Source organism: Lepeophtheirus salmonis, chromosome 10 (genome assembly GCF_016086655.4).
Source record: "Lepeophtheirus salmonis chromosome 10, UVic_Lsal_1.4, whole genome shotgun sequence".
NCBI lineage: Eukaryota > Metazoa > Arthropoda > Copepoda > Siphonostomatoida > Caligidae > Lepeophtheirus > Lepeophtheirus salmonis.
The window spans coordinates 19,743,550-19,815,638 of record NC_052140.2 but is presented as its reverse complement, the minus strand read 5'-3'; the positions used below and the strand labels follow the sequence as shown (position 1 = coordinate 19,815,638).

General features: G+C 31.0%; 2 protein-coding genes across 9 annotated transcripts in view; both read right to left on the bottom strand.

Moving 5' to 3' along the window:
* LOC121125498 (potassium channel subfamily K member 1) overlaps positions 1-2,857 on the bottom strand; it is a 5,284-nt gene extending 2,427 nt beyond the window's left edge. For 2 of the 8 annotated variants that reach the window (XM_040720685.2, XM_040720690.2), the window contains exons 1-2: positions 2,716-2,857; positions 2,131-2,228 (exon numbers count right to left, since the gene is read on the bottom strand). In XM_040720685.2, coding sequence (XP_040576619.1) covers positions 2,131-2,195 — 65 coding nt within the window. In that variant the 5' untranslated portion in view covers positions 2,196-2,228; positions 2,716-2,857. Of the gene's footprint in view, positions 1-1,384; positions 1,483-2,121; positions 2,229-2,374; positions 2,600-2,657 lie in introns of those variants that run through there. The other 6 variants (XM_040720688.2, XM_071891397.1, XM_040720689.2 and 3 more) reach the window with 6 other exon arrangements.
* A 19,873-nt stretch (positions 2,858-22,730) lies between these two features.
* Positions 22,731-67,921, bottom strand: LOC121125540 (hippocalcin-like protein 1). The gene is made up of 4 exons (XM_040720739.2): positions 67,742-67,921; positions 47,375-47,622; positions 45,723-45,906; positions 22,731-24,885 (listed from the first exon to the last, which is right to left on the bottom strand). The coding sequence occupies exons 1-4, from the start codon at positions 67,820-67,822 to the stop codon at positions 24,610-24,612; spliced, it is 789 nt and encodes a 262-aa protein (XP_040576673.1). The 5' UTR covers positions 67,823-67,921; the 3' UTR covers positions 22,731-24,609.
* Positions 67,922-72,089: the final 4,168 nt, after the last annotated feature.

The following is a 72,089-nucleotide window of genomic DNA, read 5'->3' as shown; positions in this document are numbered from 1 at the left end:
TCGAGGTGAAAAAATGCTTAAGCACTTTTGAGTCAAATCCGCATTAAAGCAAAATTGGGATTAAATCCAATTTTTTCTCTAACAAATAATTATTTTTACTTGTATTAGTACAAATTATCTTGAGAAGGACAGTTTTTAATACTTCTGTTGATCCATTCCTCTTAGATCTATATATATATATATATCATCAAATTGACCAATATGTAATTTCTAGAATAAATATATCTTATGTAGATGATGCAGTACAAAGGATCCATGGACTCCCATAATTGTTTCAGATGAGAAGGAAACTCTGTCATTAAGCTTTATATGCAAAATCAATGAAAAATAATTGATTTCAGGGGCCAAATATGCCTCAAATTAAATGACAAACTTTGTAAATTATTTTGCCTCAAGGATATTTCGTCTTAGTATATAAATAAATGAGGTTTATACGTCGTTATCGTTTATTTTTGGTTGAAATTGATGTTGCCTTTAAATTTTTTAATCAAAATATGTTATGTTTATTACTACAAAAACACTAAATGTTGTTTTCTGTTGGAAAAATGATGTAATTATTTCCCAAAATTTCAATGCAAACTAACTATCGAAATCTCACTATGTAATTAATATTAATTATAGCCAGAGAAAAAATCGTTCATAAAATTAGTATATATAAAAAAAAAACAAATATTCGAATAGAAGAAGAATTAATCATTTTTTCGTTATCACTTAAGTGTCATTAGACATCATAATTCATATTAGAATATACTCATGGATTGACTAACAAGGATAATATGTGGTAAGAGCATAATTCAATCATTATTTCAACGGAAAATAACCATTTTATACTTTTGATAGTAATAAACATTAGATCTTTTAATATAAAAAAATAAAAGGAACATCAATTTTAACCAAAAATAAGCAATTAAGACGTATAAATCTTATTCATTTATTCACATATTACGGCAAAATATCATTGAGACAAAATTGCTTTAAGCGAAAATGTCCTAAGGCAAAATATTAAGGTGATAGTACCAGACACCAGAAGTGGTCCAGAATTAGATTACCAATCCCATGGAAGTAATTAAATTAAGATATAAATAAATCGACTTGTAGATGCACTTCAGGTAAGTTCTCAATACAAATAAGAGCAAAAATACTTAAGCTTGAATGAAAATACTACTGTACTCCGCATTTAATCTAATGGAGCGGTCCAGAATTTTATTCAAATTCACATAAACGTAATTAAATGAAGACTACAGTGATCAGAAAAAATATTACATTGCAAATGAAGTGCAGTAACCTGATTTTAACCCTCTTGACTTTGCATACTTTATGGTCAATGGGGGCAAAGGAGATTCCAGGCTAGAGCCGCATGGGTAAAAATCCCAGTGCATACTGCCTGGATGTCAGTGATTAGATGTCTTAGCCATATTGTTCAGAACTAGGATGATTACAGGGAATGAGATATTGTTCAATTGTAACAAGACAATATTCAACCTGTAAAAATGTATTAAAACATATTACGTTACAGTCCATAATCTGCGAGTCATTTAATTTTTGTAATCAACTGTAATTCAGGACCACACTGTACATATCAAATAATTTGTACTTAACCCATTAGTGGTCAACCATATTATATTTTATTAAAATGAGTAATGTCTTATATCTAACCCCAAAATAATACTTATGAGATTCGTTCATATGTCAAACCTTTTTTTTTTTTTTTTCGTACCGTATATATTTTATCACATATGACAATTTCCCAAATGAGGAAACCAATGGCCCCATGGAGTAAAATATATATGTTGTGAGCAAGATGTGACTTGTACAAGGAAATAGTTCATGTTGCAACCCAAAAATAAGATGAGTAGTTTTAAATGAAGGATTTACAGTACACTTGGGATGAAGATCATGCAATAATTTAATATTCCATGAATGATCGATATATTATTAATAGTCCTATTTTTGACTATTTTAAAACAAATTACTCAAAATTAATTACACAACATGGTCATTAAAAAAAAAAACATTGCTCAAATACGCGGACCCTTCTAGAATTTCAAAACTCCGGCTAGTATGTTGAATTAAAGGCTTAGGTTTTTAGAAAATCTAATTAGTTATAATTTAAAAAAATACCTCACTTACCCGGAGTTGTTGCTCCTACTTGTTTCCAATGACTCAATGCTCCGATAATTATTATTGTTGATCATTGTTATTAAAATGTCATCCAAGAATGAGTTGACCTATTATCGTAATCAAATTACAAAGCATTATTTTTTTACTTTTATGCAAAAATGAAGTGGAATAAATAGGATTTCTTTCTGTATAACATGAGGGCTTTTTACACTGGAGCATAGGAAGAGAAACTATTTAGTGTTTAGTTACTTACATTATATCGACATTTGCTACTATTTATGTTGTGAGTATGTCGTATGATATAATATAAAAATACACAAACATAATATTTGTTGCTGTCTAGGATAAATTGTTGATAAAGGAGTGGGTTGGAAGAGCAAATAATGATTATATTAATATGTTCAAAAAGATAAAAACGTACAAGTGTTGAGAAAGTATGCTTTACAAATAAAGGAACATCCTTTGTGCCATACAAATGCTGGAATTGGAATAGAATTAATAATATTAGGCAGTAATGTATGTCAATAGAACTTTACATATATTCGATATTATTATAAAGCGGGAAGAAGGAATGATTCAAATCTGGCAGCATACCTTAGTATTTATGTAGTTCAGAAACTTATTCCCGGAATATTATAACAAAATTGAATGAGACCCGTCCATGTGTGTCGTTATTTTACATAAATAATTATTCCAGCGCAGAAATTAGATCAAAATAGAAGACTAAAAGTGACGTCATGAGTTTCTTGATCATAATATTATGCTAAAATAATTAGTGTTGGATTGGTCTAAAAACACAACAGTTCTATCAGTCTGGTCTTAATAAAATGTGTCATTCATAAGTAGTGATGTAAATCCTGTGATTTTATTAGCTGGCCCGTTTTTTATGGAATTGTTAATCTGAAGAAGGAATTTTCTTTTCATCAGGAGTAATTATACTCTGTAACAAATCTTCAAGGTTTTTTATGTACATTCCCCAATGTTCAATCATATTTTGAATATAGAAGAAAAATAATTTCTCTAATCAGGAGTGAAATAATAATGGCAACTGCTAAGAAAGAGATAATTCATTCTTCGGATTACCAATTCCAAAAAATGGTTCATCTAAAAAATGCACACAATTTACAAAACATGTTATATCCTCTTTTAATGATACGAAATGCCTAAAGTTTAAAGTGGATTTTCTTCATTTTTATATTCTTTAATCCTTTCACTAGGAGAGAAAAAAAAGAAGATAAAAAAAAGACAACTAGGACCGTAGGACCGACTAACCGTATAGCCTGACATGAGATTGTAGAAATTATTTTTATTTGGATGTACCTAATTTATTTCATAACATGAAATATATCTATTCTTTTGGCTTTACACAACAGGAGGGGGAGGTGTCAAAAATAAATTCAATTTTAGCCCAACTTTTCGGATGCAAAAAGATCTTTTAAGGACTCTGGGGAAAAAAAATCTGGCCAAACCCTTCCCCCTCATCCCCTAAATTACATTTTTACCCATCAATGCGTAACATATTTTCTATGTAATAAGGCATTTTTATGCTGTACCAAATAGTTATATAACATTTTAAGTCTATAAAGTAAACTTATAAGGTCAAATAAAAGGCAGGGGCACCCGCAGGATTTTATTTGGGGAGGGGGAGCTAATTTTTCCCACAATTAACTACCTATATTTTAAATTTTGTTTTATTAAGGAAAATCGAAAAAAAAAAATCTGAATGACCTTTCTTTTTATAAAACAAATCCTAAAATTGATTTGATTGGGGGGGGGGTATTTTTTTTTCAAATTAAGTTATTTTTTAAAATTTCTCCAATTATGGGGGATCTACATCCCCTCTGGCCTCCCCTGTGGACTCCCCTGAAAGGTCACACAGGAGGTCAATTTCTTCTAAAATTTTACTTTAGCGTGTGCACAAGGATGTTCAATTTAATGAAAAAGTTTGTAAAGTTTCAGTGTTGAAAAGGCATTTTTTGACCTCTAAAGCCATTTAAAAATGACTTTTTTTTTTAATGACGTTCTCTATTTATAAAGGGATTCAAAAGTTTCAATTTTAAGGTTATGTTGGTGAACTTTGGAAGTTTTTTCTAAATCTAAATCAACAGTCACTGACGTTTTATTATTATTTACATTAAATAAAGGTCTTACATAAATTACATAACCTTGAAAATCTAAAAAGTGAACGATATATTCTAGAACAAATACAGTATACATAACAAAATATATCCCTCCATATATTAAAACATGAAATTATAACCCTCAAACTCAAATATTTCAAGATGTGGTTATGATGTTTAAAACTATTAATGGATTGACTAACATCAAACCTAAAGTATGTAGTAAGGTGTACAACACTAGGTTGTCTTCTGATTTTTACTTAGTTCAGCCATTGGCAAATACATACTTTTTTTAATCGAACAATACGGATATGGAACTGTTTCCCAGAAGGGGCGAGAAGAACGTCTTTACTTTACGGTTTTAAGATACCCTCAAGTAAAAGTAATCCTCATCTACTTTAATTCCAAACTAGAAATCCCACTTGTAATTTTTGTTTTGTTTTTCATTTATTCGTAAATTCTATCAAATAACTTTACTTATCTATTCTAAATCACAATTCCCCCTTATTATTACATCTAATTTTATTAATATTATTTAATTCTACCACATTTTATCATTTCATTTTACCAAATTATTTCATTAGATTTTATCATATTGTTTTAATATATTTTATCATGAGTTGACCATATTCGGCTAATTTTAGCCACTAGTGGAAACAAAAAAAATACAACAATTGAAAATTTAGATATGCTTTTAATTTGACAATTACAAAAGGTATAGAACACTAGGAAGATAAAAGAATCAAAGTTTTAGTTTTATCATCCATCTTAACAAACTTTCGAATTCGGAGTTACTTATTCCAGGAAAGACGTCGGGATGAAAATTTATCTGACTTATCCCTGTTTAAAAATAGTATGACTTAATTGTACCATGGTCACCATTTTGGAAAATATATATTACTTCATATACAATTTATATGTAAAATCGGTTTAGACCGATTTTTTCCCTCTAGAACGGTCCAAACCGAATATTACCTCTGGAACAAATTTTTCTATGAGGCTGGATTGGACCAAACTTTCCAGTTCAATTCGAAAATGCACACACAAAAAAAAAATTAAAATTACAAAAAACTAATTATTGTACGAATAGGAAAGGAAGAACGTATATTGAGTACGAAATAAAAAATGGAATTAGGAAGAGGATTAGCGAGTTAGTCTTAGTATGTATCTTCATTATGGTTGAAAGAGGAACATATTCTCGTCCTAGCATCATAAAAATTTAAACTATCAAGTCTTACTCATTATGAACAGGACCCTCACCTTCAGAGGCCCAGAACGCCGCAAATATATATTTTTTGAGGGACAACCTATAACAAGGGTTCTATCTTTACTTTTAATACTATCTCCACTAAAATTATGCAAAGTTGTCTTTCACTCTGATTGCAGAGAACACCTTTTAAGGAACGTATGTTGCTACAGCTCTGCGCCTCATATTAAAAAAGAATAGGGAATTAAAAATTTGGTGCGTCAACATAAAAATAATCTGGAACAAAAATCAAGAAAAGGAAAAATCCCACTTTATTTTTAACATCATGTATACACACAGCCCAATATTTCATGGACATATTTGAGTCAGTTAAAGTCTTTGCAGTCAAATTTGTGGGAGAAGTTAAAATACCTTTAATATATGCAATAACTTATATTTGTCCCTATATTGTTTTTTCAAATAAAATCTAATAATTTCTCATTTCTGTATTATGACTACAATTTGCGGCACACCCAAAGAGTTAAAAACACTAATTTGTTGATATAAATTGACAATAATTTGGTGGTGAATGCAAATGTAATCCGCATTCAATTTTGTAAGAAATCCTTCCAGCTTGCTTTTGTCTTGAATTAAAAAAGAATAATGAATTTGATTGGATATGAACTTTGGCAACGATTTTGTGTAGCTAACACACAGCATACATATCCTATTAAAATAAAAAGAACAGAGGAGGAGTGCATGTCTAAATTTTTAAAGCAAAGTTCATCGACACTTAATAACTTTGACCAAAACAGGTTGTAGTGTTGGGTCGGTCTGGACTGAATGAACTGGACCGACTTTCCGTAGGTGTAAACTGGGTGAGTCAATGGACAGGAGTCTGTACAGATAAAAATTAGAAAAGGAAAACATGTGACGTCACATATTAAAAAAAAATATATATATATGAATTATGATAGTTCATCAGGAATTAAATAATAATGACAACAGTATAGGAAAAGAAAATTCACTCTTCAGTTTCCAAACAACGTCAAATAACGGCGGAGCTAAGAAGTTCACCAGAGTTTCATCACTGCTTATAAGCGGGGCTCAATAATTGTTAAAATTAGTAACGAGTAATTGTCAAAAAAATAATTACTATCCCTCTGAAAAATTTACTAGCCCAGAATAACATAAACATCCGCAGAAATATATTTATATATATAAAAATATCCAGGGTTAGATATTTTGAAAATAATTTCAAAAATCCATTGGGAAGTTCAAATATTAAATTTTTTGGAACTTTTTTTGAAAAATCCACAGCTATTCACTCAATTTCAAATCCATGGCTTTTCTCAAAAAATTATATTTTTGGGGATTTTTCAAAAATCCGCAGTATTTCACAATAAATTATATTTTAGGTAAAAAAAGTTTCAAAAAATCTTAAATTTTTAGGAGAAAAATTAAAATTAAAAGTTATACTTAAAATTATTCCTCTGCAACAAATCTTCAGGTTTATTTTTTGTCTTTTATGAGCATATCCAAATGTTCCATCCGATTTTGAATATAATCTAGAAGAAAGTTAACTCATCAGGAATTAAGTAATAAAGACAACAGCTGTGAATTTTGGAAAAAAAGTTTCCAGAAAAATTAATTTTTTTGTGAATAGCAGTGGATTTTTCAATTTATTTTCCAAAAATTTGAAATTTGAAATGTTATTCTAAACCAATAAAATCTTAGTAATTCTTTGTAAATAACAATGCATTTTTTAAATTAAAAAAAACAAAATTTAATGTTTTTTTTTTTTTTTAAATATTCCCAAAACCAGAACAAATAAAATAATAACATTTTTGTGGACACCCCTGTTAAGGTACAGTATTACGTATCCAAAGGGAGTAGATACAAGCTACACCACACAAGCCCAACTGGTTTTTTACTAGCCACAGGGTGCCCGTCGAACCCAACAAATCCTCTGTATTTCTCTGCATTTTTCAATCACACTAGTGATTATTTTAAAAATAGGTGTTATCTCCTGAAGATATATAAAATAATGATAACAGTTTTAGAAAACACCAAAACAATCTTTAGACTGCTATCTAAAAAAAATTGTTGTATGTATTAAGATCACATATTATACAACTCTAATTCTTTATATGTTGGAAAATGTGTCATGTAATCTTTGGAAATTTGTAAAATATGGGAAAATATTCATTTATTTTTTTAAATGTATTTGAATGGAAACATGTGGCTGACGAGATTTATGTAATTTTGCGAAAACTTTTCCTTCCCTGTACTACTTCTATTTTGATTTTTAATGTTGGTGATTATAGCAAACTATCCTTTTTAACATTATGATACAAAGATGAAAAATTTAATAAAATAGGAAATCCTTAGTAGGTTGAAGCAGTGATCCCCAAACTTTTTTAAGTTTGACCCTTAAAATATATTGCTAAACAATGCTAGACCCCATCACCTTTCATTGAGAGATGCATACAAAATTTGGAGTGTATTTTTATGGAAACAAATTAGTCAAAGGTTTAAATTAAACTCTATAAATTTCAACCCAGAAGTAAATAATATGTTAGTTGACTATATTGATCAAAAATATAGATTTTAATTCTACATTTAATTAAAAAATAATAAGTACAACGAATGCATTCTAAATATAAAATCAGCAATATAATAAATGTACTATCTATGAATGCACATTATAAGCTTTGAAGATCTTCAAGACGACGCCCTGATAATATACTTTGGTATGTAATAATCGGAATCATTTCGATACTATCCATTCAGTTTTTTGCAGTAAACAAAGTCAAAATTGAGACTCGCCAAAAAATAACATTACAGGATGTGGATCTGCATATAGGTTTATAAATGAATCAAAGTCTTAATGTGACTGAACTGCACCATGCATTGAGCAAAACAGGTCTATATTAGGTAAAAATTTTACACCGCAAGTCGAAGATCATCTTCCATGTTAACCAGTAATCTGTATTTATTTGGGATATAAGTTAGTTTGGAAAAAGTCTTCTTACATAAATAAGATGAGGCAATAGACCTGTTCAAATTTTAACCTTTTCCCATTCTCCAAAGTCTATAGAAACTAAATATACCAGTCCCTTGAATTTTGGACCGCGGCTAGGCCTGCTGCATGGGCCTTGAAAATTTATTTTTGGTGTCTCTAAAAAAGGCAAACAAACGTTTTAGTTTGTATTCTTTTGACTATAACTTCGCTATAGCTTATTGTATAGCATTGATTTGGGTATCAAATCAAAGCCAATAAACTGTGCTTTAATTTGAATAAATATAAATATCATTTGTGCCCATGGGTAAATTTTACCTATGATATTAAAAAATGCTTGCTTTTTATTTTGTTCTTTTTTTAAGTAATTTCAAATCTTAAAAAAAATATAATTCCAAATCCTGTGTCTTTTATTTGGAAAAAAAATTTCGTGGGGCCTCTATTTTTGATAATCAGATTTGTGGCCGGAGCACGTATTGCAATACAACTTTATGTGTTTGTCAAACGAAATAGTATCAAATTTGGTTCACCATTCTACAGTTTTAGCTATATAAAATATAAATTATGTTTTTACTTATGCTTGCTTCAGTTGGGGGGGAGGCGGGACTGCCCCTAAATATACTTTGTAGTGGCGTCACTCCTCCCTCAGAGTAGAGACAAACAGATAACAACATCCGCATCATTGGTGTATCTACCACCACGTTTGAAGTAAGAAAACTAACGTTTAGTTGTTGTTTCTGAACGAACGTTTAATTGTTGTTTCTGATAGAGCAGAGTTCAGATTACAACAAGAAATTATTTTTTATCAATTGTTTCGGAAATAACCGAAGTAGCGTCAATGTTAGCATAATAACCCACAAACTATAATACAGATTGTCTTGAATTTGTAACAGTTGTCTTTTGAAGGCTTCTACAAACTCAAAATGAGTTGAACTAAAAAAAGATAGTGCCATCTATGTTTGAAGATGGGGACTTGTCAGCCCATGTGCTATATATCTGTAAATTAATTGTTTGCAGTTTGAGTAGAAAGAGTATGGATAAATCGCTATTTTTTATTATATTTTTTCTATGTTTAGCATGTCCTTAAAAAAGTTTTTTTGATGAACTCATATAAAACAAAAAAAAAAAAGTTTCTTTAGGTCCTAAGGGATATGTAAAAGTTAGAAACTTGATGAAAAAAGAGTTGTTTGTTTGAAGATATAGGCTTTAAAATATATCTTTTATTATAACATACACAAAAAGGTTGTCTAAGCCTTTGATTTTGGGGTATAAATATGTACCATAATCAGACACTTAATTCAAAGGATGAACAACTAACTTATCTAAACTAAAAATATTGGCTGCTACTTCAAATTACAGACTCAATGTATTTTATTTCTTAATTAATATTCTTGCCCCTGATAATTTAAGACTCGTCTAATTACTTTTAGTGTATATCATTTTGTGAATCTAAATTTTCTAAAATCCATAGGTATTTACAAAAAATCAAATTTTTATTTTGTTTAAAAAAAATCAAAAAACCAAGCTTCCCTCCAAAATAAAATCCTTCAGACACCCTTGTCACTGGAGTTAAAAATGTTTGTACTGATAATGGGTTACTTTGGCTAAATAAATATTTTACAAGTGGTACATCACTAAAAAAAAAAGGTTGAGAATCCCTTTTCTAGCATAACAGGAGGAAGTAAATTTGGTCATTCCCTTCATCTCGCATTTGTATGTTGTTTAATGATTTTTGTAATGATTAATATTATTTTTTCATTTATTTTGATTATTCTTCTATCGAAAGAAAACTTAATCAAAGGAGACTACATCAATATAAAGAAGTAGATTGTATATTAGGATGAGTCCTTTTGACGGGTTTGTACAACTTTTTCGAATTTTGAAGTAGTTGACTTTGTATGAAAGAAATTAACGTAAAATATGAGCTCTAAATGGTAAAATAAACATATATTTTATGGCTAAAACGGTCGGTAGCACAACTCAATTTGTTCAAAAGTTCGGAAAACGTATCGGTCAGGTTATTTAAGACCCACTGACGATGATTTTCACGAAGGCTTGTAACCTAGAAGCGGGCAAAATCGTCCGAATTCCTGCTTTTTTTAAAGGAAAATAAACAAAACAATTGAGAAGAATCATGGCCAATCGATGAATGCGATACCTGACATCATCCCGTTCAACTGTCTATCGTGTCATCAATAAAGAATTCCAGTATCACAGCTATGTACGTCACAAGGGTTTATAACCCTGTCAAACAGCCAAAAAAGGTCACATGAACAAGGGGTTTGATAAAGTAAAAAAAAAAAAAAAAAAAAAAAAAATCTTGGACGGTTCTTCTCAGATAAGAAAAATTTCTGTCAGATACAGAAGCATAACTAGACCAACAATAGATGATTGGAAAAAAGTCCTTATAATGTCTCTAGGATCATAAAAGCCAAGTACTTACAGCCAGTTATGGTTCTTGACGTTGTTTGCATTGAAGATCTACACATCAAAGTCTTCCATTGGATATAAAGGATCATGAAAGACCAAGCTTTGGTCTGGCAGCAAAACGGGGCACCTTGTCATATCAGTAAAAGAACAATCCATTTTCTTGAATCTGCGAATGTGATGTACGTCCTGTCAAGTTATTGGCTCCCAACTCACCAAACTTGAACCCTTTAGAATATTTTGTCTGGGTTAATGTTAAACCTCTCTCGAAGTTAGTATGTACTTTTCAAACGACCCTCGAATCAGGGTAAGGTTTATAAATGTGCAAGGTTATACCATAACATGTGTACCTCAGATGTTTGACTTCCACTACGCTTTTTAATATTGAGCCCCTTGACTATGATTGGTTGCATGTTTTGTAAAAATCTACCTGTCTTGCCCAGCAGTCGGTACAATACATCAAATTGAAAATTCTAGGAATCCTGATTACATTATGGTCTGACCTTGGCATCACGTTGATCGACTAAATTTGGGAATCTCCAAAATACGTTTAAATCACCTGAAATTTGGTATGAAAAGGTCTTAATAAGTTTTTTAATATTGCAAACTTTCCAATAAACCCCCATCATCGACTTCTAAAATTATGATTTCCGACCCACCCTAACGCACATACAATGTAGATACTAGGTACATAAAGTAACGAATAAAAAAAGATTTTAATGATTTAATCTCTTCACATTTTAAATTCTTTAACAACAATTACACAAGTGACAAAGGATTCTTCTTAACAAAAGTTGTTTTCTTCCGTCTATCGTCTTAAAACATAGAAAAGAAATGGCAAAACGCAAAGGTTGAGTAGTTTTGGGCTTGGGTCTGAAAATCCTAGACTTATCGGAGACTGGTATGATTTGTAGTAAAGTGGTCTATTGGGTATTTTAATCAAGGATGTGCCCTTATCGGTAAAGGAGTTCAAGCAGTTTCGGTTCTTGAACTGCTAGAACCGACAAAGTCGAACGGAGACCGTAATATATTGCTTGTTGGGCTCGATTCTTGTGTTTTTTTTTTCTATATAGAATAAATAAAGCAATTACAATATATATTTAAAAAAATGAATTAGCTTTAATCAATAAGTCCATTTCCTGAGTTTTTTTTGTACAATTACTGCGTTTTCTAATGATTTTTTTACGTCATTAGTATGATACAGTTATATTTTACTTCCAAATAGCTAAGGGCTTATTATGAATCTGTAAAAGGGGTTTTAGGCAGCAGACGGTGTACATAAAAGAGGGAACGGTTGGGGTATATTATGGATCTAGGTCTGCTACTAAGCTCCTATAATATTTCTTAATCCATGGTCACCCAAACTTTACTATGCCAAGACACTCCTAGACTAATATATTTTTTTGGAGGCCCCCTTTATACAAGACTTGTGTACAATGTATGTTTAAACTAAAAGCAATCCTCAATTTTTTCATCTTCCTGCGCCCCCCCACTAGCCTTCCCTCACGCCCCCATTTTGAAAACCATTGTATTTAGCACCCTAAGTTTTGGGGCCCTTGCTGAAACTCTAGGGCACTAGGCAATTAGCGTATAAAGTAGCTTGCGGTCCTGGTTGTATCTAATATCATTTCTTGGACCCAAAGTTTCTAGCGACATCTCTTGTTTTAATTGCATATTACCAAACTATAAGACAGAATCGAGACCGAAACGATTGAAATGAAAGAATCGAGACTGGGGCTAATATAACCGATGAACCTGAACCGAGCACAACTTTGCCCTTAGCCCTTTTGCGCAACGGGTGAAGCTGAGCAAAACAGTATAGATAAATAACTGTTTTGAGATTCAAAAAGGAAAAATGATTTTTGTTTGACCTTTTTTCCTAGTTTTCTTTTAATCTTTTCCGAATCATTGTTGTAATAACATTTACCGCTAATAAAGAATCTATAGAGCATTTTCACTCGACGTCACAATTTGTAAGTCGTCCATTTTGTTTGACTAAACAAACAAGTTTTATAATAATAAAACTACCTATGGCACATAGAGATTTATTCACCATGAAGAGAGCTTCTAAACATACCCAAAGAGACGAAAAAGATGTATTGGCTCGTAGTAGGGCCTGTTGAATAGGAGTGAACATCTTTAAAATAAATCAAGCAACACTGTAAATTTAAAAACATCTCTTGGATTAAAAATGATGGATGATGTTTTAAAAAATCGGAATACTCATCCTTGGATAATTAGGATCAAATATCCACTCTAAAATACGCACTCATACAAGGCAATTTACTTCAAATAACAACCCTAATATGAAGATGTGGTAATTTTTGCTAAATATGATTTCAGAAACAAGTTTATTGGTGCAGCATTGAAGTAGGGAAAAGTACTTCAATATCTCAAGACAATTTGGGATACAATCCTCAGTTCAATGGAAATCTATTTAAAATATCGGATATTGTCGGAGGTTTTCTTTATTGTAAGATATTTTAATATGGTTACATTGTAGGGATTGCATTGAATTGAAGACCATTTCTCACATATTCCAGGACTGCAGAACTTTGGAAAGCATCTCAAAGAACATTGAGAGTCGTGTGAGCGAGAAAATTGGAAGAAAACGTTATCCATATGAGCTTATATACGGCTTCGAAGGAACATGCCTACTTTATGTGTTGGTGAGGTAACGCCGTAATATCATCATTCAAGGAATTGGATAAAGTGTTGTTGCGTCTTGACGAGGGAGAGACGCAAGCTTATTTATAATAGGAGAGATCCAGGATGACCAAGAGACATGAGGAGAAGAATTCACGTGGAGGAATAATGTAACACTAGATCATGTGTATTCTAACTATACTCTGATATATTTACATAAGACGATACTATTTATAACACGTAAAACACAGTATAAGAAGATAAAAACCAGAAAGGACATATTAAATACATAACAAGTGTCTTTCAAGGAGCCGACAAATTGAGTAAAAAATTAGAAAAAAAAATTTCAGTGTTGGGTTTAAGTGTTGGGCAAATGTTAGACCAGTCTGGGAACATTATATTCTTGTAAGACCATACTAATTCGATCTATGGTCGGTCTGGTAAAATGGTCCAGCTAAAAATACACCGGATTTTCATCACTGCGCCTTTTGCTAAAGGAAATTTCTCACACTCTGATTTTCGACACACTCTATTGTAAACATGTAGAGTTAGATAGACAAACATTTTCTTAGTATTCAATGAGTTATATTTGTTTTGTTTTTTTGCTCTAGGCTATTATTTTAAATAGTTCGAACAATTAAAATTTGTATTTATTTAATATTGAAGGTATTTTTATGTACTGTTCAAACACAGGAGGATATATGTACAAAAAATATGCCCTTGAACCTTAAGTTAATCTATGCATATCCGATTCAAATTAAGACTATGGTGGATTTTCTTTAATTATTTTTACACACCAATTTGCTAAGTCGACATATTTTAAATGATTTTTTTTTTAATTTGACACTTTTTTATAAAACTTCTCCTACGCCAATGACCCTCAGACTCCGCCACTTTTTGAAGAGTAATAATAGATCAAATATTGTGTCATCTATTGACAACGTCATTTTTTTAAAACTGCCCCTCCTGACAATTTATGAATGCTGGGACGCCTTCAGGATTATATTGTTAGGAGGCTTGGATTTTAGATTTTTTTTGAAACACAAGTAAAATCTTTTGGAAAAAAATTTCAAATATTAATTTTGTCGATTTTTTTTTTCTAAAAATCCACAGTTATCCACAAAAAAAAAAAAAAAAAAGAATGAAAAAAAATTTGAAAATCCACCATTATTTACAAAAAATTTAAAATATTAAATTTTTTGAAAAAAAAATTTCAAAAATGCACATCTGTTAAATAAAATTAAATTTTAAACATAAAATTTTTTGAAGTCTATAGCTATTGTCAGAAAATTAAATTTTGTAGAAAAAAAAATTAAAAATTAAATGAAATTTTTGGAAAAAAAATTTAAATAATATCTTTTAAAGAAGAAAAAAATTCAAATACTCAATTTTCCTGTAAAAAGTAAAAATTACCCAAATTTTTTTAAGGGTGGGGAGGGCTAAAATACTAAAAAAAACGGCAAATAAACTTGGTAATCCTCATAATTTGAAAAAATAATTGGTAGGAAAGCAATTTAGCTTTATCATGACGTTTTATATTAAATTAGCTAAAAAGCAGCTGTGATAGGAAGAGAAAAACACACAAATCCCGCTCTGTATATTGTAAAAACATATAAGCTGGAAGTTCTCTGATGCCTATCTTCAATTCTACTCATGTGTATTCGGGAATGGTTAAAAAAAACAAAATATTAACATGGTATCCCTGACAATGTTTTTAATATTTTGGAGGCGAGCAGCGTAGCTGTCATGACGTTTCATTACATCACCTACAATTAGTGTTGGATCGGTCCTTATTTATTTGGTCCAGTCTAGAAAATAGTCTTGAAGAATTGTAATGTATTCGTGTTTCCTTCCCCCCTTGTTCTCTTCTCTTATTTTCTTGTATGTATTTATATGTGTAAAGTACAGTCTTTTACCTCGTTTTAAGTATAAATAGTCGTGTATTTTATGTATGTATCAGAGTAGCTTATTGTATTAGTAAAAATATAATTGTTCCTATTAGACAACCTTTGTTTTATTCCTCCATATCTTTCCTCTCCTCATTTCTCTCGGTCATTCTGGATTCCTTGGTTTAAATAGTTTGTGTCTCCTCAACCTCGTCAAGACACAACAAGAATGTTTTGGAGGAGAGAAATAATAATGCTCAAGACGTTTCATTAGATCCCCTAGAATCAGCTCTGACAAGGGAGGAAGGAGAAAAGGATATAAACAAGGACATTTGCTAGAATTACTCTGATGTTGATCCCCAATTATACTCCGAGTGCAAAAAGGACTTTGGACTGCCAATCATTGGTACCAGTCCGTGGAATTTTTCATAGAAGTATCGATGGTTTATTAAGCCAAATAAGACAAATGAAATATGTACTCAGATTATTGGACATATCTTGGAAAAAATACGATATTTTATAATATTATAATACGAACATATATATTATATTGTTACTTTGTTTTATAATTTACTAGCTAAGGATTGCCCGGCGTTGCTCCGGCTAAGGAGGGAGAGGAAAATCCACATTGAAAATGGTCAAATTAATTGAAAAATATTCAGAAAATACTTCTATATACTAATAATTATAATATGAATGTGTTTCATTGTTGTTAAATCTCATGAATTCTTCAGACTATATCAATCCGGTGAAGTAAGGTAATTTACAACCTCTCATCATAGCAACTCCCCCCGCCCCCCTCGAAAAAAAACACCTCTTATTATTGCGTCTTGTAACTTTAATATTATTGTTATGAATATTCAAAAAAAGTGTTATTAACTTCAAATAACATACCAATATATATGCATCTACTAAATGGTCTAAATGAGACGTCCATTTTCTATTTACTTCAAAAAATTCCAAAATCGAAATTCGCGAAATAAATTGCAAAAAACTGTTTTGTGCACTAATTTAAAAAAAAAAAATAGTTAATAGCATTTATTGGAATTGTAAAATAAACACAAACCTACCAATACTTTTTTCGTACTTGCAAAAACAAAAAAGTTATGAAAAATAATGTTGTCGAAAAAATAACACTCGATAACTGGTTCATTTGTGTAAATATAGCAAAAATTATGTAACAAAATGTTCCGAAAATTGAAAAAATTTGTTGTGCAATTGCAGTCTCAAATTTTATATCCAAAATGTATCGTTTTGTGGCATTTTTTTTTTTTTTTAATCTTGAAAATTGACGTTTGATGAAAAAATGGCGAAAAAAAAAAGATGAAAAGTTATTCAGAAATGACAGATATTTCAGTTAAACATCAATTTTTGTCTAGCAAATCCCATATTCCATTGGAGGTTCATTTTTTTGCACCTGAAATGAACGAAATTGCAATTTTCACCGCTTTCTTTTTTTGACCAATACTTCTTGACTTTCATTTTTTTGCACCTGAAATAAACGAAATTGCAATTTTCACCGCTTTCTTTTTTTGACCAATACTTCTTGTCTTTGAATAAATTTAGAAAACGTAGTTATTCGTATAGTTGTTGTTTAAAACGCCAATCTCTTTTTGATAAATAACTCAAATCCCTATCTAGTCTCCATCAGTTGCAAAAAACGGTTTTTGTATGTATTTTGGGCATAGCAAAAAAAAAAAAAAATTCAGCCCCCAAGGTTTAACGGTTCAAATACTCCGATGTGGATCCTCAATTCACCTCTGTGTCTAACACGGACTTAGCTCTGCAATAAACCTTCAAGGTTACTTTTCGTCTTTTATGAGCACACACGAATGTTCAATCAGGGGTTTGATTATAATTAAAGGAAGTGAACTAATCAGGAGTTCAATAATGATGACGAAAAGAAAATTCATTCTTCAGCCTACCAATTCCAAAAAACGGGTGAGCTAAAAAAGTACACCAAATTTTCATCACTACGTATAACTCCCCGGGAAAACCTTCATTGTTCCTCTCTGTCTTACCTGAGGACGCACAGTAGTGATTACTTTATATTTATATGTTCTGTCTTCAATAATCAATGCCATTTTCTCCTCCATCCCTTGTCACAGCTGATTTTAGCTGATCTTATGAAATGTCATGAGCATTATTATTTCTCTCATCCAAAACATTCTTCAATTTGTCAGGGTTACCATATTGATATTCGGTTTCTTTTTTTTAACATGCCCATTATACACTCAATTTTCATCACTGAGTATCAAAATAGTAGTAACTCCAGCCTATTTCTATATAAGAAGCGGGATTTTTGTATATTAATTCAAGTTAATCACGGTTTTACTTCACTGACATGAAGATGTAATTTAAATTTTCTTATCTACAGTGGATTTTTCTTTCATTTATCATTGTTTTGAACGTTGATTGATGGAATTCGAATTAACTCTTGTAAAGAACTGACCAATTATCAACAAATAATAAATAATAATTTCATAGATGATGTCCTTTTTCTCTCTCTCTCTTTTTAAGGAAAAGTTGCGAGATAAAATGAAGATAATGACGTGTAAAATAAACCTTTTGATCCAACAAATGAATAAATTTGAGACAACTCCCTTGATTAAGCAAATATGATTTGATGAGGAAATGAGGTCGTAATTATATAATAACATCATAATATATTTACTCTCAGTATCTGTGACATGTAAAAACATAAATGAACCGTTATTTTTCATACAATTATGTCTCTTCGGCCATATACGTGGTGGAAACTTGAAACTGACACACTTGAAAAGAAAAAAGAAGATAGTGTGACGGATGCTAAAGGCCCTCATCTCAAAGTGTGGCAAGAAATAAAAAGGGGTGGGGATTCACATCCGACATGTATGGTGGCCACATTCTCTTGTCCAAGGAAGCAAGAGTAATTTTCGGAGTGTGAGATACTGAAAGACGACGTTGTTGGTAGATAAATTTGCCTAGTACTATCAGCACCGGAACTAAATTAAAAAAAGTTGAGTAACGTCATCAATGCCGTAACTTTGTAAGTTTTGTGACTGAACTGGACCAGACAGAGACGGAACTGGAAGGGACTATGATTAACTATGATCGTCCAACGATAGTCACGTGGCTACATTGATTGTATCTTGCAACGTTTCTTCCAAAAAGAAACAAAATCAGTACTCTCACCCAAAGCAATGAACTTCCTTTTCGACTACAAACAACATTCAAGCTATAATTGATATATACGAAAAAGGATTCCACATTTGTGTGCGCGCATAATGGACGGAGAGTAGCCATAATGATTTATTGTAGAGTTATAATTGTAATTCCTTTTTCCACTCAGAGTAGAAGTGACGATTGACATCAGAATAATTCTTGTCTAGGTCCTTGATTATATCCTTCTCCTCCTGCCCCTCTTCACAACTGTTCACAGCTTATCTATAAAAAAATGACATGACAGCAAATTTGATCTTCTCTAAAACATTCTTTAAATTGTCAGGGATACCACGTTAATTTGATTATATTGGTCATTTTGTATAGGATTCTTTACATAGAGGTACCGTTTTATCCGTTACAACTTATAAAAGTAGAGAAAACATAATCACAATTATTTAGTAAGGAGCACACCCTGTATAGTTATGTAGATGCGTAATTTGCATGGACTTTGAACTGATATTCCTTCAAAAAAATGCCAAAAAGAGCCACGCCTAAAAATCAAGGCTCAAAGTGCATAGGTCAAAAGAGAGTAGTTATCTTTTAAATACAATATACGTGAATATGTTAATTTAATACTTTGAAAAGTTAAGGATCTTCTTTGTAATTAAAATGCAACGATAATAAGTTATATGATATAATTTATTGAATAATTTTACATTAGGGTGGTTTTTTTCAACTTTTTTAAAATTTGGATTAGGGGGTTTGCGGAAAAGTTGTCACGTGGAAAGAAAATAGTGAAATTTCATTGTTCGAGAATGGATTTTCTTTTGGAGGTGATTTTGAATATTTAATAAAAAATTAGTTAAATTGATATTTTATGACTTCTTTAAAATATATCAAGCCTTTTTCATGCTTTTTTTTCTTAACTGTCTCAATATTTAATTTAATGACGGTTTTTTTTTTTTAAAAAGAAGTATTTTTATTTCACCGACTCACATCCCATTTTTGATAAACATATATAATAGTATTGTGACTCAGTCCAGCACCAAAAAATTTTTCGGTTGGGTATTAAGTGGTTTAGAAAGTAGCCAAAATTCCCCACCACATTTATAGAATTAGGAAATTGATAAATTATATTTCTAAGACAATATTGGGCCAAATTAAGTCGAATAGATTAATCGTAGTTTTTAAACTACAGTTAATACTCTAGGGTATTTCAATTCATCCCAGAAATTTGAATTCAATGCCTTTAATTGACTGTAATATCTCTTTAAAATATTGCTTGCATTTTATAAATATAAATGATGAAACCTTTGTGTATAGGATTCGTGTATTTTTCATAAAACTAAATAGTTTTTTTTTTTTTAAAAACTAAACCATAACACGAAGGCAACATTGAAAAAATAGATTGCTGCCAAGATTAATAGAAATACTATTAACTTTGATTGCAACCAGTAACGTTAAATATAATATCTAACTCAACTGCTGAAGTACTTTAAATCTATACGAAAAATTACAGCCAAAAATAAAAAACAAAGAGCGTGAGAATGTGTTTTATTGAGTACAAGATACATGAAATTATTCCTACCTAAAAGGGACATAAATAATAGTTTTGTACTTTTTAGAGTGATTAATTCACATTTACATGACTATTAATATCATGGGCATCTGCAGGGGGTAGAGGCTTTAGGTCCCTCCTCAATTTCAAAAATTGCCTTTGAATGTGCATAGTCGTGTTTCTAGGATAATTATCCCGTGAACAACTACACCTGTTCTGAAGTCACTATCACCTATTGGAACGGAACACTAAAATCTCATTTCTAGCATTCAGCGTTAGAAAAAATAATTCAGTTTCCTTCATTGAACGTACATTCCATGGAACATTTTGTGTTCCGTTCACAAGCCTGGTTTGTTTTATTATTTTGCGACTGAAGTTCGAGTAGAATCTTGCTCAGGCATAAGATCATTCTTAATTCATTAATACCGAAAGAAGTGGACTTCTATGTTCTCCAAGAGTTAGGACAAAAGAAAGATAGAAGGAATCAAAGGAAGATGGGTGATTCCATGTCAAGTGTACACACTCTCACAGCATGACCATCACTTCATTCATTTATTCCCGAATTAGACCGATCTCGCTTGTATAGTGAGTCAGAGAAGGCATAAGTTGAATCTGTTATATAATTTAAGTTTAAAATGAAATGATTGACTCAATCATATTGTTATTTTATCAAATATATAAATTTTCAATCATATTATACTTAAATAAGAATCCTATTTAATTTCATTTATCAACAGAAAATATGTATATTATATATAATACGAGTTTAAATTATAGAACAATACTACCAATATGCTATAAAAGCGGCTCTATATACTCTAAATAATGCTCTTGTTGGAAGGGATTCCATTAAGATCCCACTCTGAATTTGGGATATGTTTGAAAACATAAACTGATACATGTTCTACAAAAATTAAAACAAAATTGGGTATGCTGCTTGGCAGGGGCGCCATTTTGAAGGCTGCACCAGAGCCCCAAACTTTTATTTTTTATTAAAATAAGATTATGATTGAATATACGTTAAAGTTTGTGTTCTTGTGCATCTTTTGACGTAATTAAAAATCGAGCCACTATGAGCGGAATTATGATCTTCTAAATAAAACAGGTCTAATGCAACAGGCTGTGCAGGCACAGGAATTACTTCCATGGCAATATTAAATTATATGCCATTCCAACAAGGAATTACACTTATAACTCTATAACAAATGGTTACTCTCCGTCTTTTATGAGTACACCCAAATGTTCAATCCGGTTTCGTATATACTGGGTGGTTCCTTTAAATCTGAACATTTAATAATTCAATTTTTAGTTAAGGTTGAATGATTAAAATTAACTCATATTTTAATATATTAAAACATAAATAATTAATTACAAGGCAAAGAAAATGACATTTGAGCGTGATCGACGAATTTCCATTTGCGCACTCCTTGACGTTGGAAATACTGCCTTGGTGGATTAACTTTTGCCGTGAGTGCAGGTATACTATTCTGGTGGAAATATATAGTTTTCGAGGAGGATGGTTCGCTTGTACATATCTCAAAAAAGGCACAGGAATGATAGCATACAACATTCCTTTCTGACCCAAACTCTGACGCAAACCTATTTGACAACCCCTTTGGTGTCCATGTGGAGGAGAAGGCCTACAGTGTCCGTCATTTAAACTCCGATGCCTTCAAACCCACTTTCATCTAGCTCTGGGACACAATTACAGAGGACTACATCTGAAGAGGGTGCCAGTTCTTCTACCTCCGTCTGGAAGCCATAATTGCCGCTAAGGACGGCTACATAATGATTAAGAGAGCCCAGACACACATATATTTATAATATTCATTTTGTTGAAATTCTATTGTTAATTAATTAATTATATCTAGTTGATGTTAAAATTCAAAGTGTTCAGATTTTAATGGACCACCTAGTGCAATGATTGCTTTTATGTTGTATATAGGAATTTTACATCTTAACAATTAAATAGTAGTATTGATAACAGCTTACGAAAAGAAAATCCATGTTTTAGTTTGAACACTTTAAAAAATGTGGGAACTACAAAATGCTACCGATTAGTCTCATTTGTCTTTTTACAACATGACAACTTTTCCGCAGTATGTGTAATCCAAATTCGAAAAAAGATGAAAAAAATTAGTCACATCGGACCATTCGATAAACTCTTGTATACTTCAAACACTTGTTGACAATATCGCACCTGACCGGTTCCCTCTTGAATTATCGTACGTCGAGTATCGAGGTTTCAAAGATAGAAATTCCCCATATTTCACATTTTTACTACCTAAAGGGGAAAAACGCGTGTCAAGGTAGCAATAAAATTTGCACAACAGCCGTTCGAACAATTCCCCTCCCCCCGCTCAATTCTGTCAAAACTTCTGTCAAAACCACTCGACCGTTTGAAGCTGGGGATCGAACAGAAGCGTACATCTGTTTCCAGTCTTTCTCTCGAGAGTTCCTTGTTTCATGCTATATTTTCTATGTACATATATAAATTAAAAGAATCTTTATTTGTTTATCCATTCGAATAATAACTAAAAAAAAAAAGTATTTACATAAAGTACATGCTAAAGCTAAAAAGGTACAAAATCAATCCCTATTTTTTTTTTGTCCAAAAATATGATTCAAAATATTTTATTCAAGCAAGGAAAGGATACAATATTAGCAAATTTCATAAATATACATTATATAAATAGTAGGAAATGTTCAATAGAGTGGTTTTTAAATTTGTGCTTTTATTCGAGTACGTGCCATTGCCCAGAGTTATTAAGCATCGTCTAACAGATAAACTTTGAATAAAAAAAAATAAAAAAATTCCCAATATTACTCACCATTTTTAATGAGCACATTCCCACGTTGTTAATCAACTCTTAATTGTTCTCTCCTCAAGAATAAACATACATTAATAAAAGGCTGATCATTTTTTTGTAATATTATGATGAGCCAGGGAGTATTTTAGTCTCTAGAGAGCTCAGTTGTTGTGATTTACATATTCACATTCGTGGCTCAACCTCTTATAAAGTAATATTCACTATTTTATATATTATACATGTACTTCCTTGTTCTTTCTTTTTTAAGCATTAATGACTGTACTAATTACATCTATAATTTTTTTACTTTATATCAGGTTTAGCAATGAGAGTGTGTAGGTAAAGCACAGCCTGTGAGCGTTCTAGATCAGGTATGTTCTACCTTTTAATTCTCAATTGAAATATTTTAATAAGCCACAAAACCTATAAAAATAAATTTAATGAAAAATTGCTTCATAAAACAAAACTATTAGATACCTATTTATTTACAATTTAGACCAATTATATAAAAAACTCATGATCTAATTTTTCAAAGCTAAACCGCTTACTAAAAGGAAAATATGGTACCCCTGTTCAGGGACTTGTTTTTTTTTCCATTTCTTTTTTTCAAGACCGATACTTTTTCAATAATTCCTTTATTTAAGGATAGTTACAGTCCGTCCACCCCCTGCAGACCCCTCTGCTAATAGAGAATTAGAAAATACGCGAGGACGTAAAATATTTTTCAATGTTTGTACGTATTAGGTGTGTTTTTCGCGTTTTGATGATATTGCGACAATTTTAATAAAAAATACTAATTGAAGTGATAATAAGTAGTGGGACGCACTTAAGCATTAAGTGACCCTCAATACAGACCACGGGCTACGGGTTTGACATCCATACTCTAGAGACTAAAGTACTCCTTAGGTCATCTTATCTTTCATTCTTGAGGATATATATTGATTAACTACATGTGAGTGTGCTCATGAAAAACAAAGAGTAACACTTGCATATTATTAAAGAAAAGTTTGTATGTTTGTCAAATAGTCTCTAAGTTCTATAATATTAAGCGCACACTCAAAAAATGTGACGTCGACAAAGAAACAGACAAACCTACTCCCCTTTTATCTCATTTTTTATAACTTGTTGAGCTTAAAATATACACGCTCGTTGCTACATTGATATTTGATATTATGAAGTAGTCTGCGTTCTAAGGTATTTAGCCCTCACTCAAAAATAAAGTTTCGACCGACAGATAGACACACATTGCTTTATAAATATAGATTATGATTAGATATGTATAGTGTACTTTAGTATCTAGGCTAAAGTAAGCCTTAATAAGAAAAGAAATTACAGCTGTTAATATTGATCTTTCATCCTTTAAAGAGAGAACACCAAAATATTGAGTATCTAGGCGTGAGTGTGCTTATGAAAAAGGGAAAAACACTTAGGTTTTGTTGGGGCGTTACCTTCTATATTATTAAAACAACTTTGTCTGTTAGTCGACACCTAATTACTCCGGGCAATGGCAGGTACTGTCGTTAGTTGAGAAGTATGGCTTTAACTTTATACATCCATGTTTTAACTCAATTAAAAAAACAAAAAAAAAGAACCCCTCTACTGTACCTTTTCTAAAAATCCATCCAAAACATATTTCTAATAATCAAAGTGTTAGCCAAAACTACAGACAAATGAAATTCTTTCCATTCATTACTTTTGACGTTTACTCTTCTTTCGTGAGGATCGATTATTGTGCTTGCGCCTTTCCTTTTCCGCTACAGAGGATAGTATTTCCCAAAGAAGAACCGAGCCAGACGCCGAATGAATGAACTCTTGCTTTGTTATAAGGCCATCCTTATTCTCATCCAACTCCCTGAAAATATCATTGATGAGCTCAGTGCCTTTGTCAGATCGTATGTGCTCTTGTTTGAGGATATTTGCAAGGATTTCTTCGAGTTCGGAACGGGTTAAACTCCCTGAATGATCCTAAAAGATGAAATAGGAACTCATTATAATATATTTTATGTAAAAGTACTGGGTTACAGGGGCTTCCGCAGGGGATTGGCTGGAGGGACAGTAGCCTCCCCCCTCAAATTAAATACATTTTTGTATTAACTAAAATATTTAAGATTTAATTTTTTTCAAAAATTTTAATATTATTTTTTCAATTTTTTTTGAAAAAAATTAAATATTCTGTGAGTAGCTTTTGATTTTTGAAATTTCTCTCAAAAAAATTAAATATAAGAGTTTTTTTCAAAAAGTTTTATATACACAACCTAGTCTTTCAATTTTTTTTTCCAATCTTTTACAAAAGAATTAAAATATTGCAATTTTCTTCCCAAAATATTAACTTTTCGATTTTTTTTCAAAAATATAAAAATCAAGCTCCCTTCCCCAAAAAAAAAAAAAAATATATATATAATCCTGCAGCAGATGCCCCTAGGTTGGGATTGGCTATCACTTGTTGAGTGAGATACAGGAATGTTTAAATTCAAGAGATTATGGCTTTAGGTAGGGGGGAGGGGGGGTTGTAAAAATCAAATTCAATTTTAGCCTAACTGTTTGGATGCAAAATGATCATTTAAGCACTCTAGAAAACAAAAAAATCCTGCCAAAAAATTACTTCTTCACCCATGAATACGTATTTCTTAAATCTATTTTCAAAGTAACAAGAAGAAACTTGCAAATTTTGTGATCATTAAAGTCTTTTTAGGCTTAAAGCAAGTGTTGCTTAACAATTTATGTTTACAAAGTAGATTTTTAAGGTCATATAAAAGGTCAAAGGTCACAAAAAAGGTCAAATTATTGGAGATTATTTTAATGCGTGTAATAGGGTTGCCAACTTTGAGGGCGACCTGTTGACTCGATTTTCGATCTTATAAGTAACTTGCTCTTCTCAAAAGAGAACATATGTCTTTGGATTTGAAGATTCCGTTATGATCAGAAGTTTTGTCATATCTAAGCAAAAAGAGTTCAGAAATGTATTAACTGATTTCTTAGACAAAGTAATAAGAGCATCAATAAATACCATTTCAAAAGTCCATGATGATGATCGCCATAGGAAGCTGTAATGAAATGGGGACTTTTGTTTGGGGTTATTATATTTCTCCTCGAAGTTGAAAGATAAATAAAAATCAACTGGAATCGATCAATCATTCGGAATTATAACTGAAGTGTAATATATTATTAAATTGTTAATATTGATTGAGTCATTTGAACTCTTTTATGATACTTTTGTCCACCTACAGCCGTAATTACAACTCTCTTGACTACACCTTTTGGGTGCATGTCGAGGGGAAGGCTTGTAGATTCCATCCTCCAACCACCGGGGCCCTCAAAGTGTTGTGTCTTGACGAGGTTGAGAAGACACAAACTATTTAAACCAAGGAATCCAGGATGACCGAGAGAAATGGGGAGAGGAAAGACGTGGAGGAATAAAACAAAGGTTGTCTAATAGGAACAATTATATTCTTATTAATACAATAACCTACTCTGATACATACATAAAATACACGACTATTTATACTTAAAACGAGGTAAAAGACTGTACTTTACACATATATATACATACAAGAAAATAAGAGAAGTAAGAGCACAAGGGGGAAGGAAACACGAATACATTACACAAAGCCACTGTTAGCCAGCACTGGGACGCCATGAAATAGGACTATATCCGCAGCCATCATTCCAGCTATGGGCGGCTACATTAATGAATAAGAGAGCTCAGACACACATCTATTTTCAGTATTCATTTTGTTGAAATTCTATTGTTAATTAATAAATTATATCTTGTTGAAGTTGAAAATACAAAGTGTTCAGATTTTAATGGGTCACTTGGTACAATCATAACTCCCGAACAAATCCAGAGTTTTACTCTCCATTACTCATGGACACACACACTTGTGACTACAATTTATGGTTAGATATCCTATCCTCAAGAATTAAAGAACAATGATAATAGCTTTAGGAAAAAAAAACACTGTTCAGTTTTCAATAACAAGAAAATTTACACATGATAAATGCTCAGGATTTATGGCCCTACTTACTGCACTTTAAAAAAAAAGAACTGTTCTATAAAAAAAAAAAACTAAACTTTAATACATTTAACGTATCGTAACTTAATATATTAAATACAACAGTTCCTTTATAGCACAATGAAAAAGTTTTTATGTAGACGTAAAACTTCCGTTCAAAACTAAAAGGATAAGTTGGGGGCTCTGGACAAATCTATTTTTGTAGAAGGTGTTGTTATTCGGCTAAAAGGCAACATTAAAGGTGCTTAACTCCGTGATTTCTCAAAATGTTGTATTTATGATACCTCGTGATGTACTTGGATAAATAAAATGAGTATGTGCCTACTATAATCAGGTATTTTTCTCAAGGTCATGACACTTCTTTAACAATAAAAAAAAAAAAAAGATGTAAATTATCATCAAATATAACAAAAAAGGGATTTGTTACTTGTTATATGGAAGGCAAAAACTACTTCACTGACTTATATAATTTTTTCTCTGTCTAGCATTTTAAAAAGATAACATCAACAATGAAACAGTTACTTATACGCAAGTCTTTTTTTTTTCTTTGATCCCAACTCATTTTCCTTGGGCAAAAATACTTTGTGTGTAATATATAAAATTAAGAAAGAAAATGATATCCAACAACATAAAAGTGATCAATATTTGGGAGTCTTAGCTACGTGTTGATTATAATAGATTATTACAAGAATTGTAGACAATATGATGTACCGGTATGCTAAACAAAAAAACCAATATATTTTGTGCTTACCCTGACAATTTGAATAATACTTTGGAGTAGAGAAGCTTCGATGTCATGACTTTTTATTATATCAGCTGCTGACACCTCTGTGCCAGTGGCAGAGCTGAGAAGGCTGCAAATATCGTTGGTATCTCCATCCAGACTACATACAACATCAAGAAATCCATTAAAGGGACCAAATGAATCCCTTAATTTTAACCCACCTTTCCGCTCGGGCGAAGAACTTTTTAAGGAATGCAATATTAGTCGGGAAGCTGCAGCCCTCTACATTTATCAAGAACTTTGTTCTCTTAAATGCAATTAAACGGATGCTTAGCTTTGAAGCTTCCCTTCTCTATTGCTCTGAGTAGCAAGCAAAATAAAGAACTCTACTCGTGAATGTCCGTGCGCTTCTTGTTGGAGGAAATAAAATCTGCAGACTGACTTCCGTCTGTTGGTTATAGTTAACTTCCAGGATGATAATGTGGTCCTGCAACAAGACATCCCTCCTTCCCACGCTGCCAAAGCTGCTCAAAGATGGTTGAGTAGTAACATCGATCTCTCGCCAAAATAAATATGGTCTCCGTATTCACGAGTTCAGGGCATGAACTTTAGGTACGAAAACCTCATTACTATGATGAAGCCGATATGTCAAAAAAAAAAAAAAAAAAATCATAATAAAGAGTTGAGAAGGTGTCTTGAGATCATAGTTGACACAAGAGGGGTTTACATTGAAGATTAGGGGAGACAATATAGTTTTACAGTTGGTAACCAAGTATTTTTTATACATGTCTAGTGGCTATGAACATATATTTCATTAAAGTTAAAAATATTGATTGTCTATATTTCAACGCTGCACCTGGTATAGGTGAATATGACTAGAATTGTCTAAAGAATGAGTTACCAGTAACAGAAAAAAAAAAGAAAACGAAAGTTAACGTGTTCATCTTTATAATTTGAAAAATGTTTGGGAGGTGAGAAGCTTCGATGTTATGACGTTAATTAGATTAGCTACCTTCAGCTGTGAGGGTAAGGGATTAAATTCCAGTCTTACACCATATGGAGCATGGGAATATGCAAGAATTACTCCGATGTCGATCCTCAATTCTACTCCGAGGTCCGACGAACACATATAACTCCCCAACAAGTCTTCAGTCTTACTCTCCGTCTCTCATGTGAACACGCTAAGTATAAAAAGGTCGGAGTAGCAGTAAACAAGGCAACGCGTGTGCGATTTCCTCGTTTGGTGTCATGATGTCAGCACCGAGAAGACTGAAGAGACCATTGATATCTCCTCCCAGACTGCCTATAACATCGAGAAGTCCATAACAGTTCCACATAATAGATATCTGTTCACTTCGTGATTGGTAAATTGAGAGGTTTTGCTGAGTTTTTTCAGAGACAAACATTCATAAGACGTTACATCAGAAATAAAATATGCATTTAAATACTAATGTTAAACGTTGTTAGGCATTTATATGCAAGATACTGATTTATTTTTTGAATTATTATTGCAATATTCGCCTTTTTTGTAATTTCGTGACCTGTAGACCCCCAAATTTGTATTTTGCTAACATATTCCCTTAAAAGGTCATTGTAATATAGACTACATTGGTACACCAGTCATTTAGCTTGAGCAAATTGATCTCTTTTTACGTCCGTCCAGTTTTTTTTTTTTGATAAATTATATTTTCATTCTACTTAAAATACAAGTCAATTTACAAATAAGAAAAAAAAACCTTAAATCAAAAATTATTTTTACAAAAAAATTAGAATATAAATCTCTTCATATTTCAGGTATTTTTAAACCATATTAAAAACTCAAAGTATTTACACATCCACTCTAAATCCATAAAACCCTCACTAACAAGAGCAATTATCCTCTTAAACTAGAGTGATGATTTCCATGTTGGATAAATAAAAAGATTGTTTGTATTAAACATCAATCTAGTAACATTTTTCTTATTTTTTTTTTTTCAATCAGAGTCTTCTTGTAGCTCTACACACTTCTTCCAACTATGCAACCCATCCAAATAGTTCTGGGAGTTGTTCTCTGTAAAATAATTACTCAGAAATCTTTGCAGTCCTCTGTTTGGTAAATATTTCTTTTTCGGGTTTGTAATGGTGTATATATGTGTTATCTACTGTAATTAATCCGGACCAAAACTTGGATTTATTGCGCCTAAACTGCACCAAAAGGGCGATACTGAATTTTATCCATTTTCATAAAAACCCTCCCATCAACTCAGTCAAACCATTGTCGGCCAAAATGGCTAAAACTTTGGTGAGTAACTGTAAACAGATGATAGGTAGACGTGACTAGCTTTTATTTTCGAGTCCTGCCATCTTCACTTTGAGGTAGGTAAAAATTTTCAGACTACCCTCAGATATATTCAGTAAATTGTAACTAACTGTTATTTACAAAGTGGAGACACAAAACTTGTAGTAGCGTTTTAATTCAGATTTTATCCTGTTTAATTTTTATTAACAAGGTTTCCCTACGGAACTTAACGGCAGCTGAAAAAAAAAAAAACAAGTTTTGCTTTTATCTCATGTCTCTAAATGTAAAAATATCGGAGTATCAAAGAAAAAAGGCAACGTTGTTGCAATCTCCTCTGCACAAGTGTCAGTGCTAAGAAAACTGAAAAGACCGTTAGAATCTCCGTCCGGACTGCTTGTTAACATTAAAAAGTCAATTATAGTCCCATATAGCCAAGAAGAACAAAAACTTTTCCGGATACAATATGGATTCCTTCTGGCCTGCTTGCATGTAGCCTTAACTCAGCCCTAACCTCAACTCCCTTGACTTTGTAGTTTGAGACGTCTTGGATAATAATGTCTGCCACACCTTTCTTCCCGATTCACTATGACCTGCCATCATGACAGCGTGTCACTCCATGGATACAAGCTGCTAATCTATTCACCGGGGTGTGTAGGCCCTTATTCCCTGTGAAAGAGGAAGTATTGAATAAAAAGTATAGCTTAATATAGTCTTTAAACATATCACAAACTGGTTTTGAGTTGTCTTCCCTTAACACTATGGAAATCTCGTTTTTCGTAATTTAGTCATACGACCTTCAAGTTTTGGGGCCTTTCTCTGTATATACTCATTTTGGAAATTATTACTTATTTGACTTAGAATCATGAGCACTGAAACCTCAAAGACAAATATAAACTTTGATTATTTACCATGAGATTCTTCTTATTTTACCTTTAGCAAACCTTCCTCCAAAAAGTTACATTTGTCAAAAAACTTTTTAAATTAAATCAAAAAGTACTTTCTTTTCTCACTATTTGAGTAAAAGCAAAAGTTTATTCCTTCTATTTGAAGTAGATACGTGTATACCAGATGAATCAAAAGATTTTATAAATATCTAATATAATCTGTATAAAGTTTTTGATCCAAGACAAGTATGCAGAGGGCTGGGTGTTTACATCAAATCAGCACATTTAAAAAAAATTAAATTGTTACTGAAGCCACATTTTTCTTTGGATTTACTTGAAAATTGGCTTGAATGGTACATATGAATGTTCAAAAGAGGTTATTGGATGTATTTGCTCCCAGCATCAATCAAGGCCTGTATTCGGGCCCAGAAGAATGAGGAGGCGTTGACAGTTCCTTGGTATGTTGGTAATTTTGTCCTTGACGGGGCGATCAGAGAGTCCTTGATGGCATTAGATATTCCATTTTTTTTTAGATGTAACGTGGCCCCAGACAAATTCATCCTTCGAATGAACATCTGGGCCATATTTCCTTCACAATTATGTAATAACTCTGCTCACTCAGCCCCTTCATTTGGGATCGGGGATCACCAGTCTCCAGAAGAGCCTTACAATATTTTGCACAGTCCAGATAGGGACGCCATGTTGTTGTGGATTAAAATCATAGTGACTGCGCTACGCAATTCTTCCTCTGTCGTGGCTGTCACTAAAAAAAGTTTCCAAAAATTGTTGATACAACAATGTTTCTGCCAGCAAAAAAGAAGGCGCCATCGAACATATACATGATAAAAATTGCTGGCGCATGTAAGTCCCGATTTGATCTTAATGCCATGTGTAAATAGTACATTAAAGAGTTTATTTATGTTAAGTACGTTCCATTATTTCTCAAAGTTATCTCTGAAGTGCCTTTATAGCACTACATGTTTTTATTATTAAGTTTGTTGGTAATTAGTTCCATAACTTGGCTATGACATGCTTCAGAGGTGAAAGTAAGACAAAACGGACAAAATGAATAATTGACCATAACTTTAGAAATTAATTTTGTTGGGCAATAACGAGTTCCCATTTTCTTTTCTTTAATTTTACTTGACCTTGTGGATCGGAAGTATTCCTGATCTTAGTTTATTAGCATATTAGTCGCTGAAGAAGCACTTGTAGCTTTGAATACTTTTTAAAAAGAGTTTTCATGTTCAGGAGAATTACATTGCCAATCCTTTGTGGTTTCATTGTACAAGTTGGAGCTTCTATAAGCAAATTGTACAAGTTGCAGCTTGTATAAGTAATTGTACAAAGTGCAATTTCTTCGTCTTTAAATGTATTATTTAATTAGAACATTGTAAAATATAAATTACAATTCAATTATTTAACAAATAAAATTATAAAGTTATAAGCTAAAAAGTGCAAGGTTAAATCGTTGACTTTTTGGGATTCGAACATATTAATTATATAATTATGTAGCTGCTGCAGGTAGAATGAAAATCTCACTTGACATTTCTCTAAAAAACAATTATTATGATAAACTTGCTATGTTTGAGTGATATTTTGTATTGTTTTTGTCGATTTTATATGCAATAACCTAGATATTAATCTTTGAAATGATCAACTCAAATGAATTTAAAGTTAAAGAACACAAAGTTAATATTAAAATCAATTAAGAGACTTAGTTATCTGCAGCATTCAATTAATTAGCTAAAGATTACACTTTAAACGGTCTTTTGAACCTCTTTAGTTAATTGTAATTTTGTCATTGTCAAAAGAAAGATTATAAATACATCTTTGTTGAGCTATTTTCATGTATTACAGCTTTTAAGTAATAAATAATAGGCATGGAAAATTGGTAACATCACTTACATTTTTAATAAATTTTATCGATACATAGTAAAATTACTAATGCTTTCCATTATAAAATAATCAAATAATATAAAAATATATTCATTACATTCCAAAAAAAAAAAAAAAAAAAACACACAAAAGGGGTCCATTTTATTATTAGTCATTCAATAGCTTAGATTAGGGGAAATCCCTCTTAAATAATCTATAAGATAATCTTTCTTATAATTTATAACAGGCCTTCTCAACTTCTCTGATTAACAATGTAAATTTTCCTTCCTTGATAAAGTTAATGGCCTCCAATGTAGTGTTCAATCTTTGTTCCTATTTAATACATTCTAAAAATTTCCAAATATTTAGATGAAAGGATGCCATTTGTTTTTTGTGAGATATTTGGAAGGACGTCGACTACATCGTCGGTTAGGCCTTCCAATCAAAGTGTCCTCAAAATAGTTGATCACGCCTTGAGCCTCATTTGGAAATATATCATTCTCACAAGGAGCTTCGAAAGTATTTTTAACCGGCTCAAATGCCAATGCGCCCAGCATTTTCAAATTTAATGCAAATGTAGAATCATTTTCGTAACGCTGATTAAGTCCAGTAGATTGAATCCTTCGTACAATACATTGAGAGAAATGCAAAGAACATCTCTGTTCCGTGTTTGGAAGTACGTATTTGATGGCATTCATCAATCACATTTCAAAATCTGTGGTGATGGTGATAGGGAATGAAGATGGATCAAATTTCTTTATTGCTTACAAAAAATTTATATAAGTAACTTCAGCTTTATAAGGGAGTAGAGCATATACAAGTGGCAGAGATATATTTTGTCCTTAAGCCATGAATAGTACATAATTGATAAAAAAGAGTGGGGCTTGTTTGAAAAGTTCCGTCCGTGTACCAGTGCTCCACTTCTTGAGAGTAGTTTTAAATTTCTTTGTGTACGCAAGATTAATACACGCAGATCTTCATTTCCTGAGTCAAAAAATAAAAAACTCTTCCCCACTAGACAGTTTTGTGATATCGTTGAGAAATACGATGTCTCGTCGATGTTGTGGTAGTGCCGGACAAAGACTACTTCTTTGTCTTATGGTGCGCATCGTCCTCTTGATATTTTTTTGGCTGGTAATTTATCTGCATCCTTCAAAAGCAGTATTATGCTGGGAGATTCTACAGATTCAACAGCCTTTGATCTGATGTTTTGGTAGATAGTTTCAACCTCTACCTCCGCTGCATCTCCAAGATGATTATGTTCTCCAACTATTTTGACGATTTTCTTTTTAGCTAAGTGAATCCAGGATCGACATTTTGTTTATTGGTACATTTCACATTTCCAAAAATACTAATTTGCATGTTGCCTAATCTTTAAAGTATCATTGTCCCTTGAAACACAGATTGATATAATCTTTGTCACTCTAAATATAAGTATATTCCATGGTTACTCCTCAGTCTTCACAAGCTCAAACAAAATTAAAAATAATAATTTTCAATTGACATCGTCATTTAAGTAATGTCCGTCTTAGCAAGTAAATCCAACATATTGGTAAAATGGGATGTGGCAATTGGCTGAACGTAATCCCTGTATAGACAATTTGCCCAAGATGAGTAGTGATGTGAAAATTATCTAAATTTTTGAGTCCAATTCAAAAAGAAAAATATATGTTGGCAAGTTTGATAGACAACATATCTCCTGTATCACTGTAAAACTATAGTGCTTCTTCCTCGCTAATAGGTTTGAATTTTCTAAATAGGGACATTTCTTAATTAATAAGAGCACTAATATGTTACTTATACTTTTTTCCAGATGTGTATTGACTAGGATTTCGACAATTTTCATATCTCTAATGGTGAAAAACTGAAAAAAAAATGACGAATGCCACAAATAGGGTTTGTCAACATAAAGGCAATCTTGAACAAAAGTCAAGTAAATGAGAAAATCCCAATTTATTTTATTACAATAGAAAACCCAATATTTCATAGACTTATTTGAGTAAATTATAGGCTCTGTATTCAAATTAGTGGGATGAGTTAAGATATGAATGAATTTTAGCTATAGTTAAGAAACTTTATTTGATTTAAAGACTTATGTTTGTCCTAATATACCCATTCAAATCAGATCGGCCAATCATTCATTCTTTCATTGTGACGATCAATTTTGGCTACTTTGACAGTAATTTGCAACGTACTTAAAAAGTTAATAAGAATATTTTGTTGATAGAAATTGAAGATAATTCGTCGAAGAATACAAAAGTAATCTATACTCAATTATGAAAAAAACATTCTAGCATCCTTTTGTGTTGACGGACCTATCGAAATCATAGCATCTCTTATTGAGGATAAAGTATCTCGGATCTCTTCTTTTGTCCTAATTCTTAGAGAACATCGACGTCGTTCCGTCTATAATTAATGAAGATCGATCTAATCAAATGAAAAACACTTTTATACTTAAAATTTGTTTCTACATTTACTCAAATGCTTATGTTTTTTTATTTATTAATATAATTAAATTTTATGATTATAGGTTATGTATCATATTAATGCTCTGTTTATAAGTAATATTTTACTTCATTGTATTAACATATTATTTTAATTGTAATGTCTTGAATAAACGTATGATATTGACTAATTCAACATATCTGTTTCATGTATTTATTCATAAATATAACATTTCACTTCGATTTGTAAATATACAATTATAAAAAATAGTGAAATAGGAAATTAATACGGGTAACCTTGTTTAATTTCTTCTATTTTTCACTCTGTAAATCTTCTTTAGCAACTATATTTTTAGTTAATGGCTCAGAAAAATATATCAAATGAACAAAATGATATATCAGACACACTAATAGCAACACAAAATATAGATATGAAAAGAGTATCGATATTCTTATATGTATATATATTTTTATTTAATTGTTTATGTTAAAAATGGTCTTTTATTGCATTTTTTTTTTGCATGCTCAACTTAAACGCAATCTCTTTTTATGCTCCAACAATAGTCTTGTCATCATATGACCATCCCATCCTCCTCCACTACGTTTTTCGATTACTATTAAATCTTGATGAAATCTTTTTTCCTATTCATCACTTACATGATCAAGGTTATCAGGAGAGCTTGCAAGATGGCTATGAAGAAAATGAAGTTTGATACTCATTTAACATTCAATTTCTCTAGTCCTCTATCTGTATATGCACTAACTCTTTGTAGTCAGTTACTTTATAATTCCTCAGTAAGTTATTCAAATATTTGGAAGAAAAACAAAACAAGCATTCCTTTCCAGATTTGTCGTTTTATTGATCAACTCTTCATCTCTGAAGAGTTTTTATATTTTCACCCCATCAAAAATACCATATTCTATATGGGACATTAACTTTGGTTAAAGGAATCTTTTCTGATTCAAGTGTGAAGCTAGGAGAAGATGTTTTTTTTCTTTGTAATCCCAAATCAAGTATCAAATCATTTAATTATAGCAGATCAAATTCTCTAAGGTAACAAGATATATCTTCTAAAATTTCAAAGTGTGGATCATTATCTTAGGTTTACTTGCTTATATTCGAACTTCTTGAAAATTAAAAAAATGGTTAGCCGTAATCAGACCGTCGCACATGTGCTAATTCTTGTACATCACACAGTCCCTATTACGCATTCATAGACAATTCAGGATACCAAAATAAGAGACATAAGAGATGGAAGGGATTTGGGAGATATCAGTCTACGGACATACTGTTCATCTAACCTCAATTGGGTTGCTATTCAATGATTAAAATCCAGGATTGGAACAACACCTCTAGACCTTTTATCACAGAAATCATTCTTTAAAGTCAACTCATTAGTTTTGTCCCTTCACCGCTTCGACTTCTCAAAATACTGTGCCACACGCAAAGTTGTTAACGTGCGGTAAAAGAAGCAATCATCGCTTCAGCTCAAATTTGTGGGCAGGAGACATGGGACAGATATATCGGAGCAGAATTAAAATTGCTTTTAATTTTGCATATTAATGAAACAAAAAAATAATTAGAAAATACTATTGATTCATATTTTTTTTTTTGAAAGCTTATCGAAAAAAAAGGAATTAAATATTCATAATAAATGAAAAATATCAAACTTATAGAATGTAAAATTAAAAAATGCTTAAATAAAAACAAATCAACAGTAGAAATTAAGGAATAATAATTAAAAGGAACATATTTTTAAGAGTTTAATTGATATTTTTCGTTGTACAAAATTATTAACTGTTACAATGGGGTGTTTTATTTGACATAAATGAACAACAAAGGTATATGTAGTAATAACATTTGACATTTGTTATCAAAAAATGAGATTTTATTATTAAAAATGAAGAGAAACATCAAAATGCATGCGTGTAACATGCGGTACGAAAAGATAATGTTTATTTATTGGAAGCTTTTTGCAAGTCAAATACTCATACCATGAGTAAAATATGTTTAATCTCTAATACTGAAAAAAAAATAAAAATTCTTTAACTGGATTTAAATCGATAATTTTAATGAAACAACACCCAAATCTCCTTTTTTTCGACAATTTACAAATTTTCAAATCAAAACTCGTCCATGAAAGAGCATTTTTTTTTGGACGTTTGATGGTTATTTTCTTGTTTAGAGGAATAAAAAGGAGAATGACAAATAACGGGCGCTAAATAATTCTCCATCAAATATATATTTATATGTAATTGGAGGTAAAATGTCTAACTATCATTTTTTTAATCTAACAAAATACATGTAACATATAATTATTTTGTAAAGTGTATTTCAATACCTTTGACTCACCTGCTTTGTTGATGCAAAAAAACAGAGTCATGGTTAGCAAGTCAACGTAATACCTACATATGTATGTGCTTTTCAAGCATCACCTGATTATTTCTGAATAGATTTCAAGTTACCTATGTTAAATTTGTATTCAATATTGAAAAAAAGTCTTTCACGCAGATCTTTTGCAATCTACAAACATATTTCATATATATTATATACAACACAAACTAAAATGTAAATATTCATAAATCATACATAAATATTTGAGATTAAAGAACGTAGATAGATTTTGTAGAATGTATTTGTGTTAGGGTGGAGTTTATTTGTTTAATTTACGAAATACGGAGTTCCACAGACTCCTGGTAAATGTTTTTTGGAATCGAATACAGCCTACATCAACAATATATTTTTTTATCCACAAGACAATAAAACAAAATTGACGAATCAAAAGAGTAATATTGTTTTTTTATTATGACATGTCAAATTTAGTATTTTGTTTAACACAGTTTTGATAATCATATCCGATTAATAATGATTTTTTCGGAAATGTTTATTAAAAGGCTTGGGAGGGATAATTGTCTTATACAACAATATGCACAATTAAATAATTAAGCTTTCTTATTTTATTTATTATAGATAATTAACGGATCAAATAATTAACAATTAGCAAATGTCTTAAAAATTTTGGGGTTTCCCGTCAAATCCGGTTCCAATTAACTAATATAAACAAATTGCCCATATTTGTAAGTCTTACATATTACCAGATCTAATTGGACCAGTTTTAGCTCTCTAGCATGAATATCTGTTGAGTTATTTGAATTCAAAGAATTTTGCAAATTTTAAATTATGAAAATGATTTGAAAAAATGTTTTTTTTTCATATTAGAAATTAGTGAATTGATAATTATAAATCGCATCAATCCAAACTCATGGGATAAATTACAATTAGTCTGATTTTATAAAATAATATACCAAACAATTTTTTGGGAATATATATTTGAGACGGAAACGTACGTTCCTCACTTCTTCAATGCATGATATCAACTTTGTACCAGGTGGTCCATTGAACTGAACAATTACTAAATTAATACATAAATAATTAATGTTGAGTGATTGACATTAATTCATACATATTTCGATAAATTAAAGCATTCAATTTGCTACAAAACTAATCAAACATGATCTCTCTAGCCTACGTAAAAGTTGAGAAAATGAAACTTGAACGTGATTTACGAATTTTGATACGTGTACTCCTTGACACTAGCCGTCTCCAGGACCATAGTCAGTCCCAAATGTTGGATAAGAAGAAGGACTGGTCCCAGAAGAGTTAAAGAAAACAGAAAAGGCTAAACTGGATCTGGATGATTGAAAGAAAACAGTCCAGTTTCACAGCAGAATGTAATAAATATATCATTAATTTGGTTGAAAGAACCTTGTGAGGGTGGGGATGCCACTTTTGACACAAGCAATGAAATAAATACATCCCTCCCGATATAAGACTCTTTTGAATGAGTGTAGTGAGTTCTTTTGAACTCCTTTTTAACACACTTTTGGTGTAGGCTTGTAGTATCTGTCATCCAAACACCGAGGCCCTCAAAGCCACTGTCAGCCAGCACTGGGACGCCTGGGCAGAGTACTACATCCGCATTGGGTGTCAGGCCTTTCGCCGCCGCCACCCTAGTAGCCATAATTACCATTAAGGGCGGCTAGATTAATTATTAAGAGAGCTCAGGTACACATCTATTTATAGTTGTAATTACGCTGTTGTTTAATAGATTATATCTTTTTGAAGTTTAAAATTCAAAATGTTCAGATTTTAATGGACAACTCAGTATTTTAGAATCTTTCCTCTTAAAGGAACCCAGGGCCACCCCCATAACTTATTCAGCGTGATTGCGACGCATGATAAAAAAGTAAGTTATCTTGCTGTACCCTCTATATCTTACATAAATCACAGGATGAGGCCAATAAGGCATTATCCCACTATAATTACATATTACGGTTGTAGTATTTGTCGGTCATATTATCGTTTAGACATCCATAGTAACTCCAATTAATAATTTTTTTTAGGTACTTTAGATATTTTCCCTTAATTACGTGAAATAAAAAAAGGTCATCATGTTAATCAAAATCAGTATTTTTTGCCTTACCTATGTTAAAAAAAATACAGATTTTCTAAATTTAATCACTTAAATCATTTGACTGTGATACAATAACGAACAACACAGATGGACGGAAGGGTACAATTTATTTAACTGCAATTATGTTCCTTTGGACAGCTGCATGCCAAATTCCCATATTATTTTATAAAATATGTATTATAGTAATTTTACTAAACTAAGTTTCTTATTTTGTTTACAAAAGCTGCAATGTGTAGTAATTAGATGATAAAAACTCTGTAACACGTTATCAAAATTAGAACTTTTGTTTTTTATTATAGACAAAAGATTTTTGTTTCTTTGAAAATCGATTAAAATCGAATTTTTTACTTATAAATTGAGGATTTTTATTTTTTAAAGATACCGACACGCTATTTTTGCTAATGTTTATCCAATAGAACAAAGGATATTTTCCATATAAAACGCAATAATATGTTTGTAACACTGTAAGGTTATATATTTATAAAATTATTTTTTTTTGTTTTCGCGTAAGAAACAAAATTGTCCAACTCCTTAAAATGACAATTCCGTTACTCATATAATAACATGGCGTGCTAAAACAATACAAAGAAAAAAATTCTAGAAAATTTAAAAACTTTAGAAACGTTGAACTACCTCTACCTAATTTTCAAAATTGTTCTAAATTTCATATGATACTTTTAGACTAATAAAAGAACATTTTAAAACTTTAATAACTCCACATTATTGAAAATTTAAAAAAGAAGGCCCACCTTAATGTTCATAAAAGTCTTGATGGAATGTAGTAACATAGTAGTGTTGAGACTCGGTCCGGGACCGAATTATTTCTTCATTTTGGTATAAAGTGATTTTTTCTAGACGGATTTGGACCGATATTTGAACATATATTCCATGAATTTTTTTCCTAGTTGTGATTACAGATTGTTCGCCTTTAAAAAAATATTATGCAGAGTAGTTTTACGGACGTCATAATTTGAACAGTAATTAAAGGAGACGGATATTTACAGCATCAAATCCTTATAATAGGACTTTAATTAAGATTATCAAATCATATTTCATAAATATAAAAATTACACTTGTAAACTCTAACAGTCATAGGGCAGGTGATGAAATTTAATTATTTTATTTTGAAAAAAGGGGTTTTATCAACATCAAGGATGTTTTTTAAGTCCTAATGCTCGCAAATAGGTCAAAATCATGACTCCCACTGGTTTAAATCCAATATAAGTCCTAGTCCTAATGCTCCAAAACAAGTCCATAAAATATATTATTTATTCATTATGAAATACACTATTAACAAAATATAACGAATCATCTTTAATTCATTGTACTTTTGAATGTTATAATCTTTAGTGGTTTAAAATACATATAGTATTCATGAATTTGTGACATTATTTCACTAGTACAAAAATATAAGCTGTATTTGGTTGTCAGCTGTGGATATTTCTTTTTCTATTCACCTAATCAGTGTACTGAATGTTAATTAGTTGATTTGGTTATTGTTCAACTAAACTTCTTATATAAAAATGACCCATAATTTAATTAACTTTTTTTTTTTGGTCAATTTTGAGTTTTATATTTTAATTTCTGGGATGGTTTGAGATACTTAAGTATACAAACTATAGTCTAGAGCCTTCATTTGATAAATGAATCTTTGTTTAGTTCCAATATGGCCTTTTAAATATATTCCATCAAATCAACTTTCGATATCTGAGGAATAATTTTGTCGATTTTTCAGTGAAATTTGCTGCGTAATTAGATTCACAAATACAAATATAGGCCAGTCGTAATTTTGATCAAAATAATATATTTTGACCCAAACCCTCAAGAGGATGACACAAGGTTTGCAAATATTTGTGCAATGCTAATTATGAAAATTAAAAGTAGTAGACATATTTAAGTACTACATTGGCAGCTTTGATGTGCTTATTAAAAATAATATAAGGATCCCTTCAATTTGTGTATCGTAGTACAAAGAAGCTTAATAAATCAGTTGAACATAATCTACTTAGTTATTTTTTTCAATGTCTAGTGTATTTTGCAGTGAATATGTTATATAACTACATAAATATCTATTTTTGGCTACTTTAATGAGCTCCCACTGAGATTGGAGATACCTCAAATAGATTTTTTATCTTATTAAATTGCTTTTTTTCGATAAACTACCAAACATATAGATTTTAATTATATACTCATTACTGGGTGATAAATAAAAAAAGATTTCAAAAAATTGATTCCATTTGAATGTTCCTACTAAATCTCGACTAAAGATGAAATAATTAAAAACTCTTGTGGATCTTAGCACATTATAGAAAACTTAAATGTGTTCAAATGAATATAACTGTGGATTTTACAATGAGATTTTTCTAATACTACTGCAAGTCTGCGTCTGCGAGATTATATATTGTTTTTTTTAGGCTTGGTATGAGGTATTTTTTTAAATTCAAAAATTATATTTTTTTTAAAAAAGAATTTCAATACTTTAGAGCTGTTCAGAAAAATTGAAATATGTGGAAAAACATTTCTAAACTTAAATCTTGAATAAATTTTTTTTTCAGAAAATTATTCCAAATATTATATTTTTTGGAGAACAGTTTCGTTAGTCTATAGCTACTCCCAAAAAATTAAATTTTTCTGAAAATAACTCCAAAAATTTAGAGTTGTCTAGAAAAAGCTGAATTTGTTTGGGGAAAAAAATTTCTAATATAAACTTTTTTTTTCTAAATTCAAATATTAAATTTTTCGAATATAAATTTCAACAATCCAAAGCTATTCAGAGATAACTAAATTTTTTGGAAAAAAATTTGAAAAATTTTATTTAAAATATTTAATTTTTAGTAAGAATAAAAATTACTTAATTTGGGGGGGGGGAGGGGATACAGCCCCTCTAGTCCTCCCTCTGCGGATGCCCCTGCTACCAGTCCATAGTTACTGATGAAAATCGTGTGTATTTTAGTACTTTCAGTACTAAAGTATGTCATTTCAAAACGTGAACGAATTTTCCAGGCTCAACTTTATCAAAATGAGCAAAAAGTTTACTCGTAGTAAGACAATGATACTTTCTTTCCTTACTATGATTTTTATAAGTTAAAGCTCAAAGTGGCCACTCTGAGCCTCCACCATGACCTTCATCCTACACCTGAAGTTCTAGTACGTATACTGAAGAACAGAAAATTAATTCTGCAGATTACCAATTCTGAAAAAAGGCCAGCTAAAAAATGCAGACGATTTATATCAACATCTATACAGGGGCGTCCGCATGATATATATATATATTTTTTTTTTTTGGGGGTTCTTGGTTTTTGGAATTTTTTTTGGAAAAAATTTCAACAATTTAGAAAGAGCTGTTCACAAAAAAGTTAAAAATAAATTAGAGGAAACACTTTCATAGAAAACATATTTAAAGAGCCTTTATACCTTTTTCAAGTGACAAATAAGCTTAGCTGGTGGTACTGGAAAGAATGTCTCAAGGGTGGTCAAAAACCTTTTTTCAAATTAGGAATATCCTAGGGCATGAAGAACCAATGAACTACCCCCCAAGACTGGATAAAAGGAATAAATACTATTTACCTAATAAAAAATTAACAAGTACACACGGATCTAGTAGGTAGGTAAAAAACCATAGCGAAAAAACTAGTTGGACATATTAGATCTCCCAAAGTCTGACATCAATAGTAAAACCCTTTTCAAAACACAGCAAAAATGGTTCAATTAATGAATCATTACCTAATCAAATTATACACATAGGTCGAATAATCAGGATGAGAGTAAATATAACTCCCTATGTGGTAAGAAAATATAAACGTCAGTAAACATTCTCTACGAGAATGATAAGATAAGTCCTTTGGTACGAATGCATGAACTAAAAATAGAAGACGATCTACGCAAATGAGTGCCGCGATCTGAACCCTCTTCTTGTACTGCGTGCTCATGGTGGTAACTAGGATAATGTTTTTCTTAGCAATTGGCAGCTAATTATGTAGTCTACAACATTGTTCTTCGGAACTTTGTAAAAAAAAAGACTCTTAATCTCTCAAAATTTGCATAATAGATATGAGTAAATAATAACGACTGGCCCGGAAAACTAGCCGGAGCACCTGGTTTTGCTCAGACTTATGATCAGTGATGAAAATCCTGTGAAACATGGGCGTGTTTAAAAAAACCGAAAAACGATATAGTGACTCTCATAATTTAAAGGTGTTTTGGAGGATATAAATTATAATACTCATGACGTTTATTTAGATCAGCTGTGACAAGGGAGGAAGGAGAGAATGAAATAAATAAGGGAATTTGCTAGAATTCTACTCTGAGTAACAAAATAAATTACAATTATAGTTATGCAAGAAATCCTCAGGGCTGCACTTTTATGAGGACACACGAATGTTACATCAGAGAAGCGATTATAATAATTAAGTCAAATTTTGTACAATTTTTTTAACCCTTCCATACATTTGCAGAAGAAAATATAAATTATAATACTTAGAATACTTGTATAAAAATAAAACATCGCAAAAAATTTGATCATTATTGTAAAATAATGGGGTTTCAAGTAGATATAACTTTTTTAATCGTATAGTAAAAAAATTGAATTTTTATTAGTAATTAAAATGGGGGGGAGGGGGAAATATTTCCAACTTTAACCGAATTGTTGGAATCAAATTAGAACACATCAGTTTTTGTTGAGGTTGAATGTAATTTATAAAATAAAAGCTACAACTATATAATTTTGTAGCTATCGTAGTACCAGAAATCTGTAAGCCTCGACTCAAGCGCCCCCACTACAAATGGGATAAAAGAACTATCAAATTTCTGCAATGATATAAAATTAGTTCATACGGATATTTGTCAACCGTTTGTCATATTTTTATGAAAAAAAAACAATTAATTAGATTCAAATAGTCAAATGTATATCTAGACCTAAATAAGAACCCTGTGATGGGCTTGATATAGAAATTAAATAGTTTCATAAAAACTGTAATTTATGGATTTCAGAGTCCTGAGTTTTGTTTATGAGTGTATGTTTGACTATTTAAAGCCAATAAATGCTTTATTTCCATAACAATATGAAAAATGTCCTTTTGAACTTGTGTTCTTTCATTGTTGTCATTTCTTAGTTCTACAACGCTATTTTTAGCGGCCACGTTCGAGTCTTCATTTACAGGCTTCTAGTATGATATGGTTCGTAGGTAGAAGTGAACGCCACGTACACCTATTAAATAATGAATGAAAAGAAGACAAAAGGCACACAAACTCCTGTTGTCCTTTTCTAATTTTTAAAGGTATTTTATAATTACAAACAATGCAATACTAGTTATACCTGAAGGACTCAAGAGAAAGGCTAAAAAGACAAAAAATCAACAACAACGACATAAATATAAAGTGATGAAATAAGTTTCTTATTTACTTATCTTACTATGTTTCTTACAACAATTTACACCAAAACTAGGCAATAATGCAGTATTCAGAGCGAGAAGTTAACACCATGACGACTCATTAAATAATGAAGAAAAAAGGAGCAAAAGCGCGCGCAACAACCATTTTTCATTTACTAACTTTTAAAAGTAGATTTTTCATTACAACGCATCTGATAAGTAGAGATGGTTTTTTTGTAAGAATGCAAGGAAAGGGCGGGAACAAGACATATGGTTCCCCTGAATTTAAAATATTTGTTAATATCAACTGCTTGTTTTATGAGTTGGGGGGGGAGGAAATGAATTGCTGCTTTAAAGAGGAGAACCTTCTTCATTTAAAGTATCCTACGTGCCGAGAAAATATTATAATTATATTCTAATTTATTTATATTTATTCCATTATTCATTTTTAAATCAATTTACACCAAAGATAGGCGAGAATTCTTCTTTCGGGCATAGATGTTATCAGACAGACAAATTATTACAAAAATGAACAAAAAAGAAAAAAGGTCAGACGCATCAATCCCCGTTTTTCCTTTGCTATTCCCTATACTTAGTTTTTCCTTTACACACATCCCCTACCTAGTTATAAGATATTAATCATTCACAAAAAATGAAGCTTTGATAGATACATTTTGTTTTATTAATTTACAATACATAGATTTAAAAAAATTATAAAATATCATAGATCAACTTGCCTTATCATATACATTATCAAAGAGCCATTGAAGTTTCTCCAATGGACCTGCGGATTCACTAACAGATGTGGCAATGGTAAATTCCTCAAAACTTAGTCGATTATCCTTATCTGAGTCAAAGAGATGAAACACATTCTCAGTAAATTTCCCAATTTCGTCTCTTGAAAGAACTTTGGCCGATATTCTATAAATAGTAGAAAATATCAAAGGTTAAAACTTCTTTTCATTAATAATGACACATATATAATTTATTCATCAATGACTTATTTCTTCAATATAGCTATATATATTTTATACAAGTCAGGGATAAAAATGTGCTTTATAAAATAAAGGATCCTTTCTTGTAGATTATTTATAGACGGTTCTAAGGAAAGAAATTTATAGGTGGTGGTGTGTTCAAAAAGTATGATGACTTTTCAAATTTTGTGGCAAGGGACCTTTGGTATCATCCATTTTTTTATTTTTTTTATGTTAGTACACTTGCCACAAACATATATTTACTGTTTCAGCTAAATAATATGATTAGTTTGTATGCAAGAGGCGGTTAAATATATTTGCGTGTTGTTGCGTGACTTGAAATGTTGACAGATGCAAACGGTGAAACTATTCTGAGTAAAAACAAATTTTTACAAGTGAAAAAAACTCTTTCAAGATGGCCGGGTATGTGCCAATGATGAGCCTTGCTCTATATGCCCAAGTACGTCAACAATAGATTCAAATGTTGAAGCAGGCAAGAAAATTTTGTTTGAAAACCGTAGAATCACTATCAGAGACGTTGCTGAGGATATTGACATATCGGTTGGCTCGTGCCATCAATTTTTTTGAATGTTTGTGGTTTGTGGTTTTGGACAAAAACAACACAACAATAATTCTTCAGCCACCGGATTGGGCCACATGAGACTTTTTCTTGTCTCCAAAGCTGGAAAGATCAATGAAAGGACGGAGATTTGCAACTAATGAGGAGATAAAGACTGCATCGCTGGAAAAGCTCAAGGCTATACGGAAAAGTGTTTCAAGGATTTGAAAAAGCCTTGGCACTTGAAGGGAATATTGATGAATAAATAAATATTTTTGCCTAAAAATACAAAGTCACCTTACTTTTTGAACACACCTCGTATACGTAGGAGAAGAAGAAAAAGGGACAATAATAATCAAATAATATTAAAGAAGGATTATTCAATGATCTCTATCTGGAGGAGTACAAGCTCCAATCACATAATCTGTTGTGGTGAAAAATATCATTTCTGTTGATAAATTCCTATTGGCAACTACTAGGTATTAACTTTTGTAAACTTATAAATCTATAATATTGGTCGTAATTGGAAATTTATATCAACATCACGTAGTATTTGAAGCAACTCTTCCATTTGAGGATAATATTTGAAATCCCAAAAAAATGATGGATCGACTGAATCTCATCAATTCAAAATCAAAGAAGAACAAGGCTTACTTAAAAATTCATATGTTAATCCTTTTGATGGTATTTTAGTTTTTTCTTGTTCTCCTAGCTATACAATTAATCAGATCGAGATACTAGAGTAAAGTTCGAACCGACACACACAAAAAAAGAGGGCAGAACATCACGATAAAAATAAGAAAAGTAAACAAAAAATTTGTACCCAAACAAAACAATAAAAAATTATAAAACTAACCTTTGAAACTCTCTTACAGTGACAAATCCCTCCGGAAACTGTTGATAAAACTCCTTTCTCCGAGACTTTATTTCATCATCACTGAGTCCAGTCAAATTTTGAAGTCGAATACGTGATTTGGAAGAGAGGGGGACTGCCCCTTGAATATCCTCTTCCTTCATCATTATTTTACGTTTCAATTGTTGAATCCAGTTTGTGAAGCGAGCGAGGAGTCCAATTGAATCTTCAGAACTTTCAAGTTCGCTTAGCTGAAAGGAAATAGCTGCATTAATAAATGCTATTCGTAGGTGCAGTATAAGTAAATCAATTTATATTTGCTTTCACGTAGAAGTGATTGATTACATGTCATGATTAAACTATCATGTTCAATAATAATTTAAAAAAAAAATAGATTTTTATAATTGATTGTGAATAATGCAATACAAATGACCCTATTCCAAAGAATGGCTTGTGAGTGAGTAACAAAATCGAAAATTATAGCTCTAAAGTAGGGATAACCAACCCGTAGCCCACGAGCTACATTGTTGTTTGGTAGTTTGGACATTTTTTTAAGCATAAAAATAATATGTTTTTTTTTCTTATATTATATGCCAAATTTTGGATTATATGCCTGATTTAGTTTGCAAATTCTTCCTTCGTTTAGGCTGTTAACCCCCCAGAAGATGTAGTCACAACCTCAAAAATAATTATTTTTAAAACGTTTCACAAACAAAAGAAGTGTTCCGTTACAAAATGGCTGCTTAACCGTTTTTATGAATAAACAGAGACTGATAGTGTCCCTTGGTCATTCCATGTTAAATAATTCAAAAAAAAAAAAACCCGGCCCTCTCAGATTTAAATGATTTTTCGGTACATAAGCTCAAATTCATGAGTTGATCAAATTTCCCAAATTTCAGGTGACAATTAAAAATTGTCACCTGAAATATAAATACTCGTCTTTTTCCCTATTTGGACCAAAAGTTTCAGCGTCTCTTTAATGTCTTATCACGGGATTCTGCTGTTTTTTGTATATTTATTGATCCAAAATGGATATCCTCTTGAAATTTGGTACTTGAGTACTTTGAAGTCTAAGGATCCCAAAAATAAAGTCAAAAGTGTCTTATCACCTCAATTTTGATGATGAGGATTTTTTTTTTTTTTTTGAAATACACTGCAAGTACTTGTTTAAGAATAAAAAAATTACATAACTTTAATGAAAATGAAAATTTGGCAACATATTTTAAATACATATGTAATAGTATCCCTGTGCTGCAAATCAGGTTGGCTATTTTATCATAGCTCCCAAAGTGGAATCTCAAATTTAGATTACTTTTCTACATAAATTTGTTCAATTTTATGGTCTAAATAGATATACAAAAGATAATTAAGCTACGATAATTCATAATACTGTATAGAAATTGACAGATTGAAAAGAAAAAAATGATACGTAACGATGAAAATACAGTGTAGAATAAAAAAAGAAAACGATAATCAAGGCTGACAATTATAAGAATATTTTAATGGAGAGAAAGAGGAATGCTTTTGACGTTTCATTAGATTAGCTACAATCAGCTGTTACAAGGGAGGAAGGAGAAAAAGATATAAACAAGGATATTTGCTAGAATTATTCTATGTTCGATCCCCAATTCTACTCTGAGTCCAAAAAGGACTTACAATTATAAATTCGCCACAAATCTTCAGGGTTACGCTCCATCTTTTATGAGGACACACACATGTTCAATCAGGTGTTGAATATATTTAAAGATGATGTTCACTTCTCAGGAGTGAATAAATAATGACAAGTGCTAAGGATCATAAATATATATACTAATTATAGTCACTTTTAAAGTTACGAAATACCTAATGTGTAAAGTAATTTCTAGTGAACAAAGAGTCACTCTGAGGAATAGTTGCAGATTTATAAATATAAGTCTTTCTTGGTCTCGTGATAGAATTGACGATCAACATGGGAGGAGTTCCTCCTTATGTCATTTCTAGACACAGAGTGGTCTATGTGCTTATTTTCTTTATATCATAGCATCTCACAGCTAATTTAATGAAACGTCATGGTCTTGCATCAAACATTATGCACGTTATTTTTTTTTTTTTATCGAGACTTTGAATTGTCGTCCTGTCACTCTTGTTGGTGCTGTTATCCCATATACACTATGACTGTTGGGAACCCAACAGCCATAACCTCTAGGAGGCCAAAGATAAGAGGGAAATGAAAAAAAAAAAAAAAAGGATAGAAGAACTGAATACTTTTGTCTTCGTTTTTGTTTTTCAGGCTTAATTTTGAGAAAAATCATTCTAGCTTGTTTTTGGGTAGACGGGCCACATGTATCATATTATTGTTTAATCCCAAAGTATGTAACATCACATGGGTTTGATTTGTGGGATTATGTGTATATTGATACACATAATAGGAAGGAATATAGGAACAAAAATTGTAAAGAGCTTTTCTCTGTTTTGTTTACGAATAAATTATGATTAGATGTTCACGATTTCTTATTATAATGACGTATGTACATACATACAACCAAACCCATAATTTAGAATAATTTATTATTATGCCCATGACGAAAAACCTTTCTCAAACTGCAAAAAAGAAATGGATTTGTTCATTACCGTATTAAAACTAGTGATGGGTCGATTAAAAAAAAATCCCTTTGCCGATTCTTTAATATTTTAAATGATAGTTACAAATAACATTTTACTATAAATTTCTAAGAATTACAATTGATAAAATAAATCGTCTTCCTTTATTTAATGTAAATAATATTTACATTCAATAAAGGAAGGAGATTTTTCTGCCCGACCAGCATTATCCACGGCGAATTTCTCCAAGGCTAGTAATCCCACGGCAAACATCCAGAAACTAATTTTGCAAAAGCGAGCTTTCCTACATCCCTTTACAAAACTTATTCGCCTTAAACAAAGATTTCCAATACATGACTCGTGGGCAGCATTGCCGCCCGCTTAATGCTAATTCTCAACTCATTCTCCCTTCAAGTAGTAATTTTTTGAAAAATGATTGCCCTGGGCAAAAAAAAAAATCTTAAAGATTCATTTCTGTTTAATTTTTTGAAAAAATCAAAAAAAAAAAAAAAATCCTGTGGACGCGCCAAAAAAAGATTGGCAAATTGGCCTTTTTTAAAGAGTTTGGCTCCAAAATATTAAATATGGCCTGAATTTGAAAAAAAAAAATAATAATATATATTGAATAGTTTGGTTTTATGAATGCATTTTTCAAGAAGTTTAATTAATAGGCTCTGTGGCCCATTGAAATATTTCATGTAGCAATGCAGCCCATTATATTGAAAAGTCGGACATCCTTGTCTTAAACTAACAATATTCGCACCAGCTACATGTATTTAGAAATTTTTTGTATACGTTTAGTTTGTGCTCAATTTGTTTCTTCTCAGTTTTCAAGCATTTTTTATCCAAAATTATAAAAATAGTATGATTAAAGTAAAAAATTCATGTGATCGTTTTTTCTATCTTGACGGAAATGTTTAATTATTGTTTTGTTTTTTCATGTTAAAGAAAAATAATAAGTAGTTAAATATCAGTAATGAATAATAATTATTAAGAATCGTAATCGTAAATTAAACATTTTTTTACAATTTTTTAATAATTAAAGCATAAATATATAATGCTTTTCAAAAAACGAGGAAGACGTATTAACCACTAAAGTTTGCAATTTCTGGAGGACTCCAAGACCTACAAGGCTAATTAATTCTTCATACAGTTATATTCAATGCAACCTTTCATTAATATTAAATACCATTATAAACGTGAAAAATAAAAATGACCTTTTTGGGTTCTAGTGTCGTCGGAGTAGGCCCCTATGGAGAATATTAGTACATTTAAAAGTATCGATAGTTTTATTTTTTAATCTTAAGGATAGCCAAAAGTCTGAACAAAGGGGTGTATTTTTTTAGATGTAACAACAATTGCACTGACAAAATACGAGGACGTCTGCCGGATTATATTTTAGTAGAGGATTGGTTTTTGCCATTTAAAAAAAAATAAAATCTGTAAATTTAAAAATTGGAAAAAAATTTAAAAGAATTCAATTTCAAATACTACATTTTTTTGGTGAATAATTGTTGTTTTTTGAAATTATTTAACTAAAAACTTTATACCTAAAACTTAGCTATTAAAATTTCTTTCCAAAAAATTTAATTTTTTTGAACAAGTCTGAATTTTTGAAATGATTTTCTAAAAAATCAGATACTTGAAATTAAATTTTTGGATTGTTTTTAGAATAGCTAAGATTTTTGGATTTTTTTTTCCAAAAATTTTTTTAGCAGCTGTGAATTTTCAAAAATAAAATTTTTTTTGTTAACAACTGTGAATTTTTTAAATTTTTTTCTATAAAATGGATACTTGAAATTGAATTTTATAAGAATAGGTAAGACTTTTTCAATTTTTTTTTCAAACAATTTTTTTAACAGCTGTGAATTTTGAAATTTTTTCTACAAAAAATTATTTTTTGGTGAACAGTTGTGAATTTTTGAAATTTTTTCCAAAAAAATTATTTTTTGAGTTTTTATGAATAGTGTTTCTAAAATTTTTCAAAAAAAAATTCAATTATTTAATTTTCTAGTAAAAAGCCAAAATTCCTCAATTTAGGGGGCTACCGCCCCTCAAACCTACCTCCTGCAGACGTCCCTCAACTATTTATGTTGGCCTCCATCTCAGATGTTCTTAATCTGATGACAAAATTTCTTTCACAAGAATTGTCAGTTGTTATTGCTATACCAGTTGATATTAGGTAAAAAAATGTTGTAATATTTAATTATTCCATTAAATCTTTTCAAAATGCTGTATTATAGAAAAAAAATCCCACAAAGTTTGTCATAAAAAAACTTTTTCCATATGTATAATATTCCCAAAGTTATACTCAAGTTAGATTCTTCATTTCGTTGTTTTTTTTGCATATATCTTGTATACGACATAATATACCTATGTATGAATATATATATATATTTTGTGACTGGGTTGTTAAAATATGGTGGTTTGTATAATTATGCATGTTTGTATTTAGGCCTATACAACTAATGAAGCCACATTAATTATAGAAGGATATCCTTAAATATATTTTTATTATGTTCCTTGAATTCAGCAAATAAATTCCAGTTTTATTTTACACACAGAGTAGGAGAAAAAAATCCAGGGTGCTCATTTACTGATCAAGGGACAACACTTTAGGTAAGACTCATTTAAAATTAATTGATTTGTATAGGTATTAAAAAATATATAATATAAAGTTTTTGTGTGTATAATTATGCATGCCCATACCATTGAACCAAAGAAGCTGTAATTTTGCATTGGTGCCTCTTTTTAGAACCGGGTCAGGCTATGACGGGGGTGCAGATAGGGGGCATATGAGGGGGAGGGGATTATCCTGTACCCGAAAAACAAAAACAGTTGTTTTAGTTCAAGGAGACGAGATAGGGGGTTGAGTTATAAATTAAAAAAGTGATTTCCGTCTCAAAAACAACTATAAACGTCTTCCAAATTTAGTCAATGTCAAAAGATATCCGCAAAAAAAGGAATCGATGAAAATTGGGATTTGTTTCTTTCAGGTGCAAAAAAAAAAGAACTTTTTTTGAATTATTGGATTTGTTTGTATATCAATTTGACACATAAAAAATGATGTTTAACTCAAGTATCTGTCATTTTCCGAATAATTTTTCTTTTTTCTCTATTTTATTTCATCATACGTCAATTTTCAATTTTTTAGCCAAAAAATGATGATGCAGTTTGTACGTATAATTTGACAATTTATTATTATAGTTTGTATACTTTCCAATTTCTGGAACATTTTAATTAATAATTTTTGTAACATATGCAAAAATTAGTCAGTTATTGCGGTTTTTTTTTTCGAAAACATTATTCTCTGACTGTTTTGTTTTTACAAGTACAAAAAAAATATTGGTGTTTGTGTACCAAAAAATAATATTAAACACTTTTTTCCAAAAAGTAATGAAAAACGTGATTAGAATTGTTTTTGCAAATTTTGATTTGACAGTTTTTTGACAAAAATAAATGATGGAATTCTCATATGGAATTCTTTTTTCGTGTATATATGTGGGTATGCAATTTTAAGGTTATTTGCGTTTTTTTTTTTTTTTGTATCTAATAGTACTTTAGGTTACAAAAGCCAAAAATAAGCTTATTGGTTGGGGTCATGTAAAAGGTTTATTAAATAGTATTTTTGTATCGAAGTCAACCTTCGGGAGACCTTGTCTGTCCAACCGTATGGTTACCAGCATTTCTATTGTCTCCAGAGCTGTTGTTGTTGGTCCAAAACGCCTAGCAGTCTCCCCTACTCTTCAATAGAACATGCAAAAATATGTGCAACATTGCACACAAGTTGAACTATTTGCAATATATTAGACATTCATTGAAGAATATATTGGGAAAAATAGTTCTTACTTTTTTTGTATCGTTCAATAACACAATATTGAGGAATGAGTTGCATGGAAGGAAAGTTTTTCCAAACGAGTAATTGGCACGTTATTATGAAAATAATATACCGATTTCATGTTGTTGTAAGGAAGAGGAAATGAAAATTATAAAAGGCAATTTATTTTTATTTTTAGGGAAATATTTATAAGGACCGTGTTAATAATCCTATGGGAATTAAGTGCTACTCAATAAAAACATGACTAAGGGTTATCATTTACCTGGAAATTGTATTTAAGCCAGACCCCGGGGAAAAAATTGTTAAATAGAGGACTGTCATTAGTAAATAACAAATTTTGTTCAATTTGAGTATTTTCTTTTTACAATTTATGAATAAATAGAAAAGGATTATCCGGCGTTACTCGGACAAAGGAGTGAGCAGAAATCGTATGACTTGACTATACTTTATACTACATATACTAATCAAATTATATCCATGCGTATCCGGGGGGAGGGCCCCTCCCAAATTAAAGAATTTTAGATTCTAACTAGGAAATATTTTCTGAATAGCTATAGATTTTTGAAAATTTTCACCAAAATTTTATTTTTTTGAACAGCTATAATGTTTTGAAAATTTTTCTCGCAAAAAGTTAAATTTTGAAATTTTTTTCCAAAAAATTTTATATTTAAAATTTAATTTTGGAAATTTTTTTTAGAAAATTAAATTTTTTTAGAAGGAATGTGAATTTTAGAAATTTATTTCCAACAATTTAATTTTTCAATTTTTTTTCAGAAAAATATAATTTTTCAAATGTTTTTCCAAAAAAAATGTAATTATTGTATTTTTTATCAAAAAAAATCCGATAAAATCCCCATCCCAAAAAAAATAAAATTCTGACGATGCCCCTGATATAAATCCCGTTTAGTAAGTTAGATAATCCACAAAATCTCATCACAGAGCCCTGTTTTATTTCTAGGAGTAGATGTAATGTTAAGCCATTTAGGATTATGGCAAGTATTATAATATTTGGTTGGATATAATTATCTTTTAGACACTTAATTTTCCTCTCTTTTCTCAAATTTTCATTATTTTTACCAGTAGGTAATTGAATTTTGAAGTCTTTTGGCTACTAGAATTTGCTGAAAATCAATTTCATTTGAATGATTGATGCTTTTGCTATTAATGGGGTATGATGATCTTTGCTTACTTACATTAATTTGTAAACAAAGCGACAAAGAGTTGCCTTGTCATGCAGAAAAATAATGCAACTCCATTTATTGATAGTCTTATTTAATAAGTGTATCTTACTCACATAGAGGGCGCTGTGAAAATATTAATTAGCAAATATTATTTATTTAAGCAGCAAACTACAGATTGCCATGCCACCTTGGTGATAGAATATTATTTTAAGTTCGACATAACTTTATCAAGATTAGATACTCTCTAACTTAGGATGAATTTGATATATTGTAATGCTTTCTATAAAAAGATCCGTTCCAATTATTCTCGTCTTGCTCATTCTTCCATACTATTTTATACATTCAAACTTAAATTACAGTAATCATCTTACTTAGTCTGTGGAGAGCTCTAGAAAGGGCTTTGAGAGTGAATTTCTTTGCTATATATTATTAATAATTAAGACTTGTGAGCAATTGCTCAAAATATGGCTCCTTTTGACGTTGTTTTTTTGTCAAAATTGCTCAATTTTCTAAATTGGTATGTAATAAATAGAAAATTCAATACTATTTAGTTAGATTAGACAACATCTTATACGGATTCTTTGATGACATTTTTTGAGGTAAAATACAACTTCAAAAACCTTCCTTCAATGGGCTATATGATAGAATCAGGGATATGATTTACGTCATGATTTTATATAAGTCTTTAATTCCTTTTCCATCTATTTTTCACGCTGTACCTCAATTTGTTCAATAAACACTGTTCTTTCTATCTCTTCATTATTTCTTTCGGCGAAAAGTATGGGATCCTAACCCCTTACATTGTATCCTATCTGGTATATCCTATTATTGGTTTATGAACACCTCAATATGTGGGGAACCAGACTATGAAAACAGGAGAAAGGATAAATTAGGCCCAAAATAGACTTTGAATAATCCCCCTTTCATCTTGCAACAAAGGAAAAAAACTAAATTGCAAAAATCCTGATCTTCCATTAATCCAAAAGCTTAGAGGTATAATTAATCATTGCTGGTCATGATGACATGGCTCCGTCTAACAAGACTCCTGAAGATCTGAACAACCTCAAATTTGCTTTGAATACTAATTTAGCCATTGAACGGTGTTTTAGTATATTTAAAACTACCAATACTGATTGCAGGCAAAAACTAACGGACTTTCTAAAATCTTAATTTATCAAAATTAATCAATATATCATGAAAAATATAAAACAAAGCTAATTAATTGAAATTATCATTATAAAGTTCTATTTTTATTTACAAACAAATTACTCAATTTTGATATTTGGAGTCTTCATTTTTACAAATATATCATGTTTTTTGTTCATGTTGAACAAAAAAACGCTGGAAAATCCAAAGTCTACTGATCAGTAAACAATAATTGCATAAACTATACTATTTCTATAATATCTGCTATAATACACTGAAGACTAATTATTCAACACTTAAAATATTTAACTTTTCATTCATCAAAACTCTCTTTTTTTAATCTAATTTTTCATTCATCAAAAATCTTATTTAATTTAATCTCTCATTCATAAAAACTATTAATTAATATAATTTTCTTACTTTGTTATCGATATTTCTATTACTAAGACTGAACAGTCCCGTCCACTTCAATCTCGGACCGGTACGGTTCAATCCTAAATATCAATTCTAAACGTTTTTAAGTTTGGTCCTTGATGACTTCAATCAACTTTTTTTTATTTTTTTAAATCAGTTCTAGTACTGAGAGTCCGAAGGACTGATAAGACCGGTCCTAAAACTGACCTGTCTAGACCGAATAAATAAGGACTGTCGAAAGACTAGTTGCAACTGTCTATGGCCATGGGGACAAATGCAACATTTGACAAGTCGAACTCAAGAGCCATTTATGAAAAAACTACTAAGTCATATAATTTCTAATTTGATTTAAATAAAAGTGTTCGTGTAAGGTCTGGAAATTCTGGAACAGTCTGAGACCGTTCTATTTTTTGTTGGACCAAACTAATTAGTTGCTACAAAAAGCTTGATTATTAGAAAAATTGGTTTGGATCTGTCAAAAAGAAAAAAATTGGTCTAGCTCGATCTCAAAATATCGGTAGAGACCGATTTTACAGATAAATTGTTTATTACATGACATTTTCAAGTAAAATGACGTTATACTAAGTTTAAATAGAGATAGATCGAATGAAATTAAATTTTGTAGTCTCGTGGATTACAGAATTCTGAATTCGAGCATCTCTTAAGATAGATATTCAAGTTAAAGGTATCTACTTTCGATTCCGTCTGTTTTCTTTTGGTTATAACTCTTGAAAAACATACAAGTTCACTTCTTCTTGTCTTAATTAATTAAGAAAGATCTTAGGCCTCAGCAATGGTCAAATTAAAAGGTTATAATTTCATATTGTAGTAGTTCATAATTAAGATATCTTTATTTCATATCCAGAGTCTTTTATCTGAATCATTGAATATATATTCATTGTTGTATATGGATATACCTTTTCCCAGTTCCCAGCCATGAAAGGAGTCGACTTCATTCTCTTATGAGGGTTAGTATGGATTGGTTTTCTTATTTGGTCCAAAGGGGTTGACTAAAAAAAATCGGTCCATAAATTGTGACAAAAAATCCCCAAAATATGGAAATACGGTCTTGACCGAAAAATTATTCCAAATCGGTCTATAAAAATCACTTAAGACCGAACCAAAAAAAACCAAACTGTGTTGGACCAAGTCTCAACACTAGTAACTATGTTGTGTTCATCTTTGGGGTGTCTAAGTAAACCCACCTCTGGATTGTTGCCACGGTCTCCCCCTAGTGGATATATTACTACTTATGTGAAGAAATTCCCCTCTTTTCGTTGCAAATCCCATTAGAAAATTATCTCTAGACTTCTTTTTATAATCCTATAATAACTAAAAAACATGCACTTGAAGGTAAATCAATAGTGAAGTCGATCCCTATATGCTGTCTGTCAACATAAGAACAAGCAATTATTATTTTGATCAAGATTGAGTGTGATTACATTTGCATTCTTCAAGGGGTTATCTTCAATTTCGATTAACAAGCTATTGTTCGAAACCCATTGGAGGTGCTGCCAATTGCACTTTAAGTCAATCAAATTTTTGGAAAAAATGAAAAAATTCCCAGTTGTATAAAAAATCCATAGCTATTCACAAAAATTAAAACCTGTTCAATAACAATTAAAGTTTTTCGAAAAAAATTCAAAAAATCCCCAGCTATTTAAAAAACTTATTAAAAATCCGTAGCAGTTCATCTACTATTTTTATTTTTTAAAGAAAACCAAATTCCTAGTTGCTCTCAAAAATTAAAATTTTCTGAAAAAATTTCAAAAATTAATTTTATAATTTCATAATTTTTGAAAAAATAAATTCAAATATCAAATTTTTTGGGGAAAAAATTTCAAAATAAAAATAAAATTGCTTAATTTGTTGGGGGTTACAGCCCCCTCCAGCCCACCTCCTGCAAACGCCCCTTACTACACATAGCAAATCAGGATATCATCTTTTTCTTTATTTTTATTGTAGATCATTTTTATGTTGACGCATCCAACCATCTTTTTTCATGCGTGAAGCACATTATTATTTTATTGCATTGACCAAAAGAACAGGTCTTTCAAATGATCTATTAAAAATTGGTGTCCCCAAACCTTAAAAAAATTAATTTTATGAACCTACTTACATACAAATGTTGAACACAAAGATGTGAAGTTCATCCTTTGTCTATTCACATCACATCTTATATACCCACTATGAAAACCCAATCAACCAAATATTGCATAATATGGCACTACACATTAATCAAAATATCGTTGCAAATAGAATTAGGAAATATATGTACAGTAGAGATAATAAGTATTTAATCCCTTTACCAATTGTGTAACAGATTCATTTATTTTAACAGTGAGATTTATTATTAATTGGTTCATTTTAAAAACGTAGAGGGCACCACTAAAAAAATTCATAAGGGGGTTAAGTAGATATACATTATGTTTTTTTTTTTTTTTTCAAACTACTTATTCAGCAATTTTTTTTGTTATTTAAGCCAATGCTTATAATTGATTTGAATACCATTAGCTTAGTAAATTTTCATCAAGTTTTGATAGATTTATCCCAGAAGATGAACATGGATCATAGAAGCGTTTTGAACCCTTTGCAGAGGCCTGGATACAAAAAGAAACCCGAATGAGAGAGGAATCGTGTTTCATCAAGACAACACCAGGGGGCACACATCTTTGATGAAGCTCCGTAAGTTCGGATGGAAAGTACTTATGAATACACCTTTTAGTACGGACCTGGGACCAAGTGACCACCACCTCTTCCTGTCTATTAACAATGGACTTGGGTGTACAAATATGCTGCAATAGAGTCCAAGTTTTTTACAAATATGACAAGGGCTTCTACGAGAAGGTAATTATAAAGTTGGTTTCTTTTGAACATTAAGTTATCGAACAACAGAACGGGGCTTATAAAGCATTGAAATAAAGCGAAAAATACGAAATTACTTTTTCCCAACCTAATACTAACAGAACAAATATGAACAAAAAATAACCATACAGACATCAATTTTCATACTTTATTCTTCGATGTCAGGTCGAAAAAAATTATCACCATAATTATATTAAAATGATTGTCCCCGATATCTTTCAAATTTAAACTAAAAAAACCAAACAAACATATACTCTAATGTATGATCTGTAGGGCCAAAGTTTCGGAACCTTCAAATAATAGACATATCCGGTCCAATGTGGGGCTCTAAAAGTGTATAAAGGACCAATTACAATTGCTGCCATTCCTTGATATTAGCAAATAAGTATGTACAACAGAATCAAAAGCTGTTGTATATATTAGCCATTTAGTTGAATGATAGACAACTGGAGTAGTCTATTATATTAGCTGCTCCAAGACCAACTTTAGAGCCCAATATGTTGGTCAAACAGGAAGAAGATTTAAGGAGAGAGTGAGAGAACGTGTGGATTACACTAGGAGAGGAGAAGAAGCTACTGAACCACACTTTTCGATACCACAAGATGCATTATATGAAAGGAAAAATCATTGAAAAAGTGACCCCAAACACATAAGTGATGTAGTTGGCTAGAAAAGAGGAGGGGGGGATTTTCTTATTTTTTGTACAATTATAACGTTTTCCCATGATTTTTTACGTGCCATGGTGATACAGTTGAGTTATCTGAGTTATAAATAGCTAAGGGCTTGTTATGGATGTGGAAAAGTTGTTTTAGGTACTAAATAAAAAAAGGAAACTTTACAATGCCAAGACCACCCTACAATAATACGTTTTTAGCTGATACCCCCTTTATAAAAAAACATGTTTACTATGTATGTGGAAGATTAAAAGCAATCCTCAATTCTCCATCTTCCTGCACCCGCCTCCCCCTCTAGCCTCCCCTCACGGCCCACTTAGAAAGCCACTGCCTTAAGCAATTTTAGGTTTTGCGTCCTCTGCTGGAACTTGGTGTACTACGCACTCTGTCTATAAGGTAGCTGTTGTCCTGGTTGTATCTAATATCATTTCCTTGGATTTTTTTTTCTTGCAACGCCACATATTTTAACTGCTTGTTACCAAGCTGAGCCTATATAGAAGAGAAAGGAGACCAAAGACTTTTTTGTCTACTCTGCTTAATTGGTAGATTGTGTACTTTTTTTCTCATTTATTCTAATCTGTTACGATTGAAAAGGCTCCTAAGAAAGAGTGAAATAAATTTTACAATTAGGAGAATTGTTGGTTGTCTTACTCGAAAAATAATCTTCAACTAATATAGGATCTCTGAATAAGTAACTGAGGACATTCTGAAAAAGTGTGTCTAATGGTAGTAGCTATCTTTATAATTTAAAATTATCTACATCTCTTAAAAATACAGTTAAAGATGTCGTGCATGTAGATATATAAATATATATTATATACTTCATTTTTCATGAGTCGTCATTAATAAATAAATATGTTCGTATGTAATTCATACAATAGACTCTTGGCAACACTTCGGCAATCAGACACACTTCATCATTTACATATTAAATGCATAGATCACACAGTGGATATGGTTGTAATTTGTATACATATATGTATATCTATAAAATCTGATTATATTTAAAAGGGGGTAAAAACGACTCTATGGAGTGTTGAGACTCAGTTCTTGTCAATTTGGGCTCTACGGTTAATCTTAGGTGATTTGTTTCTAGATCGATATTTTAGTTGAGATCATGGATCGAAATTTAATCATTTTTGATTCTTGGATCAATTATTTAGTGTCCGGAACTTTCACCTTTTTTATTATTTTACCTCACGACATTTTGCCCTTAAACCATTTCACCATAGGACATTTCGCCTTACATCTTGCCTCAAGAATATTTCTCATATATATGTAGTGTTCAGCTACACGAGCTGATCTCCTTTGAGAAATTGTACCTCTTAGTTTTTTATTTGGATACTGAAATAAGGAAGTGCTAGACTTCAATTACTGCGTTTAATTCCGTAAACACTAAACATGTTTAAATATAAGATATATACGTCGTTATTTTTAATTTTTATTGAAAACTATAAACCGCAGTTATTGGACGTTTTATTGTTATTATTTTTTGGAATAATGAGGGTATCATGCCCCTAAATTTCAAGCCATACTATGGAAATCTATCTATATAATCATTTCGAATCAGAGACAAAATATTTAATATAATTTATAATAGAATTATCGACCTATATAATAACTGCTCATCATTTCTACAGTTTCCGTTATCCAAAATCATTTGACGTTATGTATAATTGTTACAAATGAGGTAAGAGCAGGGATGATCCAGGATATGTCAGAAGATGGGGGAGCTAGAATTATGACTTGTATGATTATGATTATAAACTTGTAGTGTCTCACCGAATCCTCTTAATCGTTAGCGTCACTACATCCAATCACCTCTTTATCTGATACATTCTAGATCATAACAAAGTGTAAAGCACTGTCTCTTCCTTAAAACAACCATTCAATGTTTGTTAAAGTAAATAACATTACATATTTGGATTTAAAAATTCAAAGGGAACATCAATTTCAAACGAAAATAAACCATAACGACCTAAAAATGTCATTTATTTATATATTAAGGAGAAATATCCTTGAGACAAAATGGCTATAATGCAAAATAGTTAATGACGAAAGTACCTAACGCCAATTATTTCAAGTATAATTCTATGGACACATTTTCTCCCATTTGATGTTTGATTTTTACACAATATGAAAGACTTTAACAAAATTATTATTGTTATTTATGTAAGCCATAGAACATAAAAATAAACAGTATGATTTTAAATTGCAGTAGACTTGGCCATTAAAACCTTTTATTATTTAATTTTAGTATAATTTCGATTCAGAGCTCATATTCTGAAATGAAATAAATAAAGAGATAAAAATTTAAGGTAATAACAATTAATAAAAATATAACGTTACAGCATTCAAAAGTAAATGTATTTATTTAGTTATCCTGAATACAGTTCCTAGAAAATGTGTCTAATCTTACAAAAATAAAGGATTATATTTTGGGCATATAACTTTCAATTTCTTTATTTTAGGTATAGCCAAGGTTGATACAAATACAAGGTTATATTATAACGCGTGTACGACTGATGTTTGACTTACACCATGCTTTCAATATTGACGTCATAGTGTATGAGGGGTTGCGTGTTTTGTCAAGATCTGTTTTTCCTGCCCAGCAGTCTATACGATACATTAAATTGAAAATTCTAGCAGTAGTGGCGTCATAAACAATGAGTGGTTGAGTATTTTGTCAAAATCTGCCTGTCTTGTCCAGCAGTTGGTACAGTACATCAGATTGAAAATTACATCTGGTCTAACCTTGTATTACTATTAACCTTGAAGTATAGCTAAAACAAAAAGATAAACCTTATAATACAACTTCAAGAGATGTTCCTTGAAAAAAAAAAAATCAGATCTGATTGATTTTTCTAGTTTAACTTTTAAGATTTTAAAAGAATATTTAAAAAAATGTGTACTTGAAGATTGCGTGAAAAATGTTTCCTAATTAAATATATTTAAGTCGATTATTTAATTAATTTTGATAAGTAATCAATATTTTAGAGGCAGGAAGAGAAATCCCCATTTAAATATTTTCTTTGTTAAATATATTTAATTAGTATTTATTAATTAGATTTAAGTAATTATATCAAACAATTTTTATTTATTAACTGAACTTTTTCTGCCTCTAAAATATTCCTTAATTCTTACAATTGACTTAATTATATTTAATTTTCAAAGATTTTGACGCAATCTTAATTGTAAAAAAAAATCTAGAAAGTTTTAGTGCTCTATGACGTCAATCAGAATAATATATGTGGGTTTTAGCCTGTGGGCGTTCCAAGATGGGAATTTTGTTGCATAGTGTAATAACTCCATAATTTGAAACAACTGTCTCACTAAAAATTGTGAGTTTTTTTTTGGTAAGATAGGTTGTGAGGTTGATCTAGTCGGCTCCGAGGCGTCCAACGTTAGCCAATGAAACGATTACTTTTTTCATAATGATTTTCAGGACTAATACATATTTTATATATACATACTATATAAATGTTGTCACGATACAATTATTTCCGTATCCAGTCCGGTAAAAAAATTAATATCCGTATTTTAATACTTTTTTTGACTAAAGATACAAAACAATATAAACACTCAAACCCAAGCAATCCTCGTGTTGTAGTCGGGGTTTTGTTATGAGGGATATCTTTTTAATAATTTTGGGGATTACGTCATCAGCCGATCATAATCGTTATACCTTAATGAACCCCATGTACCGGTTCCAATACCAATTTAGTATAGTACAGTTTTAAACGCGTCTGTGGCCCGGTACCACTATAATATCAGTATACTGAACAAACACTGATGTAATGTAATATTAATTAATGTTTTTATTAATACCTACATTTCGTTTACAATTTATTTCACGAAATCATTTTATATAAGTATTAATAGGACATTATTGTAATTGAAATTATACATCTTGAAATTATCAATTAAATTAAAAGGTAAAATAATCTTTATAAATAACAGCAATTAATTATCCCATTATGGTTAATTTGATTATAATCAAAATGGTATTTGTTGTATGATAACGAAGATAGACAATCATGTTTAACATTGATTGTAGCAATAATTTATATCAGTTTACAATCAATGACGGTTTATATTCTCTAATCTATTGATGAAGAGTTATTTTTTAAAAGGAAAATGCCTGTTAATTCATGCAGAATGCAACAATTAGCTTTATTTGATTTAATTTAATTATAGTACGGCTCTTTTGTTAATTTTCTGCTGAAAATCTTTTTATTAGCTTCCCCCATCTTAATCATCAATGCAGCCTCTGCTGCCCCCGATAATGGCATCCAAGCGTTTCCTTAAATCCCTGCCAACTAAATAAAGTTGATGTTGCACAGGAAGACATCAATAGTGAGGATGAAACCGATTTAAATCTCAACAGTGTAGACTGTTTGTATGTTGATGAAGATCCTTTTGCTGAAAATAACCAACGGATTGTTGTTGGACAAGAGCAAAAAAGAACTCTAGCGCACTGGAACTGTCCTCACACAAAAGTGCAAAAGAATTCCCAATAGATAGAAATGTAATGTTTGATAAGTAAAAAGGCAGCTGGGGGTTGAATAGACCAATATCCAAGGAAAAATGGAAAATACAAGGTGAGTAAAAAACTAAGAAGGATTGTAATAAATTCAAGTTTAGATCTATTGCAAACATCATTGAAGAAGAGAGAGCGGATATATTTCACGAATTCTGGGGAATGTGTGACAATGAAAAATTGCACTTCTATGGCAAAACCACTTCACAGGAGTCAACAAAGAGCCCCACCTCTGGAAATAGCAGTATAAGCTAAGGGTTTCCTCTGGACACACATAATGTAAGAGTTTGTAGAGTTTTCTACAGAAGCAAACTATTAAGGATAATCCGAATGAAACCACAGGATTTCAAAGATTTTGCTAGTGTTGCAAAGCATGAAAAGTATGACAGGATGCCATTCACCGAAGTGAAGAACTTATTGTTTAAGCTAGATGCACCAAAAATGCTAAGCTACAAGACAGCATTCTCGGAAGATTGGATCGCCAAAAAAATCCTTGAAAGGAAATTAACTCGTCACCAAATACAAAATAGTCTACATTTTAAAGTAGCTGAACCTGCCATAGCAAAACCAAGTCAAGGTCTTAGTCCAGCAAAGAAAGCAGACATCCGTTCAAGTTTGAAATTCATGCCTACTGGAGATAAAGAGTTTATGTCAAACCTTGTCAGACATTAACTAAGGAGATTGACTTTTGAGACAAACATTATGTTGAATTTGTAATATTAAAACCAACCATCTTGGAACATTGTTCAATTTTTTTAAGTTAGTTGCTGCACACCTATATTATATTGTAACATTTTGGCAACAACTGTTTTACAAAAATGTGCTGTAGCCGATTATATTGTAGTTTCAATTAAGATAAATAGGAATTAAATAACTTTGTCATTAAGATGTAAAAATACAGAAAACCAATTAAAGGAACATTAAAAAAAAATACAGATGTATTCTTAAATATATATGAGAACAGCTTCTGGAATAGTAGTAGAAAGTATAGTAGCATGGAGTTTGTTTAAACCTATTTTTAAGTGCTTGGCATCAGGATACGTTGCATAAAATATAGTTAATGTTAAAATTTTTAATTTTTAAAAGAAAAAAAAATGTCAGATAGACCCTTGTAAGCCTTATTTTTCATCAATTTAGTTAACACAAAGGTCTATCTGCAAAAGTGGGCTTCTAGCAACTCGTAATACACAATAGATGCCCCAAATAGTTTCCCTTTCCCTACCCAGTGTTTAGTATGGGATATATCAAAATTGATTGGAATTGGTTTTTAGGGTATTCATGTTATGACTTTTGTATTTTCGATTGCAATTTTCTCAAAACTATTCAAAGTGCAAATGAAGGTCCTGTTAATTCTCAGTTGACGAAGTATCATAACCAATAGGTTTGCCATAAGTCTCAAGACGTCAGATTGGTTCATTGCTCTTATAATATGAGAAAAAAATGGCTTTAATGTAGGAACGAACGATCATAGAAAATAATCTCACGATAATATATACATGTAGATCATAAATGACTCCTCTTCCTGTAGGTATGAACAAAACAGAAGTGAGATATATGGACTCAATGAACTTTTAAACTACATTCTATTTCTTATTTTATTGTATAAAATAATAATTAATATTATATATTTATTATATATTTTCCTCATCTTTTATCAACTTTTAAGTATTTTATGGGTTTTTAAATGAGTGGAGAAAACATTCGTATTTATTTATTGGGATTTTAAACAAATTAAGAATTCGATGCAGTAAGTCGATTTGTTATTTAAAAAAAAAAAAAAACAATGTGGAAAAAGCTGGTCTAAAAAAGCTTCAAAACTAACTTTTTTGAGTTTTTGAATATTTTTTACTTTAAATATACATAAAACCCATTATTTTATATGTAAACTTGAATCAGTTATAAGCTAATTATACAAATTACTGGAATGAGTTCAAATACCAAATAATTTTAGCTACAGTTCAAAAATTTATTCGATTTGAGATATTTAATTTGGCTCACTTTCAACAATAAAATCATTTAATTATTCATTATTTTATGATGATCAATTTCAGCTACTTTAAATGCAATATATGCATTGGGTTAATAAGAATATTCGGCCAAGAGTACAAATGTCATACAAAATCAATTTCTATCTTGTTTTTGTGTTGACAGGACACAAACATTAATATACCATTTCTTTGTGTGTAGTTGAGATATCATTAGTCATGAAAATCGCGCGTGTTTTTTGGGAATTCAAAACAATGAAGCCGAAAATTAACATGGTAACTCTGACAATTTGAAGAATATTTTGAAGGAGTTCAGCTTATCTGTCATGACGTTTCATTAGATCAGCTTTAATCACCTGTGACAATGGAAAGTAGGCAGAAGAAAATAAACAAGGTCATTGACAAGAAGATGCACCAGGGGGTACATGGATATTGATTGGAACACTTACTAATCTAATAATTATGAAGGTTGAGTGATTGAAAATAACCCATATTTTGATGTGTTAAAGCAGAATCAATTATTACAAAAAAAAAAACAACTTAGCATTCTAGCTTACATACGAGTCGAAAAAATGACGCTTGAAAGTGATCGACGAATTTCTATTCGCATACTCCTTAATGATGTGCGTCTCCAGCAAGTCTACAGGGGTTAGAAACAAAACGTGGACTGAATGACTGATTTTAGAAATATGTCAATAATTTTATTTTTTGATAAACAATTTTGAAATTTTTTCAACAAAAGAGAGGAAGTCTTGCAGTGTCTGGAATTTAAACATCAAGGCCTCAAAGCCACTGTCAACCAGCATTAGTATACCATGACGGAATACAATATCCGTAGTGAGTGACTTACGCCACCACCTGGAAATCATCATTGCCGCTATGGGTGGCTAAATTAATGATTAAGACAGCCCAGATGCACATCTATTATTAGTATTAATTTTGTTAAAATTCTATTGTTGATTAATATATTATATCTTGTTGAAGTTTAAAATTCAAAGGGTTCAGATTTTAATGTTATATCTGAAGTGTTGAAATAAATTATTATTGATTGACAATTTAAGTATATTTTCCCATTGAAAATTAACATATTCAATTTTTGTAAAAAAATAAGAATGATAAAATAAGATCCTTGTTATGAATCACTTACATTCCTCTTTCGCTTAGGATCCTCTATACTTTTATTTCGACTCTTAGAAACACTCTTACTGCACTTATTGTCAACTGACATGGTAACTTTTTAATTTATATAAATATATATATATGTGTTTTTTTTATTATTATTGCAAAACTGACTTCTTCCTGTTTACCTCCCTTCTACCTTTTTGTATGCTTTAAAATGAAAGCTTCAACGGAAAAGAAAAACTTCCCCTCGAAAAAAAGGAAATCAAAATGTTCTTACTCAAATGTACGCTCACCCGTCATTTGTCTATGAAGGAAAAGAAGGCCAAATGTAGTACATCAGTAGTGATGTAAATTTTGTTTATTTTTTAGTCGTAAAACTTTTTTGGAATTGGTACTCTGAGGAATGGATTTTTCTATTTTTCAGCTGTTGTCATCATTATTTAACTCCTAGGTCTACATCTGTTGTTGACGCGGTTGGGCGTCCAGAGCGAGGCTCATCATTGCTATCTTCCCGTCCATCTTGGAAGATTTGTACCAATTGTACTTTTTTTTAATAGTCAGAACAGTTTAATCGTTTGCCATTGTCAATATTTCAAGTGTTTTGGTGTACTTAATTTCATTTCAAATTCTTTGATCCATGTTTTCAATAGCAAAAACTCATCGAAAGTGCACAATATTTTCACCAGTTATGCCTCTCATAAACAAAGTAAATATATTATATAGCTGAAACAGTAAATACATGTTCGTGGCGAGTTTACTAATATATAAAAAAAAAAAACGTGTCTACCAAATGTACCTTACCTGCAAAATTATAAAAGGCATCTTACTTTTTGAACACACCTCGTGTAGTAATGAATATCCTGTATATTTCGGGAATGTTTTAAACAACACGAAAATATACGTGGTAATCCTGACAATTTGAAAAATATTTTATAATTTGACGGATACATCTATCACATTTTTTATTGCTCTAGAGTAAATAACCTTGTCCAAAATCCAAAAGACGATCCATGGTGGCCCAATAAAAGCAACATACTAACATGATAAGGAATTGCTTCCTATACTTTGACTGGTCTCCAGTAGATGTTGTTTTAAGCACCCTGTCCTAACTTTTTAGGAATCCTTTTATGAACTTCAAAGAAAGATGGCTCCTCTATAGGATGGCCACATCATCACTTATGGTAAATACATCTCCCAGGGGAGGGATGAGAACATAAATTGTTCGTTCCCTGGCATGGCCTAGGAGACCTCACGACACCTACTTTACGACTGCTCTGTGGTGAAAAATATAGTAAAGTTAGTTGGAGGTTCCTTCAACGTCACTGTGTCCATGGCAGAGTGGCTTGTGATGACATCTCCTATACGATCAAACTATTTAAATAAAGATTTTATTATCAGAAAAGTACAGCTAGTAATAGATCCCCCCTGGGTCTCCAGAGACTCTTGGCGATGTTCGTCAAAAAAAGAGGAGAACTAAGACTATGATTTATTGATTATGATTCTATTCACTCTATAAGATCAATCAGAATTTTGTAAGGGAGGGATTAATTAGCACTCACTTATCCACTCTCTCTCATTTTTCTTTAATTGTTATTTTTTCTTTTCTTTTTAGAATAATTAATTCTCGTTTTACAAAAAAATAATTCATATAATCACTAAGTTTCTTAAATATTTTTTTTGTCATTATATGAAACATTCGAAAAGAAAGTCAAACAAAATAAATCTATTTTGGAAGAGAGCAGTTTAGCTGCCATGAAGCTCATTTTATCATCTACAATCAGCTGTGACAAGGGAGGAGTGGGAGATGAACAGATATAAGTAGTGAGTAGTTACGTGTGATTGTTCTTATGGAAAATGTAGAATCACATTGAGGAAATCTCGGGGAGTTATGTTCTGCATTATTAAAGCAAAATTTGTCTTTTAACTGTCGCGTAATTAATCAAAACAATGCAGGTTACTACCGCTACTATGAAATATGAATAGTGATGTAAATCGTGTGCATCTTTTGGCTGGCTCATTTAAAAAAAAATTGGTAATTTGAAAAATGAATTTTCTTTTCCTCAGCTGTTGTCATTTTTATTTACCTCTTCTGAGTAGTGAACTTCTTTTCCCCCTACATTGAATTATATTCAGACCCTGATTAAACATTCGTGTATGTCCATAAAGACGGAGAGTAATCTTGAGGATTTGTTGTGTAGTTATAATTCTAAGTCCTTGTTGGAGTCAAAGTAGAATTGAGGATCGACATTGGAGTTATTCTTGCCACTGACCTTGTTTATTTCCTTCTCCCCTCCTCCCTTGTCACAGCTGATTGAATCTGATGGAATGAAACGTCATAACAGCTAAGCTGTTCTCTTTGAAAACATTCTTCAAATTGTTAGAGTATCCATCTTGATTTTCGGGTTCCTTTTTGAACATGCCCAAAATACATTGGATTTTCTTTGTTATACATAAGTATTGGAAACTAATGAGTTTCTCATATACAAAGAACATGGAGAATAATTCGGCCTTAGCCCTTCGTTTGTAAACTTCCTTCTTTTAATGTGGTTTGAACTAGGAAAAAACAAAACAAAACAAAAAATAACGTATTAAATTACATCAGGGTATCCCAAACTTTTCCAGGCTGGCGCTCCCTTGGCTTCAATATAAATTTGTAGCCCTCCCACCACATATAAATTGTAATGGGATGGGTGTATTTGGTGTAGAGGGGTAATATTAGTTCCTCCATATCAGGTTCAAACTTTCTAAAAAGAAGACGTAGATCCCCACGTTCAGTCATTCTAAGATTGCTCATTAGATTGAAAAAAGCAAGATAATTACACTAAAGGCTCGTTCTTCCACATAGGATGATGAAAAATCAATAAATTATATTCTTACCTCTTTTTATAATGCTGAATAGAGGTCTGATACTTCTTTTTGTAGCCAAAAATCTTAGCATGTTCCTAAACTTTTGACTTAGCTCAATGTAGTATTTGGATGCATTGTATAAGTTTGTTTGCAGGTCATAATTTATTTTTCCTTCTGAAAATTGGAGACAACGACAGCGGATAGTCTAAAATCAATAATTGTGACCTTTCAATAATAATTAAATAACATTGAAACAAGGAAACCTAATCTTGGAGTAGAAGGAGAGGAATTTCGACTCAATCGATCATAATTGCTCAAATAAGTTTCCACGTAGAATTAGAGAATCATAAGAGTTTTTATTGTAGATTTCTATTTATGTATGTTTGTATTAATCTTCTGTTACATGCCATTATTGGATTTGATGACATAGAAATTCCTCATCATTATACCAATTATATTCATCATCTAATTATGCAGTAATTGCTTATCGTAGATACAAGAAAAACTTGTAGTGCTTTACTTAATTAGATGTGATCTACTACAGCCTCAACCCTCAGTCCACAGATAAACTTCTCCACATAATGTGACCTTCCATTTACTTTCAGGATCCTCCAAATTGCCAATTGTCTCAATATCTCGAAAAAGTCGAGATCTCTCTCCTCCTAATCCAATAATATATTATTTGCTTTACAAAATTATATCCTATTATTAAAAGGTTTTAATAATTAAATTTCAACTATCCATTCTGGTTGTCTCCAATTTCAAGATAGAAAGATAACGTATGGCTTGGGGACAAACTTATACAATGTACTCGTTGTTCTTGATAAAAAATAATTCTTACCCTACTTCTCTTGTTTACTCGATCAATGGACTTCTAAGAATGGATTGACAATCCGATCTGGTACTATTATACATAAAAGATCTTTATATCGTTCACACAGGTATCTTTCTTTGACACTCTTCCAGGTGAGGATAATACCCTTGAAGGTGATAATCTGATATGTTATTTTCTTAATCCAATTCAGAGCCCCTTGGAAACAAGTTTGAATAACTTACACATAGATAGGAGGGTGGTGATAACGGATCTAACTTAAAAATGATTTGTATAGTTTCCTTTCAACTGCAAAGTTAATTTCATTGGATTTAGCCAACAATGAACAATGTCATCCTTGATGCTTTATTTATTATCAAAATCCCTAGTTTTAGAGTCCAAAAAAGAATGAAAAAGTTTCAAGAAGTTTTCCTTTGATGCCCATCTAACTATTGTGTGTAGTAATAAACGTTAAAACTGTTATTCATTATCAATGCCATTCTGTCGAAACAGTCTGGAATTGAGGTAATGTGACTGGATCTTATCTTATCTTTTCAAGAAAATGATGAAGAAAGGATGAGGATCTTTCATGGATGGTACACCATCTATTGCAACGCATGAATGTTTAAGTTGGCTGTTTTTTTCTCGGACAAAATTATAAATTTTGGCCAAAAAAACGGAACCGTTAGTAGCATGAAGCTAATATAAGTAAATA

Coding starts and splice junctions, on each gene's coding strand:
- LOC121125540 (XM_040720739.2), bottom strand. CDS start 67,822: ATGTCAGTTGACAATAAGTGCAGTAAGAGTGTTTCTAAGAGTCGAAAT. Junction 47,623..67,741: donor ATCCTAAGCGAAAGAGGAAT/GTAAGTGATTCA, acceptor ATTTCCTTTCAG/CTAAGCGAACTTGAAAGTTC. Junction 45,907..47,374: donor ACTGTAAGAGAGTTTCAAAG/GTTAGTTTTATA, acceptor TACTATTTATAG/AATATCGGCCAAAGTTCTTT.